Genomic DNA, 72,089 nt, shown 5'->3' with positions numbered 1-72,089 from the left:
TCCACAGCTTAGCCCAGTTAACCCTGTCAAAAGCGAATCTGAGGTTCATAAAAGATTGATGGACCGATTTGGGTCGGGCTACCATTTACTTGTTAATAAGCATATACAAGTTCAGATATTGATCAATTGTAGACCTACTCATCCTGAAGCCACATTGCACGTCGGAAATTACATTGTTCTCATCTACCCACAACATTAGCCTATTCAAAAGCACCCTTTCCATAACCTTCACAACTGAGTCAATCAAAGATACAGGGTGGTAACATTGGGGATTATATTTGTCACCCTACTTAAGAACAGGGAGGATGACTGAGGTGGACCACGAAGCTACGAGCCTTCTCTAATGGCTGCATTCAAAACCACCATCTCAGCTGTGCCCCAGATCTCAATATCTTTAATGTACATATACAGGGGAATACCATATTTCTTGATAGAACTAAAATACCCTTGTTGACTTTGCCTAGAGTATAGGGGAGGTTAGACCTCCCTAGCAATGGCAAATGCAAATCATTGTCTGTACAAATAGATGAACAGTTATAAACTTCATCAAAATGTGCAACCCACTGGCTAGCTGTAACGTGATGGAGTAAAGCCAGGCAGTTATCATTTGTAAAACACAGGTGATTGATAAGGCGCCAAAACAGAGAGCTATTTTTACTTGCACATGCTTGCAGTAGGTCATCCCAAGCTATTTTATTAAAAGTGGCTCTACATTTTTCGAGGTCCGTTCTATAAGGCCTTCTGCAGGCAGCTATACATTCCTAGTCTCTGGGAAGACATTTTAACGCCTGCTTTAACCTTCGTTATGCCCCCAGAGCACTTGGGATCAAACCATTTTCAAACATATCAGACATTTTTATCAGCCGTAGTGTTAAGTAAGGCTATCACCTTGTGAAAGATAAAGCAGCGTAAATCGAGACAAGGAAAGAAATCTTGCAGGCAGGCCGCAAATAAAAAAATATTTAAAGCTCCTGGGCTCCACTTGGGTCCACCTTGATCGCCTGCCTTGATCTGTAGGAAAAAGCACCCCTGAGACCCTGGAAGGATCCTAGCATGAGAGCATAAGTTTCTAACTGACAAAGAAAATGGGTTATGGTCACTAAGGCCCATATTTATACTTTTTGACGCAAACCAGCGCCAGCTAACGCCATTCCAAAGCACCAGGCGGGCGCCTTATTCATGGATTGACATTTGCCGGCGCTGCGGCCTGGTTAGAGTAAAAAAAAAATGACTCTAATCGGGCAACGCAGGCGTAGGGAAGAATGGGGGTTGTGCGTCAAAAAATGGTGCAAGTCAGGTTAGAGTAAAAAATCATGGCTCTAACCAGACTTGCGCCATTTTTTGATGCACAACCCCCATTGAAATGACTCCTGTCTTAGGAAAGACAGGAGTCATACCCCCCTGCCCAATGGCCATGCCCAAGGGACTTCTGTCCCCTGGGTATGGTCATTGGGCACAGTGGCATGTAGGGGGCCCCAAGTAAGGCCCCCCTATGCCACTTAAAAAATAAAATACAAAATATTTACCCCTACTTACCTGTACTTAGCTGGGATGGGTCCCCCCATCCATGGGTGTCCTCCAGGGGTGGGAGAGGGTGGCAGGGGGTGTCCCTGGGGGCAGGGAAGGGCACCTGTGGACTGCTTCCATGGTCAGAGACCAAGGAAATGAGCCCACAGGTCCCTTAACGCCTGCCCTCACTCAGGCGTTAAAAAACGGCGCAAATCAGGCTGGGCGCCATTTTTTAAGGCCTTCCCCCTCCTGTGCGTCAAAATGACCTGTGAGTATAAATAAGGCGCACATGCCTTAAAGTAATTTTTTGGACGGGAACGCCTACCTTGCATGTCATTAACACAAGGCGGTTTCACGCATCCAGAAAATGATGCACACTGCTGAATTTTGACATTCGCGGGGTCAGGCATCAAAGTATAAATATGGTGTTAGGTTTTCGTCGAATTTGCGTCAAAAATTGTGATGCAAATGCGGCGCAAACAGAGTATAAATATGCCCCTGAATGAGCTGGGCAAAATGCTAACATTGTAAATCATTATATAAAGCGATGCCGATACAAAAGGAAAATCTGTTATTGATGAGCAACCACTTCCCGTAAAGGTTGGTAATATGCAAGGCCTTGAGGAGCTAATTATTTGTCCAGGGCAAATACAGAATTATAATTATTTAATATTTCATCCGGCTCTGAGCCTTCCCTAGAATGATCCAGGTGTAGCCCCTCCACTAAGGCACATTTAGACAAATTGTTAATTGGGTCAAGAGTGCTCTCACAAAGATGGATACTGAAGTCACCTACTAAAATTAGATTAACTGGGCCTTGTCTATTGGCCATCAATGCACTTACGACACAGTTTAAAGAGATAAGGTTAGAAGATTTCAGGCTTTGGCGTTGTAGAAATGATTCACAGCACCAGTAATAAAGCCCAGAATAGTTACGTTCAAAATTTGTTACAAACATGAACTGACATCAACATCCTTAACCTTCCCTTCGAAATCTAAGGAAACAAAGCGAATAATCTCCATTGGCCTTCCCAGGTGCCGAAGCCACCGCTAGGGTGACTCTTCCCATGTCTTTTGCACACAAATTACCTGATACTACTTTATGAACTGTAATCAATTTAAATCACTGATTTTGGATGCAAGTCCAGCAATGTTTCATGACAATGATAGGAGGTCTTGGGGGTTGCAACGTGGCTTGCCAACATGGGGACTTTCAGGCAAAAGGGTATCATGTAACAAGGGGCAAGACGGAATAGACCGTACAAGTCAATCTCACAGAACCAAGTTGCTCAGGGGAGGATGTCTATAAGCAAGTGTCAGAATCGAGGGTACAGGGGATGCAGAAGACCCCCTGTGTTGTATGTTAATCTTCTCGTATATTCAAGGGCCCAAGTTGGAATGGATACCTAGCCAGTGAACCACTTTGTTCTTTAGTTCAATGATAGATTTTGAAATGGAGGCACATTCCCTTAACTCACTAAGTATGGGGGCAGATTAATTACAGTCCTCATCTTAAGGTTGGTGACTTGATCCTCACTACAAGGATGAGTTATTGAGGCAGTTGCTGGGGGCCCTGAGGTAGCTGCCAAGACTGGTAAACTATAATTTGCAACAGGACAAGGATGTGTGTGTGGTTTTCCAGGCAAATGGTCTGGCCAACCGTCACACCTCTGCTGCCTCAGTAACTGGGTAAGAGGACCTGTAGTAGCCGGGTTGATACTTGACGGTGTAGATCCTGGAGCAGGCTTGCTCATTTTACTCAAGACATCTAAAATTGACAACAACCTGGCTTCAATGGACATCATCCATGAGAGAATTGGGTCCAAATTAGCACACAGGGTGGCATTAAAGTCCACCTCAAAATCATCAACCAAAGCATCCCATGAGGTAAAAGGTCCTATGAAAAAGTTATCTGTCTGCAAATCAGCATCAGAGTAATTAGAAGTGATTTTAGTCAAGGCCGTCCACCTTCTACGCTTGTTCTTTGGACTTGGGCATGCTGAATGATTAAGCTCCACTCTAGAATCCTCTAGAGGGGCCACAACCGATGGAGAATGCAGGCCCAGCTAAACTGTGTCCTGGTTACCCACTTTTGGGTGCAACAGGTTTGAATCAGACAGCCGAGGATGAGTAGAAGAGTCACCTAAAGCTGATGGGATGCTTAATGGACATTAAGCTAAAGCATCTCCTGTCAGGGAGAGACTGCACTCCGCTAGTTAAATCTCCTTCAATACCTCCCCCACAGCACGGACCAGGAAACTATCAGTGGTAGAAACTCTTGGAACTGTGGGAAGAACCACCTGGGAGGATGATGATTTGGATACAGCAGCCTTTCTCTTACTCATGTTACAATGTTAGAATATCAAACAGTCACTCAACTGAAATAACGCCCAAGGACTGGTCAAGGGTAAAGCAAAAAGAGCCTGAGATGAAACAACAAAGGCCCTACCTTATGCCAGTCCAGGGAAAATGCATGGGGTGTGGTTCAGCCAATGTCAGGCGATGATGAGTTAAGATGGGTCCAGTCTTGGCCCAGTCTTCACCCAGGCGCACACCTTTGCACAGCCTGCGTGCGTCCAACATCCACAGGAGCACATTACACTAAAGAGCACTCGCCTGTGTGGTCCCACTCCTCCTGGGCCTGGTGAACTCTGGGGAATGCAGCTCCCCCTACGATGCTGCCAAACAATCCAAAACGAGCCAAAAGTGTGTAGAGGGCTGTCATAGGGTGCCAGTACGATTCTGGCCAGCATTGATCAGTCTGGGTTTGTTGGGCCTTAGGGTACATGTTCGTCTTCCTCCTCACCTGTGTTGCAGGTCTAGGTTCGTTTCTTGCTAGTCTCCTCCACTGTTGTTGTTATGGCCCTTGCTTGTATTGGCTTACTTTTAGTAACTCCTCCTGGTTTTGGGTTTCCACAATTAAATGTGCTAATGCCCAGGTCTTCGCTTAAGGCACTTCCTTTGGTCCAGCTCTGCTGGCATTTGGGTCTGGTTGTGTATGCTGGCTTGGATACGGATGTCTGTTCTATCTGAGTGTCTTTTTCTCCCATGGTTTTACTTTGGTGTGTTGGGGTGTTTTGATGCTGCTGCAGGTCTGGGTGCACCAAAGTCTGGGTCATGCATTTTTATGCCTCATAAGTAAGAAAAAGAATGAGGAAGAGGAGCATGGAAGTAATGCCCTGGTTACATACTGGCAATCTGCATTACTCCATTGTCCTCCTTACACTGGTCCTCAGCCTACCCTGTTCCATTCAGCCTTCATCTGTAGGATGTATATTTCAGGAGGACACTTTGAATGCCCATATGTGGCACCCAACTGGGGAGTCAGAGCCTAAATTCTTACTATTAAAAATGTGGAGTTTTTTTTATCTTGAAGCATCCTCTTAAGTAAGGACTGGGATGAGAAACAGTAGGACCCAGAGTAATAAGGGTTGCCCGTTAGCAATCAGGGCTTTCCTATGCAATGTGAACTGTTTTCCTGGTCTTCTCTAAGACGTATGAGTCCTTTTCCCACCTTTATCACTTCTTTGTCCCTAGGCCTGATTCCAACTCAAAACTGTGTGTCTTTCCTCCCATAGCATTTGAAACACAGGAGGAAGCCAAACCCCTGAAAACGTCTGACCGCGTTTCAAATAATCGTTTTTCTTGAATGGGGCAATATGAATGGCGGGTGAGATTTTACTTGCGGGTTCGCTCTATGGGATGAAAGCATTTCAAAATAGATGATGGAGGCTTAACAACAGCTGTTTTAAGCAGGAATGGATTTGAGACGAGGAAGTCTTTCGGGATTAATTTCTGTGCCATATTGAGTCCTCAGGGCACCTTTGGGTACTTCAGATGTTTTACATAAGAGAAGAAAGAATAGTGGATTTATGCTTACTGTTAAAGATGAGGTATTGATGGGTGCTCCCTACAGCAATATTCTGTCCTGATGATGACCCATTTGAAGTTAGTTTTATGGGATGCGTCGAAATGTCGACATAAATTGTATATGCACTGTGTCTTGAAACTGTTAGTAGATTCTAGACACCTGTATCAGGTGCACAGAAGGCTACATGATTTTTAGCCACATTTGTACATATTGTTTTGTAAATTACACTGATGCACTTTAATTTCACTTTATTCACTTGCACTGCATCATCACTTATTAGGAGCACCTATTAATGTTTAAATGTTCAATGGAGGGTGGATTAAAATTTGCAATCCTAGGAATATTTGTGTCTAACAAAATGTATGAGACATTTCACAAACCCTTACTGAGTTGGAGGGTTTTAGTTAACTGACCACTGCCGAGGAAGTCAAGAGCTACACTTCCCCTGTGAGGACAATTTTTCTTGCACTAAATGGAACCCCCGGCACAAATTATGCACCGGTGTAATGGCATCAGCAGTCTAATGGTGAGAAGGTCTGGCCTGGGACCAGTGGTGTAACAAAGGCTCCCACAGTGCCTGCAGTGCGGCGGGGGGCTGAGCTCCAGCGGGGCCCTCAGCACAGTACCCTGACCTGACAGCTCCTGAGTCTGGAGGGGGTGCTTCCATGTACGTTTGAGGCAGCCCCCCTCAAGTTTCGTTACACCACTGTCTGGGACATTTGAATAAAAAATAAGAGACTTTATTCAGACTTACCAAAATGATCGGTATCGGCAGATGACCATTGGTATTTTCACAGAACCAGTGCTAACAGAGCTCAATATTAGTTCAGAGTAAAATAGTATTTCAGGGGATTTGTTAATTTAGCTGTCTCACACCTATTTCTTTCTTTCTATTGATTCACTAGAATCTTTAATATATGAACTAGCTGCTTTTTCCTGGCCACTCTTGTCACAAGAACAATACACATTTGTGCATGTGATCATATTTGTCTAGTTTTAAAATGTGTTGCGCCAGTCTACATACCCCTGGACTTAATGCGTTTCTGATTGAAAAAATAATTTTAAAAAAACTAACAGCTTCCAAAACACAGAGGCTTGGCCAGCCCTGCATTTTTGCCAACAGTGCTTCTACTTTTCTGATGGAAGCACTTTGGGAAAAACGTTTTGTCCGAAACAGGGGGGTAGGTATTCAAAGTTTGGAAGGCAAGCTGCCGTCTGCTGGGCACAAACGTTAAAAGAGATTTAGGGCAAAATGTACAAAGAAATCCCAGAAAGTAAATCAGAAAGTAAAGTTGCTGTGCTGAGTTGCATGAGCAGGAGAGAGCTGAACAGCGCCACCTCTACAAAGATGTGGCACTGTTGTGCTCTCTCCCTGCTGGCACACTTTTGGCTGGCATGTGCCAGAGCCATAGCGCAAGAGTGCAAGAATGCCTAAGTTCTAGTAAGTATAATTTTTGTATAGGAAGAATTTCCTTCCTGTAAAAAACTATAAGGCATTTCCCTCTTTGCATTTGTGCTGTAGGAAGCAACACATATGCAAAGAGAGAAAACCAAAGAGAAATAAAAAAAAATGTCCTTGTTACATCTGCCTCAGGGGGTGCAGGATTCCGGCTCATAACCCTATCTGCATTTTTTTGAAGATAACGATTCACATCAAAACCCATGGGTGGTTGCATGCTAACACCCATGCACCATCCATGGACACATTTCCTGCTAGCTCTAAAGCACATCATTTTTTAAAGAATTATTTTTAAAATATCTACGCTTGTGTTTTATTCTAAACTAACAGCATGCTGTGGAATATATGAGCCTGATTCGGAATTTACTGGATGGGTACTCCATCACAAACGTGACTGATATCTCACCTGCCTTTTTACAAGGGACATAAGATCTAATGGACTTATAATAAGACCGATGGGGCTACTGCCACGTTTGCAATTGACTAAACTATTCACTAAACTCTAAATCAGGCCCGGTCTTTGTGGTTCAGGCACTGTTGACTTTCGGTGCATTTCTCCCACAGGACACCACTGCACCCAGTGGAGCACAGTGAACCAGACACCAAACATCTTCCTTGCATTTAATGCTGCACAGATATACCTATCCCGAGACAATAATACAGGCCGCCGTGACTCTGGTGATTGAGAACTCTGGGAACCTATCTATGAAAAACCTCCTTTGCCCTAAATCAACAATATGCTTTAGACACACACCTTGGCTCTATCATGTGCACAATGCAACGCCAAATCCAATTACTTTTTTAAACGTTACCTTTACAGAATGTCCATATCAAACTATATATATATATATATATATATATATAAATATATATATATACACACACACACACACACACACACATACACACACACACACACACACTTCCCTGAAAACCAGCAGACCATATTAGACGCACTCCCTCCTGGCAGCATCAAGCACACACCACACCACAAAAGTAGGATGATTACTTAAGCTACTTAAGCTTTGCCACCTCTTCATAAGATTCATACCCCTCACCAACATACATATAAACCATGCAGAACAAGTCACATTGAATATACCAAGCCCACATGAGCACAACATTGTATCAAACCTAAGTAATCAGCTAATGATGCCTCTTAACTAACAAGTCACTTTGGGGGTCATTCTGACCGCGGCGGACGGCGGTCGCCGCCCGCCACGCGGTTCCCGCCGAAAGACCGCGGCGGTCATTCTGGCTTTCCCACTGGGCTGGCGGGCGACCGCCGAAAGTCCGCCCGCCAGCCCAGCGGGAAACACCCTTCCCACGAGGACGCTGGCTCAGAATTGAGCCGGCGGTGTGGGAAGGTGCGACGGGTGCGGTTGCACCCGTCGGGAATTTCAGTGTCTGCTAGGCAGACACTGAAATTCTTTTTGGGGACCCCAGGGGCCCCGCGGCACCCCCTACCGCCATCCTGTTCCCGGCGGGAGAACCGCCAGGAACTGGATGGCGGTAGGGGGTGTCAGAATCCCCATGGCGGCGGAGCGCGCTCCGCCGCCATGGAGGATTCTCAAGGGCAGCGGAAAGTCGGCGGGACACCGCCGACTTTCCGTTTCTGGCCGCGGCTGAACCGCCGCGGTCAGAATGCCCAGCGGTGCACCGCCAGCCTGTTGGCGGTGCTACCGCCGACCTCCGCCATGGCGGTAATTACCGCCAGGGTCAGAATGACCCCCTTTATGCTTAAAAAACATACACCTCAGTAGAATGAAGCAAATTGCAATGTACTTTTCACCCACATCTGTCCACATGATGCACTCTACGGATCCATGGCAACATTTAGCCAACTATTATCCTATAGAAACTATTGCTATACTACAGTCTATCTGACAATAGCTTCCAACTACCCAATATCAGTCATAACCAAAGAGTACTTAACGCAATGAAACATAGGCCCATATTTATACTTTTTTAGCGCCGCATTTTCGTCATTTTTTGACACGAGTAGCGCAAACTTACAAAATACAATTGTATTTTGTAAGTTTGCGCCGATTTTGCGTTAAAAAAAACCACAAGTGTGGCGCTAAAAAAGTATAAATATGGGCCTTAATGTCCACACACCACCTTATCTGTGGTCAGTGATAACTTCAGAACCGTAATAGGGGCTCAGACTTTGAAAGTTATACAGGGCCATAAAAAAGGGAAGTAATGCAATATAAAAGGCTTGTAACATTGTATGATTAAGAGTGTGGAGAGAAGGGTGGACCAGTCAAAAGGCATTGATCAGTCACACCTTCAAAGAAAGTCCACCCCTACCACGTTTAAACACACTGCCACACAGACTCATGCTGAAGTCTGGATATGTTAGCTGGGGTGGTAGCCACGTATCTTTAAATCGACTTTTCTCCATATGCGGCCGCACAATATGACAATTATAGGGGGTGGGCTCAATCGCACAATTACTATTGGATGTGGCCTGGTCTTTGAACAAATTCATACCTTGTCCAGAATTTAGAGTGCCTCCTACATATCTTATAATAGGGAACTGGTAAGAACTTCAAACGTCGTAGGGTATGGTACCTTAATATCGTTGCCTAAATATTTAAAAAAATTGGTCTCCAAAATATCGTTTACAGAAATATCGCTCCCTTGGGCTTAATAGAAAACTTAAATCCAAGGAAACCATAACATAACAATGTTCAGACTACGTATGCTTTTTGCACGATTTTTAGGTAACAATATTCTGATCTGCTAGCATGTAGTAGATGCTGGTTTGGATTTCTTGGGTTTGTCAGCATCATTTTTTTTTTCTGTACTGTTTATGTAGTTTATATTTTTGTAGACTATTTTTCAACTTGTTTGTCTTTCCTACGTTTTTAACCAAAAACTAAAAAACTGTGCTAGTGGACAACACTCTTCTGGAGCCTGGCCTCAACTTTGTAGCCCTTTCTGTCGGACTAAGAGAAAGCAGAAGCCTTCCCTGAGCCCAGCACTGAAGGAAAACATCCATTAGAGGAATGATGATTTTGAGCTCTTCGTGGCACATGTGAGTCCCGTTCCTGTGTGCTTACCTGTGGTTTTGGAGCCAAATGCCTCTTTCAACGTCTTAAATGGGAATGTCAAAAGCTGTCAATTGGCTTCATGTCAAGAGAGACTGCAAAAGTAAAGCCCTCTCATCTTCCCTGGCTCATATGATCCTCTCATGTGGACCCTCATATTAGTGAGTGAAAAACATGCAGATGACACTCAGAACCTGCTCTGGCTTGGCAGAAAACATGAGCAACTAGAGACTCCATTCCCCACCTGTCTGCAGACCGAGACCAATTAACTGAAACTCAACACCCCATAACAGAGTTGTACTGGTTTACTCCTGTAATCCTGTAGCAAATCTACTCGTGATTTCTAGGGTGGGGGTGCCTTGAAAGATTGTGCACACCGACAAACAAACATGTTGGTAGTTGGTAGATGCTCTCAAATTCATTTATGTCAACGGCAGGAGTAAATCTTTTTCTCTGGTGGGAAGAAAATACTATCCTAAAGTTAGTGTGGGTGACGGAGAAGAAGATTCTGGGGAAAATAGTTCCTTGTAGAGGGAAAAAACAACCAAAAAAAGTTACCACGTGCATTTGTACCGACTAGTGTTTTTTCATGCACGCAAAGAAAATAGCAAAACTATTCCAGGATTGTGCCTCTAAAGGTGGTAGTCGGCCGCACAAAGCACCAGCTTTGACACCCTCCAGAGGCTTATCTGTGCCAATGCATCCAACTCAAGACCCCATGCAAGGTAAAAAAAATCATACACTAATTATGTTTCAAATTCTCCATCTTGGCACGCCCCGCCTATGTCGCCAACAACCACACCCTGCTGGTGCCAGACTGCTCTCCATCTCAAAAATCAAGGCAGCATCCACAAGGTGCCACAGCACTCGCTTTTCTTGGTAATAAAATACAACAGTGCAGTAGCTGTAAACAGTGCAGCAGGCGCAGTGGCACCAGGGCCTGGGAGTGTGAGGGTCACACTGCTTCCTAATTTTGGCTGTGTTTTACTAGCTAACGGGTAAAGAGGCCAATATTTTACTTGCAATAAGCTTCATGGTAGTCTTATTTTAAAGACATTCATTTGTAGCACTCACGACTAGTCCTACTTTGCCAGACTTGAAACCACCGATAGCCACTGACCATATTGTGCTCTACATAAATAAATAAAAATAGAATTAATCTCTATAAAGGACCAGTTGACAACTAAGAACGAAGGGCTGCTATGAGCAGCGGCAGAGTTTGGTCATGACACAGGAACCTTGAAGCTTGATGACAGATCCTTTCACATCTTTGCTGAATAGGTCAGCCTCGTACTAACCAAAAACTTGGCAAGGACCACAAGAGAGTCTTTGGTGACCATCAAACGCAGGATCACAATGCGACTAAAGTTCGTCTGAGGAACCATATACCTATAATTAATAATAATAAAAAGATGACTCCCGAGGCCTGCATGCAAATCGGCATGATTGAGTCCATATTTTATCCTTTGTAATATTCAAATAACTTGTATGAGATATGCCTGCCATCTAGAGGGCGTCAGCTGCAAATGCAGCGAAAGGAAAGTCACAGTAGTATATTGTTATATGCTCATTTCTGAGCCCCAGCGTTAGCATATTTGTACGCTAACCATGGACGTCATTTAGGGGCTTTAGGTGAGACCCCTTTGCGATTCCTGGCACTGTCTTTGAGCCTGGCCTCAGAGGTGGCAACATTAGTGCCAACAACAAAGGGGTGGGGCGTATTACCAGTGCCAGGCTCAAGCCTCTTTTTCTTCTCACGTTTTATTACACTAATATTGATTAATAATATATAATTTACTATCAATGTAATAAAAAAGTGAAAAAGCGGGATCTGAAACTGAACCTCCACTGGCATCGCAGGTAAGTAAATTAAAATACTTTTCAGTATATTTTCTGTGCGTGCATGTGAGTGAGAGTTTGGGTGAGAGAGCGTGTGAGCATGTATTATAGCCTGTGTGTGTGTGAAGGTGAGAGAATGAGAATTTATAGGTGTGTCATAGTAAGAGTGAGCATGAGAGTGAGTCAGGGTAAAGAACGAATGCAATTTTGTGATGTCACGAGGGTTTAGGTCATATTGCATCACTTCCTTTGACACCATTAAGGTCAAAGGGTGTATGATGTCACTTTCGCTACCACTGGCATTTCGGTGAACACATTTTCTAGCTCTGCAACAAGAATTTTACATTCTATTAAGGACAGGGAGGCGAGGATTATTCTTCTCAATCTTTACTACTTCAAAATACAGCAGCCAATAGAAAAACAGTAAAAAACCGAAAACACACTACAATGAGTCTTTGAACCACGCCCCTCTAATAATCGATCAATGAAAGTCCGGTACAGACAAAATGGAGATGTAACATAAAACGTCCTCTTTCTTTGCTGCTCCGGAGCCGAGAAAAGTGACTCACCTTATTATCGTTTTATGCATTGTGCCGATTTAATTGTGATTGCGGTGCGCTGTGCGTTTTGACCTTTTGGTCCTTTTCGTGCTGCGTTACAGGTGCGTGTTGCACTTCTTTAATGTAAGGTTTAGTTTCGTATTTCTTTGTGCTTTAATTGTTGTCATTACCCCCTACGAGTCCCTGTCTCCGCTTTTCTCACGTCTTCCTTGCCCTGCGGTCGGTCAGGCCTTTTTGTCTGACCCCCGAGGCCCTATGCCTGTAATTTCAGCGCGCGGTGTAGCCCAATTTCAGCACGCTTGTGTGCTAATTTGGGAGGGAGGCGATTCACTCGGCTGACTTCTCCAGAGACATTGTTCTGCGGACGCCGGCCCCCAGGCTGCAATAATTGGGGCCTAGATGTTACAGGTACGAATAAATCAATAGAAAGACTGTTTCAACCCTCCCCAAGCGTGAATTTTGGTTTCCTCCTGCTTCGAGGATATTAATAATTTTTGGAATTTCTACCGACTGGTAGATTTGACGTCCCAGACCTGAGAAGGCTGGGGCTGAAATAATTTGAGGGTCGGGTTCAGCTTCTCTTAACCCTGTGAAGACTCTTCTGTTTTGAAGACGACTGATTCCCTTTGGGACTCCTTGTCACTACAAGTCTTACGAGCAGGACTTGGAGGTTTATGGCCCTTATGAGGATGAAGATTACAATTGGGGGTCAATTTGCCTGTTCAAGGTGGCTACAGCCATGTTGAAATCATCACCAGCTCCAGTATTGGGTACATTTTCAAACAACTCATACAGTTAATCACCTGCCATGTGCAGCATCATAGATCTTTTAATAGCTCCGTCCATTTTGTGCGTTGCGCAAAAATAATGCTGCAAAAGCCCAATCCACTGGTACCACAGAGCAGCCATTGCTGGATTGGCCAACTGTGTACACTGTGGTAAAGCTGTGACGAGAGCATGTGCACAATGCTGTTGGAGGGAAGGTGCAGCTCTTTGAGGTGGAGCTGAGATGGCACCTTACTAGGAGTTTGCGCGTGCCTGTTTTCTGCTGTCTTGCCTGCTTTACACAAGATTTGCCTGTTGACAGCATACTCCTTCAGTCCACAAATCATGATTTGTCTGTTTTATTTCCTTTCTTTCAGTTATTATTTTGTTCTTTGTCAGATGCCTGTTCCCTGTATCCTGTGTGCCCTGTAGGTATTTGCCTGCCACCATGCTCCATGCTACATTGGCTACTCATTGCATGTCATGTGTCTGCCAGCTGGATAAGCTCCACGCCCTTACGCCCCTTGAGTGCCACAGTGCGTGTACCTTGACTCACGTTGCAGATTGGCACCTTTTCTCGTGCACACCGTGTTGCTTCCTTACTAAACGTGGTTGCGCGTCTTGGCTGTGGATGTCTCTGCCAGCAGACAGTCTTGAGTGCAAGAAGCCCCTCTTACTCCAAAAGGGGGCAGCTGAGTGAAACCATGCTGTGCCTTTAATGATGCCGCGACCGGCTTCAGCGAGCAATGCTTCTAATTTTCTCCGCTGTGGAGACACTTGCAGGACAGCTCAATGAGAGGAAGGCGCTCTTCGACTCCTGTCCGCCTCATCGCCAATGTAGCATTTTGACTCCAGTAAAAAAACTCCTGACTTAGGCCTCCTGGCACTCTAGGGTAATGATGACGCAGACTCAGATACAGCTTACATGCACTAACCTCGAGTGGTTACAGCACCTTTATTTAAGCCTTCAGGCTGCTCCTGGCCCTCAGGATGCAGGCGCTATTCAATGTATGATAGTGCCCATGTGGCTCACTACATCCGTGTACTGTTTAAATAAAAATAAATGGTTACAATCCTTGACTCCTTCAGTTGAGGAGAAAAGGGCTACTTAATCGTCCCACCCACACCCGATACCATCACATATTCTTTCTCTGTGACGTATTATTAGAGTTCCTTTAGGCCCTCATTATGGGTTTGGCGGCACTGCCATATTACCACCACGGCGGTGATCCAACCGCAACACAGCCAGGATTATGCCAGTACCGTCTGTGCGTTCGGACCACCACCGACGGCGGTAGCCACCTCCAGGCCAGCAGGGACCAATTCACTACCCACCATATTATGAGTCAGCAGACCGCCAGGATTTCCGGGGCGGTCTGACCACCACAAAAAGCCTGGCGGAAACAGTCAGTATAAAAGGAAACACTCACCTCCAGGTTCACAGACGCGCCTGCCATGGAACCCGAACTGGAAGTATTCCCACTGCTATATCTCGCTGTACACCTCCAGGACCAGCAACGATAACGAAGACGACAACCGTAAGTACCCCCGCCTAGCACCCACTATAGGGAAGGGCAGTATTACTCACGCACAGACACCACACACGCCCTGCATGGACAGCGACGGCCACACAAGCATGCAAACAAATGCTTATATCAACACACACACACACAAACACATATGCCAAATACACACACCAAGGTCAACAGACATGTGGCATACACACAGCACACCGCACGCACACACAGCACCACCACTGTCAAACACATCCATACACAACACCCCACAATCAAACAATGACAACAACATCACAAACACAAAAATGCATTGTCAGAAAGGCACATCGAACAACTCCACCTGACAACACATACTGGCAGCAAAACGTAGCAACAACACACAATCAAATAAATAGTACAGACATCCAAACAAGGCCCCAGGTGACATGCCACGTCCAACCAACATACAAAGGACATCACAGATGCATCACTATACACACGGAAGCACACGCCAGTACCAAACAATGCCACTCACCACCATAACAACACATCACAACAAGCATATGGCACAAGTCATCAACCCAGAGCATGCAGCAATACAGATACATCCCATACACATACAACACACACACCAATGCATAGAGATATACACAACCATGTTGAAGACAATCCAGGACAATGTCTTAACCTTGACACCAGCATCTCTGTGGTGCAGATGTATTGACATAATTAATACATTTTAATAACTATATACAACTTAGGTCTACTGGTCACTCCATTTGTCACAAGTGCCCCAGGTACATTGGGCACAGTCACATGCCCCAACTTGACTCCTGACTGCAAATTGGCCTCCACATGGCAGGAGCATCAATGGGACAGGCATGCGCCTCAGGAGTTGGGGGTGGCGGTGGACGGGGCATGGGGGGTCCCTGGGTAGGTTTGAGGAGGGGTTTGCCTTTGATTTTGATTATGGGGGAGGGGGTTTGTATCTAGGGGTAGGAGTAGGGACCTTAGGCTTTGGAGGGGGTGATATCTTTGCAGGGGCGGCATGGGCACTACTAGGGGGCCCATTGGAGGACTGGAAGGTGGAAGGACTGGGTTGAGACATAGAAACATGGCACTTAGGGGCATCACAGGGTGAGACAGGAGCAGGGAACAGGTCAAGACGGGCAAGGAAGCATTTTTTAGGTACACAGGGCAGTCGTGGGTAAAAGGATTAGGACTGGAGGTAGAGGGAGTGGTTGTAGGAGGTGTTGGTGTGCTGGATGTGGATGCAGGCGTGTACAATGTGTGCTTGTGTGTGGTGAGTGTATGTTGGGTGGGTGAGTGAGGGCGTTTATGTTTTTTGGGAGGGGAAAGAGAGGAAGGCAGATGAGATGCAAGATGTGTCAGTCTATGTTGGGGTGGTGTCTGCAAGTAAAGTGGATGTGCTGCATGTGGTCGTTATGGTTTGTTGTGGTGGGTGCGGATGTGGTGTGTGGGGTGGATGTCTGAGGGTCTGCTCTTGTGGTGTATGTGGGTATGACGTGACTGGTGGCAGTATCAGGGATTGTTGGTGTAGTGATAGCAGGTGTGAGTGCTGATGTGACAGTGAGAGAGGAGGTGATGGGGGAGTCAGTGTAGGGAGTGTCTGTTGTGTCTGCAGGTGTGTGTTGACTGTGTGCATGCTTGTGGTGCCTGTGTTTGTCTTTGCGCACCTTGTTTGTTGTAGTGGGTGAATGCTGGTCTTAATGTGTGCTCTGGATAGGTGAGGGGTGTAGGATTGAGCACAGGTAGCTGGAGGGGGGATAGAAGATGAAGGGGCACTGGCTGCCATCAAAGAGGAGACTAGAGCCTGAAGCGATCTCTGCAGGCCAGCCAAGGCACTGTGAATGCCTTCCAGGCATTACTTTGTTGCACCTGGGATGCCAGTCCCTGGATGGCATTCATGATGGTTGACTGCCCCACAGATATGGACCTCAGGAGGTCAAAAGCCTCCTCTTGAGGGCAGCAGGGCTAACTGGGGCAGGGGCAGAGATGCCTGTGGAAAAGGAGATGCCCACCCTCCTGGGTGGGCAGGCACAGGCAACTGTGAGGGGAGCCACAGGGAGGGCGGTGCTGCTAAGGGAGGTGGCAGACAAGGATGGTGCTCGGATGGACCCAGATGGGTCTGCCACCAACAGGGAGCTTCCACTGGGGGAGGAATCTGAAGATGATGTAGCTGTACCGGCCTCCCCGTGGTGCTCCCCTCACCCTCTGTACCTTCGGTGTCAGTGTACTCTGCCTCCTGGGTCCCATGGGCTGCAGCTTCCCCTCTCTTCGGCACCCCTTCTCCTGCGCCTGATGATGCTGATGCACACAAGGGTAGAAGAGGTCAGGGAGAGAGGGTGGGAGAGAAAGAAAGGGATGAAAGGGTAAATACCTACCCATACACATACCAACAAGTACTCTACTCCTCCTCTGGCGTGGCAAGGAATGGCCATAATACATTGTCCCCAAATATTGGCCATGTAGACATAACCTAATAATCAAGCTGTTACCTCCTAATTTCCACAAAACCACTAGTTTGGACATGCTGCAGTCTGTCATCAGTCATTCTACAATGGTAATAACTACCAACTAGCCACATATACTTACTAATATGACACTTTTAACACTTTTTTTTTAATGTCCTGGATAAGTACATTGCACACAAAATATAGGACTGTAGGTAAAGGACTCATGATGTACAGAAGTCCATTGACAATGCAATGAGTTCACAGTGGAAGTTCCCTACTCACAGTACTTATTACCCAATAACAGCCCTAACAAGATGGCGTTGGCTATCTACAACAGACTCAGGGATAGAGAATAGAGGTTTGAGAATCACTCAACATAGGAGTGTGTCTAAATGTAAGTGGACACGGAGGTATAGCACCAACATACTACTGCCTGCATGGTGTTGAAAAGATAACTTACACCACTTCAAAACAGTGGAAGTAATAGCCAGAGACTATAAACTTATCTTATGTTCACACATCTCATTAGTACCTAAGTAACCTAACTGACACAATAGAAGCCCATACAACTGATATTAAACAGTCTGTACTCACCCCCTTGTGGCTGCTGTGCTGCCCTCAAGCTCCCATCTATCTCCGGGTAGGCCACTGCCAATATGCGGTGTATTAGGTGGATCAGGGTCCGATGGGCACCCCTCTCTCGTTGGGAGGACTTCACTAGCAGGACCTCTGCAGTCTTCCGGGCCCAGCGTCTCAAGTCCTCCCACCACTTACTGCAGTTAGTGCTCTGCAGGCTATGGACCCCCAGGGTCTGCCCTTGCTTGGCAATGGCTCTCCATATCCCCTTTTTCTGATGGGCTCTGACCTGCATGGGAGACACAGACAAAAGAAGATAATCATGTAGAGTTACAGTACACCTACAGCAGTGGCCTACACACAGCATGCACAGCACATGCTCATACAGAGTCCACATTACGCCATTATCAATCATACAACACAACCCCAGCAGTCAATCATGCCATGTCAGTATTCACACACTTTCGCCATCAAACACCACCCTAGCTGATAAGTATTCTACATTGTACTGACCTGTTTATCTGGAGCCCCATACAACTGTCCATACAGGGGTAGGACCCCTTCCACCAGTTTCTCCAGTTCGTCCTGGGTGAAATGCTGGAGCCCAATCTCCTGCAGGACGTGCCATTGTGACTTCCAGATAGAGAACACAGCAGCTCATGCAGTGGAGGCCTTGCTTGCTCCAGTGTCAGGAGTCAAGTGAGCTGGGCTATAGAAAATGACAGTCACAGCCGCTGCGGTCATGACCATCACTGCCGGCGGTGATCCTCATTGGCCCCAGTTTCCCATAGACATCAATGTCAACCAATGAGGAGTTCCATGGCAGTTCCGACCTCCTACCCCCATGACGACTAACGCCGGCGGAATGAGGTCACTTCCATCTGTCCTCTGCATGCAGGACAGGCGGCTGCCATTTTACATATTTTTATGTCATCCTAGTGCGTCATAGCTTGATGTTAGCCACTAGTTGCTTGATGTACGAGGTCAACTCATGTGAACTCACTAGTGGAGTGTCACCGGCCAATATGTATGATGTATCATCTTTTCAATGTGTGGAAGTTCGATAACTGTATCCGACTTATGGACGATATTACTATTTCTGACTTCTATATCTGTACAGACCCCTGTGACAGGTATAGCAATGGTATTTACAGCCAGGATGTTGCAGTTGTGTAGTGTGTGAATAACTGTTTCCCTGTGTCAGTTATCAAATACCTTACATGACTTGTCCTGTTTCTTCTTCTATGGTGTACTTTTTGTAACAACAGTGTAAGAGGTGTCATGACTTTTGTTCTATCCATAAGCCTAGATACTGTCCAATGGGGAGAATGAGGAATGCACTGGTCTACCGGCCCCTAGTCGACCTTGCTACCATGGAAGAAAGACACATTATACAGATGTATTGTCTGAACCGTCACACCAGCAGGGAACTGTATACCCATTTGGAATCAGATCTTCTGCCAGCCATACAGAATCCCTATGCCATCCCTCCAACAATACAGTTGTTATCAGTGCTCCACTTCTTAGCCTCCGGCTCTTTTCAGGTGACAGTGGGCTTGGCAGCAGGTATGTTGCAGCCCATGTTTAATTTTGTGTTGGAAGATGTACTGTCTGCTTTGCTGAAACACATGGACATCTACATAAGGTTCCCACAACGTGCTGACTTACGTGAAGATTGACTTCTATGATGTAGCACATATCCCTAATTTGATAGGAGCCATAGATGGCACCCACATTGCTTTGATACCTCCCAGTATCAATGAACAAGTATTTAGGAACTGGAAAAATTATCATTTTATTAATGTGCAGGTGCTGTGTCTTGCTGATCAGTACATATCCCAAGTGATAGCCAAGTTCCCTGGATCTTTGCATGACTCCTCCATTCTGAGGAACAGCAATGTCCCACACATGATGGCACAACTACAGAGCAAGCGGGCTTGGATCATTGGTGAATGCATTCTTTTGTTGTTCCACAGTTAGGTATTCATACTTCACAGACTACCTTATGCCACTCCTGGATTGTAATGTGTGCAAATCTCTTCTACAGAGGTGACTGTGGATATCCTAACCTATCATGGCTGCTGACACCAGTCAGATATCCCAATTCAGAAGGCAAAAATTGCTATAATGAGGCCCATGGCAGGACAAGAAGGGTGATTGAACACACGTTTGGCTTACTGAAAGCAAGATTCTGATGTCTGCACATCTCTGGAGGATCCCTGCTCTAATCTCTGCAGGTCTGCTAGAGAGTTGTTGCCTGCTGCATGCTACACAATTTGGCCCTGAGAAGACATGTTCCTTTACTGGAGGATGAGGAGGTGTCTGATGTACCGGTGGCAGGTGAAGGTGAAAAAGACAGTGATGAAGATTGTGATGATGAGGATGATGTGCACTCAAGAACTCAGCTGATCCTTCAATACTTCCAATGACAGTCAGGTATGAATGCAAAAACTGTTACCCAAAACTGTTCTGATCTGCAGTGTGGCTGATGAGATTTCACTTACTGGTATCATGGCTACTATGCAGATGGTGATTGACTTATTTGTACACAATGAGAAAACAAGGGACATGATGCATGCATTCAGCATAAGTGTTGCAGTACAAATTGTCTTAATAACTCGTTTATGCTATGTGTTACACTACCTTGTGTGACAACGTTTATTGGAAACAGTTTACAGTCTTTTCACATGGATTTACCATTTGGGCTTATTGACACAAACATATCCTCAATTGTAAGGCTCACCCTGACAGAAACTCCCAGCCCGGGATGTTAAGAAGCAGTCATTGAAATTGTAACTTTGGATACTGTTTGGATGTGTCAGCTGTAAGGTACTTACATATGCTATAGTGTAGGAGATGTCATGTACTGTAGGCAATGTTCCATTCATCCACATTGAGTAATTCAAATTCCATTTTGTACATTTATAAGAGTACAGTATGTTTAGTGGTCACCTAAATTGAGATCCTAATTTGTCTATTCTCAATGTGTTGCACTATTTACAGGTAATGTTGTTGTGTTAATTCAGTTTCCTGCCTCATCTGCTGGGTGTCTTTGGAGACTAAATCAGATCCAGTGTAAGGAAGACCTATTTTTGACCCCTTTCCTCCATTTTCCATCCCCTTCATGACATACATTCGTCTAATATTTTTTGACGTTTTGATTTCAGAGTACAAACATTGGTACAACACTCAATAAGAACACATAAACAGTATATGTGCTCAATGGTGTTTATTCTGACAATATAGTTGAAAGTGGAGAAGAGTGGGGTCATGGTGTTTTAAATCATCAGAGTAGTAGGCACAGCTGTGGGTAGTGCAGGTCAAGTATCCAAGGGCCAAAGGAAAATTGGGCAATTACAGTGGAGAGTCAATAGGGTGTCTCAGTGGCAAACAAAGGGAGACAGTTCAGGAGAGGGTCACTTCCTGGCAGTGGGATTTGTCTTGTCTTTATTTCCTGCAGGATGTCTGGCTCAATGGGGGAGGGGGGTATTTCTGACTTCTATATCTGTACAGACCCCCGTGACAGGTACAGAGGGAGGGGTGCTTGTGGCCTGTGAGTCCTCTGACAGGGCCTCCATTCCACTAGCTGTAGCAGATGTTGAGGGCTGTGTTGGACTCAGGCTAGTGGAAGGTGCTTTCTGGTGTGGACGGCTCACACAGGATGGTGGGCAGTTTCTTCAGCACCTTTGCAATGGCGGCCACAGTGGCATTGAGTGCCTGCTACTGCTGCATGGCCTCCTGTTGGTGTTCCCTGTGCAGCATCTGGTTCTCCTGCAATGCAGCAAGTATCTGGCCCATCCTGTTCTGGTATTGCTGGTATGTTCCCAGGAGTTGGGAGATGGCTTCCTGGCCAGTCGTTTTCATTGGTGGCCCCATCCCTTGGCCCACAGGTACCCTCCCACTGGCCCTAGCCCCCTTTGCCTGTGTCCCTGGTACAGTGTGCCCACTCCCAGTGACACCAGGACCTTCATCATCTTGGGTGTTGGTGGTAGACTCAGGTCCCTGTACTGTTGGGTACACTTCTTGGAACACAGGTTTGGGAACGTGGAGTTGGCTGAGGTGTTGTGGCCACCGGTATGGGGTCCTCTGCAGTGGGCTGGGTGAGGCTGGTTGTGGGTGATTAATCAGATGTCCCAGATGGGCCAGGTTTGTCATCCGTATACAGACATCCCTTCTTCCTCTGGAGGATTGGCAATTTCGTTAATGTGATGCCGGGTGACAGTGGCTGTTGTACCTGTGGATGGACCAGACTGTTGTTAGTATCAGATTTATATGATTGTAGTCTGATGCCATGGTGCATGCTGCTGTTTAGGTGCTTTCCAGGGACAGGGATGTCAATGACAGTTGCTACAGTCCAATTTTACATTGCTGGAGTATTTTTTTCACATAAGTTTCAGTTTAGAAGTGGGATTGTGTTTTTTGTGGTGCATTACTGTCATTGCCATGTCATGGGTTGGAAATGACACCTCCGATTATGTAGCATATGCCTTGCTCAACATGCAGGTGTTCCAATGTTGAATGTGCACATTTTAGAATACTTTAGTACGTAGTCATGCATTGTGGGAGTAGTAGGCCATCCAGCTGAGCATGCTTTCCTTTAATTTGGGGTGGATTTGGTTGGGATGGTGTTAGCGGGGTGGTGTGGACACACAGGGGAAGGGTTTTAGCTGATTAGGGCGTTGAGGATCAGTGTAGGATGGGCTGATGTGGGCAGTGATAGGGGGATGGAGTTGCATGCGGTACAGGTGTACAATGTGCCAGGGGAGTTTACATGACTTACTAGTCTCCAGTCTTCCGGGTATTCCAGTCAGGCCCTCTGGATGAAGGATAGCCAAGACCTTCTCCTCCCAAGATGTGAATTGTGGGGGAGGAGGTGGGGGCCCACCGCCAGTTTTGTGGATGGCAATCTGGTGTTGTGACGCCATGGAACACACTTTCCTCCATAGGTCATTCCACCTCTTCCTGATGTCCTTCCTTGTGCCTGGATGGTTTCCCACTGAGTTTACCCTGTTGATGATCCTCCACCATAACTCTATTTTCCTGGCTATGGAGGTTTGCTGGACCTGTGCTCCAAAGAGCTGTGGCTTAACGCTGATGATTTCATCTACCATTACCCTCAACTCTTCATCAGGGACATGGTGATAATGTAGTGGTTGTTGTGGGTGGGTGATGCAAAGGGTGGAATATTTTTTTTGTTAATGGGGTATGTGGGGTGGGTAGCTGTGTGTGGTGATGTGTTGTGATTGTGTGGAGTAGTAATGTGTATGTGTTGTAGATGGTGAGGTTGTGTCGAGTGTGAGGTGTAAATGTGCTGATGGTATGTGGGTGCTAATTGTTTGCTTCGTGGGTCCTTGCTATCTGTGAGATTGTGGTTGCAAAGGATTGTGGAATTTGTGGGTGTGGGTGTTATTGTGGTGTGTGTGTGTGGTGGGGGTATGTGTATCAGGTTTGGGGTATTCACACTGTCCAATGTGGGGTAGTGTTATAGTGGAGGTGCTATTTTGACCGCAGTGGTTCGCATGTTAATGGCTTTGCAAAGACTGCTGTGCTGATTGGTGGGTTGTGATTTGGAGGGTGGAATGTTGTCAGCGTGGCGGTGTAGGTGGTGGGACAGCCTCTCTTCCACCGTTGTTCAGCCTGGCGGTATCAAATTTGTGGCTGCTTTTTGGCGGTTCTACGTTTGTGATTCGTAATACGGCAGTCTCATTTGTGCCACCATGGCGGACATTTGGTGGCCCTAAAAGAACACCAAACTTGTGATGACCACCTTAGTGTCTACATTTTCACATGTAATATTTTAATAGACCGCAAATGCATCACTCAGAGTCCCTTTAACAATCTGATATGTAGCCACATTCTCAGTAAGGCATGCTAGCAATAAATAAAGCACAATAAAAAACATGTTTTATTAATGAAATCCTGAATATTCTAATATAGCCTCAGAGCCCGCACTAGCGGGGTCTACCGGCCGTTAAAGGCCCGCTCACACGTTAAAGGCCCGAGCCGAAGGCGGGCTCTAAGTCTATGAGAACATTCTGCCACTAGAGGGCAGAATGTTCTAATAAATAAAACAAAGTCCTCACGAAGCCCGAGGGGGATTAAAATCCCCTCGGGCTCCGTGAGGCCTTTGTTCACAGCTGCTGCTGTGAGCAAAGAGAACATTGGAATGTTACTGGCCAGTAAAAACTCAGAGCACTCCATTGTCTGCAATGGAGCTCCCAGCATTCCAATGTTCTATTGCCGGTTAGTGCCCCTTGTTAGCTACCCCTGGCAGAGAACACCTTCAGTAATCTCTCCATTCTATTGGCAGAATATTTTTTCATAAAGTAAGGAGAAGTTCATCCTTTGCATAATACATACACTTGCTATTTAGTGTGCTTAGAAGCTGAATTCCTTTGGCAGTAAACTGTGCAGATACCACCCTGTCACTATGATGCAGTAATGCTGTAATAACACAGTATCAATAAAAGAGAACATACATTACAAGGTTGACTGTCTTCTAACTGCAGAAACTTGATAGTCTGCAGCAAAGACTTGGAAAAAGGTAAAATGCAAAATGCAAAATGTTTGTTCCAGTGAAGGTGGAGAGATAGATTCCTTCCTGCCCTGACTATCATGACCAGAGCATCAGCTATTATTTTTAAACCGGGGGGCTACTGTCCTGGCCCTCCCAAAAGAGGCAGGCAGAGGCAGTTAAGGGATGCATCTGCACGGAGCCTGTGCCACTTTACATTACCCCTTTATACAACGATGTAATCTGTTTTGTACACCAGGCCAAGCTTGCTGTGCCAGAGCAAGTCCACTTAAACGAAGTTGCCTTTTAACCCCTGGGGTGCCTGGGACAAGGTGGTTACGTTAGCTGCCGTGGCGTTGAGGTGCCAGGGATGTAACCACCTCGTCCTGCTATGGGATCTCGGGGGAGCGCTAGGGCTCCCTCTGAGGGTCTGGAATCCCCTTCCCCTGGCAGGGAAGGAAGGGAAATCGCTTCCCCTTCCAACCCCGACCCCCCCCACGACCCTCCCAATGGCGTCTGATGATGTCAGCATGCGATCATGCGCTGACCTCATCAGAGGCCTGCCCCTACGTGCTGGAAGCTGTGCTTCCAGCGCCGATCGGAGGAGAAATGCTTTTTTATTTCTCCTCCGATCACTGGAGGGGCCGAGAAAGGCATCAAAGGAAAGGCCTTTCCTTTCCTTTGATGTCTTTCTCAGCATTTCTGCTGCCCGATCGCAATGGCCACTAGACACCAGGGAGGTTTTTTTAGGTTTTTTTTTTAGTAATGGATATGAGGGAGCGGCCCCAGTGGTGGCAGAAACCGCTAGACTCCTGGGATAAATTTGTTTTTATTTATTTTTTTATATGTGGAGAGCGACCCCTTAGGCAAGGGTTGCTCCCTGGGGGCAAAAGTACTTTTAGGCCATTTCTGCCCCCCTTGGGGGCATATCAGTCTATTTTTATTAGGCCAATCTGCAAACCACTAGACACCAGGGATTGTTTTTTTATGTATATGTTATTGGATGAGGGGAGCGGCCCCTTGGACAAGGGCCGGTCCCCAGGGGGGCAAAACCTTTTTAGGCTTTTTCTGCCCCCCTGGGGGAAGATCGGCTTATTATAATTAGGCCGATCTGCCCCCGGGGGGCAGGAACCCCTAAACACCAGGGATCATTTTTTTTATTTTTTATATATATATGTGGGGAGCAACCCCTTAAGCAAGGGTCGCTCCCCGGGGTGCAAAATTACTCTTATGACATTTCTGTCCCCTTGGAGGCAGAAACCAATAGACACCAGGGATTTTTGTTTTTATATATATTATTGAATGAAGGGAGCGGCCCCTTTTTAGGCCTTTTATGTCCCCCCTAGGGGCAGAAAACCCTAGACACCAGGGATTTTTTGTTGTTGTTTATTTTATTTTTTTATATATGGGGAGCGACCCCTTAGGCAAGGGTCGCTCCCCTGGGGGGCAAATTGTCTTTAGGCCATTTCTGCCCCCCTTGGGGGCAGATCGGCCTATTTTTATTAGGCTGATCTGCCCCCAAGGGGGGCAGAAACCACTGGACGCAAGGGATTTTTTTTGCGTCAATTTCACGCAAGGGTAGCGACCCCTTAGGCAAGGGTCGTTCCCCTGAGGTGCAAATTTATTTTAGGCCATTTCTGCCCCCCTTGGGGGAATATCGGCCTATTTCTATTAGGACAATCTCTCCCGGGGGGGCAGAAACCACTTAGGCACCAGGGATTGGTGTGTGTGTATGTGTGTGTTTTGTTTGCGGGGGCAGCCCCTTGGGCAAGGGTCACTCCCCATGGGGGCACATTACTGTTGGCCATATCTGCCCCACTTGGGGGAAGATCGGCCTATTTTTGGAAGGACCATCTGCCCCCAAGGGGGGCTGAAAGCCCACCAGAGACCTTGGATGATTTCTTTTCAAAATAAGAGGGTGGTGGTATGGCCATACCCCGCCCCAAATAAATGGGGCCAACGTTGTTCTGCCCACCAGCAGGGCAGAAAGCCTACTAGATGCCAGGGAATACAAAAATAGTAGGGTCGTGGCCAACAACCATGATGGGCCTGGTTATGCCCCCCACCCCAACTGAAGGGGGTAACAGTCTTTCAGCTCTCGCCCGCACACTAAAACATCTTATCCCACAGCAAGCAAGAGGACATTTGATTAGTTTGGGTTTTGGTTTTACATTTGGGCCATGAGAGCTTGGCTAACTCTCAAAATCATCCCACTTGGAATGGTGAGGGTTGCACTTTTTGGACTCTGGGATGCTGCCATGTAGAAAAATCCACAAGACCTAGACACATCTGAAAACTAAACATCTGGGTGAGTCCAGGGTGGTGTGCTTCACATGCACCACACACCATTTTCTTGCCCAAATGCCCGCAAACCTCCAACTTTGTTGGAAATCACACATTTTCCCCACATTTTTGTGATGGAACCTTCTGGAATGTGCAGGAACCCATAAAATTTCTACCACCCAGCATTGTCTCATCTATACCGATAAAAGTTCTGCTGCACTTGTCAGCCTAAAAATGTTTTTTTCAAATTGCCCTGTTGGACCCGCTTTGGTTCCCCCTCAATTTCAAACTGAGGGGAACGTTGGGTGGTAGGAAATGTGTCCTGGTGCGGTGATCCCACACAGAAATGAGAGAAAATTTTGTTTTTTTAAGCTGAATTTGAGCTTTGCTGAGGATTCTGGGTAAGAAAACATTGGGGAATCCATGCAAGTCACACCTCCCTGGACGCCCTCGGGTGTCTAGTTTTCAGAAATGTCTAGGTTTGGTAGGTTTCCCTAGATGGCTGCTGATCCCAGGACCAAAAATGCAGGTGTCCCCCACAAAAAACATGTAGTTTCGTATTTGATCATTTTGATGTGTCCAGATAGTGTTTTCGGGCATTTACTTTCAAGGGCACTAGGCCTACCCACACAAGTGAGGTACCATTTTTATGGGGAGACTTGGTGGAACGCTGGGTAGAAGGAAATCTGTGGCTCCTCTCAGATTGCAGAACTTTCTGTCACAAAAATGTGAGGAAAAAGTGTTTTTTTTGCCACATTTTGAGGTTTGCAAAGGATTCTGGGTTACAGAACCTGGGGGCAGCCCCACAAGTCACCCCATCCTGGATTCCATTAGGTGTGTAGTTTTAAAAAATGCACAGGTTTGGTAGATTTCTTTAGGTGCCGGCTGAGCTAGAGGCCAAAATCCACAGCTAGGCACTTTCCAAAAAACAGCTCTGTTTTCTTTGGGAAAATGTGATGTTTCCACGTTGTGTTTTGGAGTATTTCCAGTCGCGAGCAATAGGCCTAACCACGCAAGTGAGGTACCATTTTTATCGGGAGGCTTGGGGAAACGCTGGGTGGAAGGAAATTTATGGCTTCTCTCAGATTCCAGAACTTTCTGTCACCAAAATGTGAGACAAAAAAATTTTTTTTGGGCCACATTTTGAGGTTTGCAAAGAAATTGGGGTAACAGAACCTGGTGAGAGCCCCACAACTCATCCCATCCTGGATTCCCCTAGGTGTCTAGTTTTAAAAAATGCACAGGTTTTGTAGGTTTCCCTATGCTAGAGGCCAAAGTCTACAGCCTAGGCACTTTGCAAAAAACACGTCAGATTTCAATGTAAAAATGTGATGTGTCCATGTTGCGTTTCCTGTCATGAGCAGTAGGCCTACCCACGCAAGTGAGGTACCATTTTTATCGGGAGACTTGGAGAAACGCTGGGTGGAAGTAAATTTATGGCCTCTCTCAGATTCCAGAACTTTCTGTCACCAAAATGTGAGACAAAAAATGCTGGGAACACAGAATAGCAGAACAAGTTTTATTGCCCCTTGTCTTTCTCTACATGTTTTCCTTCCAAATGTAAGACAGTGTGTAAAAAAGAAGTCTATTTGAAAAATGCCCTGTAATTCATATGCTATTATGGGCACCCCGGCATTCAGAGATGTGCAAGTAACCACTTCTTCTCAACACCTTATCTTGTGCCCATTTTGGAAATACAAAGGTTTTCTATTTTTCACTCTTTATATTTCAACAAATGAATTGCTGTATACCCGGTATAGAATGAAAACCCATTGCAAGGTGCGGCTCATTTATTGGCTCTGGGTACCTAGGGTTCTTGTTGAACCTACAAGTCCTATATATCCCCGCAACAAGAAGAGTTCAGCAGACGTAACGGTATATTGCTTTCAAACATTTGACATCGCAGGAAAAAGTTACAGAGTAAAATGTGGAGAAAAATCCGTTTTTTTAACCTCAATTTCAGTATTTATTTTTCCAGCTGTTATTTTCTGTAGGAAAACCTTGTAGGATATACACAAATGACCCCATGCTGAATTCAGAATTTTGTCTACTTTTCAGAAATGTTTTGCTTTCCGAGATCCAGCATTAGTTTCACACCCATTTCTGTCACTAACTGGAAGGAGGCTAAAAGTACAAAAATAGTAAATAATTAGGTATGTCCCTGTAAAATGCCAAAATTGTGTTGAAAAATGTTGTTTTATAATTAAAGTCCGCCTGTTCCTGAAAGCTGGGAAGCTGTTGATTTTAGCACTGCAAGCCTTTTTTTTTATGCCTTTTTCAGGGGAAAAACCACAACCCTTCTTCTGTAGCCATTGTTTCCCATTTGGTTGAAAAAAACAAAATGTTCGCTGTATTTTGGCTAATTTCTTGGTCTCCTGCAGAGGAACCCACACACTCTGGGTACCTCTAGAATCCCTAGGATGTTGGAAAATAAGGACGCAAATTTGGTGCAGGTAGCTTATGAGGAGAAAAAGTTATGAGGGCCTAAGCGCAAACTGCTCCAAATAGCCAAAAAAAGGCCTGGCACCTGAGGGGGAAAAGGCATGGCAGCGAAGGGGTTAAGGAACACAATCAAATGCAGTTAATATCCAATAAGTATGATAAAGATGTACAAACCAAGAAAGGCTCATTTCCAGTATATTGTTCTAAATCAAAATATATAAAAAGAAAATGAGTGCCAGTCTTTTTCAAATGTAAACCTTGTCAGGCCTTGCGGTTGGCGACGCCTTCATTCTTCCCATGTACATAAAATATCTCTTATTGAATGGGCGATAGGGTAATAAACACTATTCAACACCAGCACAGGTGATTCCAAATAAGGGGCCAAAGTCGCATATTTGTGGGCAGGCAAGGGTAGCATGGATGTGAATTAGGGGTGGCCAGGGGTCGGAGCAATGGCCTCTGACATGTCTTTTGCGACCCCTTTGACTGTTCTTCCGACCCCTGGCAGAGTGACATGAGCAGCACCAGGAGCTGAAAGTCGTGAATTTTATCTTCCAAATATTACACAATGCATTTGTGGAAGGCCTAGGTTCTTGTTAAATAAACTTCTGAACAAATAAATATGTAAAGCTTCAGCACACGGCTGTTAATTGTGATGGCTAGATTTATTTGTTTACTGCTATGACAACATTTTACAACATGAGAGAGAGAGACATGGAATTCCAATGCTCGGATCGAGGCCAAGCTTTCTGTTTCGTTTCAGCCGCATTGCAATAAATAGTACGGTAAAGAAATGCTCAAAAGTTTAAGGAGGACGCATTTAACCAGCAGCCTGGCACCTCAAATATGACTCCCTGAAGGTTTAGAGAGAGAGAACGTCTTCTCCTCCCCAGAAATAAATCTGTCTACAGCTTTGAAACTGGAGTTCTATCTGGGGCCACGGAGGCGTGTGTGCTGCAAAGCGAGAGGCACCTACCTGTGATCAGATGACTGAAATGGCATGCCCTGTGAATTTCTCTGTCTGTGCCCATGAAAGTAGCTAAAATTATATGATGTGTGACATGTTAATGCCTGCTGAGCCAAGATGTCAGCCACAGGACAGACCACAGATACTACATTTGCCGCACTGACAGAGTCAGTCTCTGAAAAATAAAATTGGATCTCAATTGGGTAAGTACATCCTCATCCTGGCTGCCATGGCCCATGGTGGCTTACAAAATGAAGATTGAGGTGCTTGCAGTTTACTTCATTTCTGAATACATTACATAGGCCCTCATTTTAGCCCTGGCGGTCTTTTGACCGCCAGGTTAATGTGGCGGTATTAGCGCCAAAAGGCTGGTGGTACATACTGGCAACAGGCTGGTGGTACATACTGCCACATTATGAGTGTGGAGGGTTGGCTACAGCCAACCCATCACTTCTCCACTCATACCGCCATGGCAGTATGAGCCACCAGGCCGGAGATATTTATCTCCAACCCGGAAGCCCGCAGGGTACCACCGGCAGCATTATGAGCTGGCCTAGCGCCATGGTTTCTGTGGCGTTATCAACACCCCGAAAACCATGGTGGTTGGCCCTACCAGTGACAGGGAATTCCTTCCTTTTCACCGGTAGGCGGCTTCCGCACCCCACCCAACACTCACCTGACACACCCCACCTCCAGCACAACACCCTCCCACCTCCCCCTGATTCAAACACCCCCCATAAACACACACGCACACATAACCCCCGTCCCCACCCCCACTACAGTCACAGTGCCCCTCACCCCACTCCCCCACTCCCCGCATACACGCACACAGACACCCACATGCACCACGCATACACCCATTCACATACACAGGCATACACGCACTCACTCATTCACTGGCATACACACATTCACATACGCATTCGTCTAGACATACTGACACACAGACACACTGACATGCAGACACGCACTCACTTCACCATTCTTACACGCATTCACACTCATGCATACAACACAACACACAGACACATTCACACACGCACTCACACACTCACACACACACACACACAGAACATCCCCCACCCTCCCAACCCCCTCCCCGTCAATGTGATAATGAGGGCCATAGTCTGTTGAGGTTAGAATATATTTGTGACTTATTTAGGGGCTAAATAAAGACTACAAAAATGTTTATGAAAAGTTATTTGGCATTCTAAGCAAAAACAAGGAAACTATTACACATTCTGTTTTCTGTTTGATTGTTTGATCCATCTTTAGAAATATTAAGCAGTAACAGAGTAGTAAAAGGTTTCTAAATATCAGTTCCAATAGTCATGAATGACAAGTGAAGTGTTAGGGGACGTTCAATACATTTTGCACTGGAGATTCATATTTTGATTACCATAATACCAGGATGTAGGAGGTGGGCTGAGTAATGCAATTGAAGAATGGTGGCTGGTCTGGGATAGGGATGTTATAATTTTGCGATGTAGTTTCTTAATCTGCAATCGGGGTTTCGCCTGCACAGATCACTCTCAACCCTCAGAGTAAGGTTACCGGCTGATTCCACATCACCATGGGTCGAATCCTTCAGTTCAGGCTTTTAATGAACATCCTAATTCAATACTGTAATTGCTACCTTGTTTACCATAAATGAAACCCAATTACCAAACTACAATATGAAATCCCAGGACGAGAGCACACTGTGCTGATGGCATGGAACCGACCATTACTATCATCACAGAGATTTCTAGAGGCACATGCAAACCAAGCGGTGGAATTATGAGCATGTTGTCAGGTTTGCCACAGGTCATTATCACCTCATGTGGAAAACAATATCTTGTCAACCCAGTTTCCAGGCTTTAATGTAGTCTTGTGATGACATTGAGAGATCTGGCGCTATAAGCAAACCTCACTCCACAGGGGACATGCTACACTTGGCCAGAAGAAGGCCATGTGCCACATTTAAGCACCTCGGGGACAATATTTAAAATTTAGTGTCTCCTTGGGGCTGAAGTACATGTTCAACCCTAAGATATTCCTCATTGTATGAGCTCTATCCTTAGGACCATATATTCAACCCTTAGGAGTTCCTCAGTCCATAAATCAGGGCAGGGGCAGAAGCATATACTCCGTGGTTCGGCTTTCCTCAGAATGCTGATGGACCTAGGGGTAGAAGTCTATGTTCAACCTTTACATGTTCCTCAGTGCACAGACAGACACAGGATGAAAGAAGCTGGTATGCCTCAAGGAATTGTTTAGTGCACTAGCAGAAGCTGAAAAACAAGTGTCATTCTTAGTATTACATTAGATACATTTAGAACCTACATTAATTCAGCATTCATTGTCATGTGTTAGAATGGGCAGCTTTTTCAGGCTGTGGCTCTGGGTACTTCTATGTAGATGAACGGTTCTGTTGCACAAATAACAAGAAAGTAGTTTTTTTTCAAAATAATACTCTTGTTATACCCTTCTTCAAAGCTGGTAGAGCAAATCTAATTAGGAAAGAACACATTTGTGAGTTGTGTTGGGTTATATAAGCTGGGTTTTGTGCACAGCTTAATAACTCATTGAGGTTTTTGGGTGTACTAATTTTGTGCTTTTGGTACCAAAGCACATAAATAAGATCAAAACTGAAAATGCTGGCTGCAGAAACCTGCATAGAACATGAGGTCACAAGTTAGATTACTAGACTCAGTCTGTTCTGCTCCTCTGATGGTTATGTGATAAGTGCTTATGAGTTGGTGGAACGTAACCCCTGGCATTAATGAATCCATAACAAGCTATTGAATTTTTGAACTGTGCTATAAATGGCTAATATTTAATAAGCTAAACATGTCCGTATAACAGACATCAGTTTTCAAAGCACACACTGTTTTTAGGGGTGAAACACAAACTCATGTTTGAAGTATGTGCACCTACTGGTTTTAAAAGGAAATTCCGACACAGGCACCAACTAGGTCAATCTCCAACTATTGTGCTCTTCTATTGCTATACCTAGCCATTTGATGGTTGTGTCTGAGCATATAGATGTTGTTTCTGGGGCATTTGAGATTATATTTACAAGTGTGATGACTGGACACTGGCGTGTGCTCACTCTAGGGCTTGTCAGTGATGGAACTGTCCCTAACCCTTGATGGCTTTGCCTATTGCATATTTTGGTTCCACCACTGGTTTACTATAGCTGCACTTAAGTTACAATATGGGTGGGATTTTAGTATTATTATCTAGTGTATACGTTTCTATTATGTTGTTTAACTTTTATTGTATATCTTTAAAATGCAATTTCATGTAATGTTACAAGGACCAACGGGAATGTGCTGCAACTTCATATGATATCACTTCCTGTGATGTCATATGGTGGAAGTCTTCATGTCTGATCACACTTGCGCTACCCCTAGCATTCTGGCGAATTGACATGCAGAGGTGCATCAAGGGCACCCAGTTCACATGCAAACTGGATTCCCACATGGCACTAAGCACCATGGGGGAGGGGAACAGGACATAAATAGTGGTCTGTGGAGAAGCGAACCAAGAAACAATGTAGGGAGAGGGGCTCATAGAGAAGCCATCTTTGAAGCAAAGAACACACCCTTCAAATAGATTTACACAGGCCCTACCAAACCCTGTAAAACCGCTGACCTCCTGGCTGAGCAAGATGCAAGCAGTGGAGATTCCACTGTGAGCCCTGCAAAGAAGGCATTGTGTGCAAGTACAGAAGTAATTCTATTTCTGATACAATAAGGTGCAAGACTGAAATTAAGACTGAGTGCTGCTTGGAGCCACACTGTTAGTTGTGACTGATGATGAGAGAATGATGAGAGAGAACCAGTCAGTTCTAGGGAGAGAGTGAGGGAAGGCAATGAAAGGAGGAGACTGGCAAAGGGAGTGATAGAGCGGTCCGTACTAATAATTTACCTGTATTCGGACGCTCTTTAGGCCGATGAATCTTTTGACTAAGTGGGAACTCTCCGTACTCTTATATCAATCAATTGCATCAAATCAATAATCAATAACGAACATAAGCAATACCCTGCTCAACATAACACTTAACAATTAATCCAGAATACATTTCGGCGAACCCTGACCTTTCAGTCAGGAATAACCACACCAGTTTATTGCAAAGTTAGTGAATTTATTTCCCTATATTAACAAAGCTAGCACAATATAAATGTGTCTCAACACCAAATGATAAACATAAATGAACATTAATAGGTGTCCATAGCGGCGAAACAAGTGTAATCTATGCAGCATTTGAATAACAAGGCATTCGATAATAGCTATGCAAATCACTAATACGATAATCTGTAAAGAGCTAATTGCATACATTTAGTCAGCATAACAAGGTCTCAAATTGCATCGTGCAACAGAAGGAATCCTCATCTAACCTCAAATTAGCATCGGCATGTGGGACTTCATGCAAAACAATTTAGCAACATTAATTTGGAAAAACTCCTAACTAGGGATCTTGTCAAAAAATCAGCAGTTGGTTACCTAAAAGAAACACAATGCAATTGTACAATTTCCTTTCATATTTACCAATTACGATCAGCATACAAGGAAGTCTTCGTCTCACAGGTACCGTTTCTCGATCAGCATGGGTATCGTTTCAATCGGCATGGGACGGGGCAAAGGGGCATGCGTGGACGGGGCAATTGCCTCACGGCGGCAAGGTAAAACTACTACTTCATGCAAAGGGATCAAAGTTAAAGTCTCTAGGGCAAGAATCATTTAAAGTCTCCTTCTCTCGATTAGAGAAAGCATCAAAGTATCTTTCAAAATGGCGTCGCAGCAAAGTGGGCCATAATAGCTACGAAGTCTGCAAAATGGCGGGATGTCCAATAATGGCTGTAATGATCTAATTTCTTCTCGTGCACCTGGTTTTTATAGACAACAGTTCAAATCCAGTAGGGTCTTCCATTGGAGGGTTCATAGGTTAGCTTCAAATTGTCCAATCAAAAACAACAGTTCTCAAGCTTTTACTTAAGCATACATTATCCTTGGAGATGGGTACGCAAGTTGCAACATTTTATACCAATTAGCTCACTTTCAGAGCCTCCATTGTCCGCACCTGCAGATCGACCTTGGAGTAAAGAGAAATTATGCCAAGCTGGCACGAAACTTTAGGATAAGCATGTGAACGATCTCAGTGGAAAAATACAGTTTCAAGCAAAAATACACGTTTAATAGCACATTGGAAAAATACGAGCATCCAAACCCGTGAGACCAGGCAACTAGGCCAAAGCCTCTACTAAAGTAATGCTAAGCTAAAACATTTCAAGCAAGCAAATCATAGCACACGTTTACGATTATGTCGGATTAGTGCAATTCTAATACATCACGTTATATAAAGCACGCTTATAAATGTTGGCAAACTACTCTAAGGGCACATTTTGTCCCCGTACAATCTTTATTAGTTCGGTTAAAGTCACACATGATTATTTCAACTACGTTTAAGCGCCAGTAAATGTAAAACCTTCATTTCTGCTTCATCAATCCCTCCTCTGATGACTACTTGTCATCACACAAATCATGCCCACAAATTTTATTCCATTAAAATTCTGTCAGTTCCCTTTTCCTTTTAGTTCCCCTAGTTTTCGCTTTGTATTCTTCTGCCATTCTTTTCATTATTTTCTCCTCCTTTCTTCTTTTAATTCTTTCCATAATCATTATTATTCCCCTTTTTATTCCCCAAATTCCAAATACACAAATTATTACAATTATTATTCCCTCTATTACTTTTTATAATATTCCATTCCAAATTCCCCCAATCCAATGTCCCACTGAAGCAAGTCCTTTTCCAACCTTCTCCCACACTCCTGGTACTTTCAATTCCTTCAAATCTGCACTCTCTTTTGTTAGATTAGCAAGCATAGTTTTAATCTTCACACTATTGTCTGGAATATAAGTACAACAGTGTCGTGCACCAAGCATTTTGCAAACGCCACCATCCTTTGCTAAAAGAATGTCTAAAGCAAGCCTGTTTTGAAGAGTCATAGCTCTTTCCGCTGCAAGTTCAGCATCTATCAGGATTATCGCACCTGAAAACTTTGTCAACATGTTATCCACTATAGTAGACAACTTTCTTATTTTGATGGAATTCGGCACAACTCCCAATGAAGGAATCATGGCTCCAAATATATCTCCTACCACAGCAGCTGCGGTCTCTCTTTTCTGGATACAATGGGATCCAGATGTCTTTTGAATCATCGATAGGTCATCCAGTTGATAAACCTTTGGGAACACTATACCCAAATAACATCTCCCCCACCATCCTTTCGGAAGACGATAATAGGCATTATATCCACAAATGTAATATACACCTGGAATGACAGGGTCAAGTCCGTTCATCATGAATGTCCATTTGGCCTTAAAGATAAACATATGTTTACACTCACTCGCTCCTACAAAAATGTTATCATAATAAGATTCACCTCGATATATACAAAATTTCCCTACATGCCAAGCGTCTAAAGCAATTCTCCCTTGTGTCTTTATTGCGGCAAAATCATAATTATCTACTGAAGTCCTCTTATGTAGCTCCTTTTCTAATTTCGCATTCATTTGTGCCCTTCTATCATCTGTGCGATCTAAAAAGCTTATTTCTACTGCAGAGAGCGAGCAGGTAAGATTTTCCCTATGAGCGTGAGCCGTTTCAAAAGGTAGCATTGGCTCGAAAAATTCCCTCATTATTTTAGCATCCCAATCTTTAGCAATCTGGCTTAGCTGCGCTATTATAGGAACATATGCAAAGGTAACATCATAATTTGAGTAAAAATACTGTATGTTAGTTTGACCATAAAATCTAGACATTACTATACTACATGTAATCCCGTAGGTAAGAGGCATGTGGTGATAAGTCACCCCTTCCTTTACTGATGTCGGTATCTGTGTACACACATAACAATCTTTCGCATCCATAGTCTCAACATATTCTGTTAGCAAGCGATAGAAAACGTTATACGAAAGTTCTTTCTTATCATGCAAAAGTCTCTCATCTATTTCTAATCTTTTCAATGCGGTTAGTTCAGTGACAGTAACAGGAGCAAAAGTAGAAGCGTCAATTTTCTCATTCTCACCCTTTCCATGCATTGCAAGCACTATTGCCATTATTATTAGTACACATGCAATTATCAAGCCTATACATACATATTTACAATATTTCTTTCTACTGTTTTGCGTCATGATCTGTATAGAATCAGAGAGCTAGAAGCACCTATAAAGAAACTATTTAGTAATTCAGTTACGAAGCTGAACGAGCGCAATGTTCACACAGTTTTCTTCAAGAGGCCAGTCACTTATCGGTTAGCAGCATTTGTCTCAATTCGGCAATAACTCAGTCTTTATCGGTTTAGCAAATGTCTCATCCGGTTTACCAATGTCTCAGCTGGTTTTATCACTTTAGATTGTAGCAAGCAATGTCATTTATCACCCCTTCAATCAACAGTGTCCATAAAACTTTTCTTTTCTATCGGTATCTCCTCTTCTTCGTTCTCGATGCTTAGAGATACAAACTCGTCAGTCCAATCGTCATTGACTGCATATGCCCATTCTGGACCGGAATATCTCCTGTTTGGTATCCTTTTCCTTTTCAATTTTGCTTCTCTTTTTGATTCTGCCTCACTGGTACTTTCCTCTTTGGCCAAGTCTTTCCCTTCACTTGAGGATGGTACCACGACAGACACTTCCTTTCTTTTCTCTTTCACTTTTGGCCTTTCTCCGTCGTTCAAACCTTCTCCAGTCCTTTGCTTAACTGGTGATATACTTAGTCTCCTCTTCGCACCATGTCCATTTGTTGGACCTGCGATCTTTCCTGAGGAAGCTTGAACCTTTTCGTTCTGTTCGGCCTTGTCCCCTCCTTCTGGGGAATCGATCACGTTCTCTTTTTCTTTTTCTGTATCGTCTGCTTCTGGGAAAGCCCTCCTCTGATCAGGCTCTCCTGCTTTTTCACCTTTTTCGAGCCCTTCGTCACCGTTACTTTCGTCAGGCTCTGTATCACTTTCAGCTGCTTCAGGCTCTTTGTCACCTTCAGCTGCTTCAGGGTCTTTGCTACCCTCAGCTGCTTCAGGCTCTTTGTCACCTTCAGCTTCTTCGTCGCTGTCTGAACTTTCTCCTTGGTCTTCCCCAAGTGAGTCGGACTCTTCGCCCTCCAATAATATCTCTCTCTCTCCTGCTTCTGCCTGTTCTCTTTCAGTTCGGTTTTGTTCTGTCTCAGCACTCAGCACTGTTTTATCAGGCACTGGCAGTTTCAGCGCTTCAACCTCCTCATCTGTGGGACACAACACTTTCTTTGTGTGACTGGCGTGGATCCAGTTGGGAACCCCCGCACACTTTACAGCGGTAGTTGTCGTCAGGATTACTTGGAAAGGGCCTTTCCAACGGGGTTCCAGACACGACTTCCTCACGTGCTTCTTTACCACGACCCAGTCACCTGCTTTCAGTGCGTGTCCTGGACCTTGAATCGGTGGCAAGGTGGTCGCTTCCACCTGGTGAGAGAAAGAGCGAACCACGTCAGCCAGACCCTTGCAGTAGTCTAACACCATATCATCTGTAATATTCAAAAGCGCGTTTGCGGGAACTGCAGGAAGCCTCATAGCCCTGCCCATGAGAATTTCATGCGGAGACAATCCAGTCTTTCTATCAGGGGTGTTTCTCATTGACATTAGCGCCAAGGGCAATGCGTCAGGCCATTTCAAATTTGTCGATGCACATATTTTCGCCATTCTTGATTTCAGTGTACCATTCATCTGCTCCACCAATCCTGATGCTTCAGGGCGATAGCTACAATGCAGTTTTTGCTCAATGTTCAGCGCTTCGCAGAGTAACTTTATCACCTCGTTATTGAAGTGACTTCCCCTATCTGATTCTAAAGAGATCGGGAATCCGAAACGTGGTATTAACTCTCTCAACAATAGCTTTGCAACTGTAAGGCTGTCATTTCTACGTGTGGGGTATGCCTCAATCCAGTGACTAAAAATGCACACAATCACCAACACATACTTCAGACCTCCATGCACAGGCATCTCGATGAAATCTATTTGCATACGACTAAACGGGCCACTTGCTCTACCAATGTGGCTCGCGTTCACAACCGTTCCCTTCCCTGGGTTCATCTGCTGGCAAGTGACACATTGATGGCAAACTGCTTCTGCAGCTTGACGAAATCTGGGGTTAAACCAATCAGTTTTGAACAATCTTATCATGGCATCTCTCCCTAGGTGAGCTTGCCCATGATAGAACCGCGCAAGCTGTGATAAGAGACTGTTTGGCAAAACAAATTTTCCCTCATTTGAAACCCATAACTCATCTGGTCTCTTTATACATTGTGATTTAATCCAGGAATCTCTCTCATCCTCCCTGACGTTATTCTGCAATGCTTTTAGTTCATCTATTGTATCTACGACCTTTAAGGCAAATGCTTCAGCTGGTTCTAGTTCTGGTTCACTTATCGAATTCCATTCATCTCTGAGTAATATACAGTTCAAGGCACAAAATCTTGCGACTTGATCCGCATATGCATTTCCCAGAGAAACATAGTCCTGTCCTTTTGTATGAGCACTGCACTTTACCACTGCAACTTCGGCTGGCATTTGAATGGCGTGTAACAATTCCCTTATTTTCTCCCCGTTTTTCACTGGGGATCCTGAAGAAGTCAGGAAACCTCTCTGTGACCATAGTTGCCCAAAGTCATGCACAATTCCGAACCCGTACTGACTATCAGTGTAAATAGTGACTTTCATCAATGCAGACAGTTGACATGCTCTTGTAAGGGCTACAAGTTCTGCTACTTGTGCAGAATAGACTCCTTGAAGCCAGGCCGCTTCCAGGACACCTGTTACAGTACATACAGCATATCCTGCTTTCAAAATTCCCATCCCATCTCTTAGACATGAACCATCAACGAAAACAATCTGGTCATTTTCATCAAGTTTAGTATCCTTAATGTCAGGTCGAGGTTTTGTGCAAAATTCAGTCACCTGAAGGCAGTCATGCTCGACGTCTTCGGCGTTCTCAATTTCAGCATTTTCTCCAGGAAGCAAGGTTGCTGGATTCAACGTAGTGCACCTTTTCAGCTGCACGTTCGGTGAGCCCAGAATTATCGTTTCATACCTTGTGAGTCTTGCTCCGGTCATGTGTTGCGTTCGGGAGCGGGTCAAAAGTATCTCAACTGAGTGAGGGACCATGACCGTTACTGGGTGTACCATCACTATTCCTTCACTCTGAGTGAGGCTGATACCAACTGCTGCTACGGCGCGCAAACACCCTGGGAGTGCTGCTGCGACCGGATCCAAGGTAGCTGAAAAATACGCTACTGGTCTGTTTACGCCACCATGGGCTTGAGTCAAGACAGACAAAGAACATGCATCACGTTCATGGCAAAACAATGTGAAAGGCTTTGTGTAGTCAGGCATACCTAAAGCTGGAGCCCTGCACATGCACTCTTTCAATTCAACAAAAGCATCCATCTCATCTCCTTTCAGTTCAATTTGATCCAAGGCATCCTTCTGGGTCAGTTTCAGTAAAGGCTTTGCTAGGGTCGAGAAGTTGGGAATCCACTGGCGACAATAGCCCACCATTCCCAAAAACTTCCTCACCTCCTTCCTCGTCTTGGGCGGACTCATTTGAAGTACACTCGTTATTCTTTCCTTCATTATTCTCCGTGACCCTTTCTCTATCTGGTGACCCAAGTATTTCACTTTCTTCTGACAGAACTGCAATTTGGAAGGAGACACCTTGTGTCCATTCCTCCCCAAATGGTTCAACAGAGCAATGGTATCGGCTGTGCAGCCACTTTCTGTCTTTGATGAAATCAGTAAGTCATCAATGTACTGTACTAGGGTTGACTCGAATGGCAATTCTAATGCCTCCAAATCTTTCTTTAAAATCTGATTGAAGATTGACGGTGACTCAGAAAACCCTTGAGGAATTCGACACCAACTGTACACTCTGTCTAGGAATTTGAAACAAAAGAGAAATTGACTGTCCTCATGAAGAGGCACAGAAAAGAATGCTTGTGACAAGTCGATGACTGAGAACCACTCGGCATCGCAAGGGACTTGAAACATTATCACAGCTGGATTTGGTACGACAGGGCAACACTTGACTATGATGTCATTTATTTTCCTCAAGTCCTGCACAAGTCGGACCTTTCCACTTGGCTTTATTAGTCCCATTATTGGTGAATTACATGGACTGCTTAACACTTCTTTCAGTACCCCTTGTTTTACAAATTCATCAATAAGTTGGGCAACTTTCATGAGGGTATCTTGTGCCATGTGGTATTGTGGGGTCTGGGGAAAGATTGCATTGGGCTTTACAGTCACATTCACTGGTTCCACTCCTTTCATCAATCCCACCTCTTTCCCTGTCATATCCCACACTTCCTTTCCGACTGTTTCCCGTAATTCAGCTGGAATATCCTCTTCAGTGATCATTGGGAAAAGACAAATCAGAGGATACTCTTCATCGACAGTTTCCATCTCACCCCCCTCTACACTGTCCTCTTCTTCCCCATCACTGCTCGTCTGGATTGTTATTCCTTCGTTCGAGCACATAATCGAACAACCCAATTTGCACAATAGGTCTCTCCCTAACAGTGCTATCGGGCTTGAGTCACATATCACAAACTGATGCACCCCTTGATAGTTACCGATGCTGACTGGTACCGGATCTGTTATTGGGTTCGTCAGGTGCCTGTTTGCTACTCCCACCACTTGAACTGTCCTCCCTGAGATTGGCAAATTTGGTACTTCACTGCTCTTAACAGTTGAACGTGTGGCTCCTGTGTCAACCAAGAATGAAACACAATGACCCATTACTCTTCCCTCTACGTACGGACCCTTTTGATCAACTTCCAATGATGCTGCAAGCACACAATCTCCTTCTTCTTCTGAACTTTCACTCTCCCATACATTGTTTATTCCACTCTCGCTGTGTAATGGGAACTGTTGTACTGTGCCATTTGTACTCATTACCTGACCCGAGACCTGTGGAGGAACCATCACTTGCTGCTGACTCATTGGTGCCAAAGGTATTTGCATTTGCTGATTAGGTACCATGGGTAACTGCTGTTGCATTGGCTGCATTTGCGTCATCTGCATACGAGGCATCTGCATCTGCTGCATAGGTTGTAATCCCTGCAACTGATTTACGGTTTGAAAATTTGGGCTTGGACCTCTCATTTTCGGTCCCCTCATTGTCTGAAATGCATTGACATCATTGTTTTGCTGACCAACACCTGCACCTGCACCTGCACCTTCCTGCACCACCATCGGGCACTCGCGTTTCCAATGACCGACAATTCCGCACACGTGACACGGCATCACCTTCTTGATTGCCTGCACACCAGTCACAACAGTGTTCAAATCCGGACCATTATTCGCAAAACCTCCTCTGCCTCTGCCTCTGCCCTGTGGCTGAAACGTCATGTTTCCCTGCAACTGCGGCTGCGGTTGCGGTACCTGCTGTTGGAACCCTTGCATCCCTTGCAAACCTTGCAGACCTGTCTGAGCTGCCTTAAGTTGCATCATCATCACCTTCTCTTTCAACTTTTTCTGTTTCACTTCAATTTCGTCGCTACAATATTTCGCATAATTCAACACCTCATCAATCGGTTTCGACTGCCAACAAATCAAATGCGACTTTATCATCTGGCTTATCTCTGGTCTCAGCCCTTCCACAAATCTGAACACAAAATGAAGCATGTCCTTCGCCTCTATTGTCTCTGTGCCACTGTAGTTCTTAAACGCCTTCAACAATCTCTCATAGTAACTATGAATCGACTCTTTAGCCTCTTGGGCCGTTCGATCGATCTTCTGCCAATCCACTTTTTTCGCGGCAACCTTCGTCTTCAAATGCTCAATCACCTTGTAGTACAAGCTCATCACCATAGGTGATGGTGCACCCGTCTCCCTGTCTCTTTCTGGTTCACTCGTCGGCCAACCTACAGCTCTTTTGCAATCCTCCCACAAATCTGCTGGAACTACAATCTCGAAGAGAGTGTTCAGGTCTTCCCAGAGACATTTTGCAAGCTTCACAAACCTGTCAGTCTGTTGATACCATTCGATCGGCTTCTCTCTCAGTTTGGGGAAATCATCCGTAAATGACTGGATGTCGCTTCTGTGCCATGGTACATGTATTAATTTTCCCCCTGCTGTCTCCCTCATTGGCAACATGGTTACTGCCTCGCTACTCTGTGGTCTTTTCTCATTGAGCTCTGCAGCACTGTCCCTCCTCTTTTCCTTCCTCTTTACCCATCTGCTTTCCCACTTGTCTAAACACCTCCACACTTGTGCACTCTGCAGCAATTCTCTAAGGTGCGCCTTCATACCTGCTGACCTCATATGTTCAAAATCTGTGGTCCCAAAATCCAACCTATAGCTCCTGCTCAAGTGTTTCATCTTGTCTATATCAACCCCGTTTTTGTCAGCTACTTCCTGCAAGCTTTTGTGTACCTTGTTCACTTCTTTTGTTATCCTGGGACATAGATACCTCAGCTCTTCTTCCGAGTAGGACTCTAACCTATTCACACCCATAGTCCCTTCCACCAATTCTTGTGCTTCCATGTTCAACCTCATCCTATTCACATAATCTTCTCCCTTCCCACTGTCCGAGCTTTGTGTGGAATTTAGACTGTTGAACCACTGTGTCAGCTGTTGCGCATTCAACCCCATCAGTGTAGCATTCACATCGACTGCCATTGATGGTTGCGGCAACTTTTCAGTGTTCGATGACAGCGGTATCATCAGTGGGGGACTCGACCTCACCAGTGTTGACTGAGCACATATGGGACTAAACTCCATCAAGGTCCCAGATCCAGTTGGCTGAGCCGCTATCGGAGTTATCCCTGGAGTGTTTTCTATGCACCTCCTTTCTGTCCCATTCTGCAGCATTGATCCCTGACCGCTCATACCTAAATTAGGCTGACTGTACAGAGGTACCGGTGGACCTACAGTAATGGGTAGCGATATCGCATCTGGGTTCTGTCCATTTCCCATGTTCTGAGGCATGTTCATTCCCACACCATGGGTCATCATTGCCGGCATGCCCATCTGACTCCCCGTCATCTGAGCATGTGCGTTTCCCCCCTGCATCTGCTTTTGAGGCATCAAAAACTGAGTTGATTCAGCTTGTGCCATTGCTGGATTGTGACCATTCTGTACTCCCCTTACGGTTGGATCTAGAATCATTCCTGCACCGTTGTCACTGCTGTAGTACCCTGGGATCTGCGGCTGATAATTTTCTGCTGGTTTCAGCATGGGCACATCTGGATATATTCTCCTAACCTGCGGTATCTGCGGGGTGAACAGTAGACTCGGGTCCTTAGATCCTGATGATGCTCCTGAACTCTGAGTTTCATTATTCTGTACCGATGCCGGAGGGGCAGAACTGGTACTTGGACCTTGTCCACTCTCTGCATAAGGTGGTGGACGGTCGTTCAGCAATTGCATGATTAACTCCTCATCCTCTAACTCCTCTTCTCTTCTCAACTTTTCCTCGTCCTCTTTATCTTTGGAACACCTCCTGTTTGTCTTACAGGTAGCTTTCTTACCTGTCTCCTCTTCTTCCTTAGTAATTGCGGGAAACAATTTTATCCCCTGCAATACATCTGACCTCCACACCTTCTGTGCATTATCCCACCTAGCGTCCGCTAGTGTCTTTTCTACCTTTCTTATCCTGTTCTCGAACTTATTTTGCTGTTGCTGTCTGGCCATCAGTTCCCAAATTGCTAGAGCCTCAAACTGGGCTGGCCTTGGAGGCACCTTCATGTCGTACATCGTGAATCTCAGATTTTCTAGAATCCTTATATTGAATGTCCCATGGATCGGGAATGCTACGCTCCCATGTTTCTCTGTCAACTTGTGCCATTGTTTTAGCCAAAGACACGGAGCTACCCCTTTTTCCTCCATTCCAATGTAAGCTGGTGTACCTTCGGGCGGCATCTCCTCTCCTACGCTCGCTTTAATGTAAGACTCCCCCTTCATCGCACTCCTGAATGCTTTAAAGAATTTCATTTTCTCGTCTTTTATTTCACAAAATTTGTAATCAATAGGTGACTTTAATTCCCGGAATACTCTTCGCCTGCCTTTCCCCTTCCAATCGAGCCCCACGGACTGCGTCCAATCCGTGCGCGACCCTTCTCTCCAACCAACCTATCCCAGCGCGGCTCCTAGTGACGTCACACTCACACACACTGCGGCTGACAAAGCCTCGCGGCTAGTCCTCCTTCACTCAGCTCCTCTCGTAACAACTTCTTGCATGTATCGCGAGCTACCAAAAAATAAAACAGATCTGTCGGTTTACTACAGGAAGGGTAACACAGTCGCTTCAGGACCTTAGGGACTTTTCACTAGCCTCGGCCGCTATTCCGTCTTTCTCGGTCCCCACGTTCGCAAGCAAATCTGACCCGCAGACCTACTCTCAACTTGTCAATGATCTATTCTAGTGCACTTAGAATCTTGTCAAAGCCCGAAGTCGAAGTTCCTTTCACTCCCTTAACACACGTACCGACTTGTTGACCACGCCCGATCAACCTACTAAACCGCCCAGACCACAACATAGATCAACATACTCCGGAGTCTCTTGACCTCGCAGGGCCCGTCTCAACAACAACAACCACGTGGACCTTTTTATGCACAAAGCGCCACACGCACATGAAGTTCGACGACTTCCCTACTCTCACACTCGGAGTCGCACCTCCGCTATTTCTATGAAGTTCGACGACTTCTCTACTTCTACACTCGGAGTCGCACCTCCGCTATCCTCTATAAAGAAAAAAATCCTCGCAACCTTTTCACACACCCTGCGGCAATAAGCTGTGCAAGCGCAAAACCCTAATTTCACTCATACCATCACTAGTACCGCCAACGCCGATTCCACACCTCCATTCTCTTCATTCGCAAGCTCCGAGATCCCGGGAAAGTCGCGGTGGACCTAGCCCATCATCATTCTGTCAATCAGTTTTATCCAAGAAAAATCTAATTCAACTTCTCGAATGGGGTCTCAAAGGGCGTAACCGTTAATTCAACACCATGTACTTTAAGAGTACAGGGTCCCAAAAGACGAAACCGTCCTCTGCTACCATCTACTGATAGAGCGGTCCGTACTAATAATTTACCTGTATTCGGACGCTCTTTAGGCCGATGAATCTTTTGACTAAGTGGGAACTCTCCGTACTCTTATATCAATCAATTGCATCAAATCAATAATCAATAACGAACATAAGCAATACCCTGCTCAACATAACACTTAACAATTAATCCAGAATACATTTCGGCGAACCCTGACCTTTCAGTCAGGAATAACCACACCAGTTTATTGCAAAGTTAGTGAATTTATTTCCCTATATTAACAAAGCTAGCACAATATAAATGTGTCTCAACACCAAATGATAAACATAAATGAACATTAATAGGTGTCCATAGCGGCGAAACAAGTGTAATCTATGCAGCATTTGAATAACAAGGCATTCGATAATAGCTATGCAAATCACTAATACGATAATCTGTAAAGAGCTAATTGCATACATTTAGTCAGCATAACAAGGTCTCAAATTGCATCGTGCAACAGAAGGAATCCTCATCTAACCTCAAATTAGCATCGGCATGTGGGACTTCATGCAAAACAATTTAGCAACATTAATTTGGAAAAACTCCTAACTAGGGATCTTGTCAAAAAATCAGCAGTTGGTTACCTAAAAGAAACACAATGCAATTGTACAATTTCCTTTCATATTTACCAATTACGATCAGCATACAAGGAAGTCTTTGTCTCACAGGTACCGTTTCTCGATCAGCATGGGTATCGTTTCAATCGGCATGGGACGGGGCAAAGGGGCAGGGGTGGACGGGGCAATTGCCTCACGGCGGCAAGGTAAAACTACTACTTCATGCAAAGGGATCAAAGTTAAAGTCTCTAGGGCAAGAATCATTTAAAGTCTCCTTCTCTCGATTAGAGAAAGCATCAAAGTATCTTTCAAAATGGCGTCGCAGCAAAGTGGGCCATAATAGCTACGAAGTCTGCAAAATGGCGGGATGTCCAATAATGGCTGTAATGATCTAATTTCTTCTCGTGCACCTGGTTTTTATAGACAACAGTTCAAATCCAGTAGGGTCTTCCATTGGAGGGTTCATAGGTTAGCTTCAAATTGTCCAATCAAAAACAACAGTTCTCAAGCTTTTACTTAAGCATACATTATCCTTGGAGATGGGTACGCAAGTTGCAACATTTTATACCAATTAGCTCACTTTCAGAGCCTCCATTGTCCGCACCTGCAGATCGACCTTGGAGTAAAGAGAAAATATGCCAAGCTGGCACGAAACTTTAAGATAAGCATGTGAACGATCTCAGTGGAAAAATACAGCTTCAAGCAAAAATACACGTTTAATAGCACATTGGAAAAATACGAGCATCCAAACCCGTGAGACCAGGCAACTAGGCCAAAGCCTCTACTAAAGTAATGCTCAGCTAAAACATTTCAAGCAAGCAAATCATAGCACACGTTTACGATTATGTCGGATTAGTGCAATTCTAATACATCACGTTATATAAAGCACGCTTATAAATGTTGGCAAACTACTCTAAGGGCACATTTTGTCCCCGTACAATCTTTATTAGTTCGGTTAAAGTCACACATGATTATTTCAACACTACGTTTAAGCGCCAGTAAATGTAAAACCTTCATTTCTGCTTCATCAGGAGTGTAGAAATGCCCGCTACAATTAATGTTGACCTCAGTGCAAGGGACCCAAGCATCATCAATTAAGGGCTGGGGGAGACCTGCACCCAACATACCACCCAACATGTGGTAACAGGAAGTATCTGATCAACACGAAAGATATTCAGGTGAGAGATTGGAATGTCCTTGCAAGTCACTTGATTGTCACAGAAGGAATCCCTCTGATGAGTGGGATTATATTTTTCTTTGGGCCACAGAAATATTTCCAAGATGGCTTTCATGCTTGTGCAGCTCTTATCTTTTCACTTATCTCGTTTTTTTTACTGATCTATCCTTTCCCAATATTTTTGCTTCAAACGTTTTGCATTCCTATTTATTTGGTCCAATATTTTTCCACATCACTTTTAGGGTTTCTTCTAAAGTGACAGCAACGATGAGGCACAACTAAGAACCAAGAAATTTGGAAATTTGCCTGTCTCAATATATTTCTTGGAGGGTCAGTGATTGACTGCAAATTCCTTTAATGGAATGGAAAATATCTAAGTCTGCCAAAGAACCCGGATTCCCTCATGCCCAGTCTTGAGAAAGAGCTCTACTGCAAATAAGTAAAATATCAAAATCTTCCAACAATATAGCTCCCTAAATGTAAGATGTAAAAAAGTCAGCGCTTAATTTGTGAAGGCAGTTGTCGTGCATTCATTTTTTGAGGTCAAGTATTATTTTTCCATCAATAGACTTTGATCCAAAGCAAACAGAGTGAGCGTTAGAAAACAGGTAAAGAAGGATTAAAAGAAAGATGGGAAAAGAGTGACAAGAGGAGAAAGTGGAGGTGAAAATGTACTTGTAAGGGTGAGATTATGGACAGTGTAATGTAGTGGAAGAAGGAGGGATGAGGTGGAAACAAGACATAGCAGACTTGGGGCCTGATTTAGAGTTTGGGGGAGGGGCCTACCCCATCCATCGTTTTACGATCCCGTAATAGCTGATGGAGATCGTAATACAGCGGATGGGCTATATATCAAATTTTTTATGGAGTAACCCGTCCGCCAAACTCTGAATCAGGCCCTTAGCATTTGACAGAACAGCTGCTGCGTTCCTAAGAAAAGCGCTGGGCCCCGGTTGTTTTTAACAAATTAATCACAGAAGTAATCACAGGAGTCTTGGGAGTCAGTGGACTGAAAAAGCTACAGGGACTATTGTCATGTTGTTGACTGGTGGCTTATTATAATTAGGAATCAGAACTGATTTGAAATAGCACTGAGAGTCTTACTTTATATACATTTGTAATGAGGGTAGATAGGCTTATCACACTGCACACAAATTTGAGAAATCTGAAAAATTGTCTTTTTAAGTTTACCTTTGGTCTAACAGCTGACAATAGGTCAGGTCTACCATTTTATTCAAAACTACCTTAATAAAAGTGCCACAGTTATGTGCGAAAACTTAGGGTTTCAGTTAGTATCTGCAAAACACAGTTGTAGCTGGAAGACTCCACTCCAGTATTCGGTGGAACAAGCTCAGTGTATACCACGATACTTCAATTAGGATTTTACAATTTTGGACAAGGCAATGGCAGTATGGAGTTCCACTTCTAGAATTGCTGATACAGTGTGGTATCACCACGCTGTTGGACTACGTTTCCAAATAAATGACCCAGTATTATGGAATAACATGGGGAAATTAATGAATATGCAGTACCATGTCTTTCTCGTTCCAAGCCATTTACCATGTGTGAATTTCTCCTGCATCTGGCAGGAAGCTGTGTGCCTAGTTTTTTACCATATGCTGTAAATTCGAGACAATTGTAATCCAAAATCGACAACAAAATTAAGTTTTATGGTCAGTACAAGACTACAGTTTCCCTCTTGACCAGGCCTAACTGTGACAAAGCTCATTTTTGAGAGGCTGACTATACACAGTAGTGAATTACAAGCTTTCCTGTTAGTCCATCACAACAACAGATTTGAGAAGCGGCCACGATTCGGAAGCTGGGACAAAATGCAGTGGGATCCCAAACCGTCTAAATGATGAATACGATTTGTAGGTGGAGAAATTCGTGCAAGAGGTACACCTTCAGTACCCCCTAGAGGGGATTTGTAGCCCACATTAGGTAGGTTCAAGGGAAATTGTTCCTCTCCACCTTCAGGCCCCTGAGGCAAAGTCTCATTGTGCCTCTCTGACTGGTACTAAGGGAAGTAATCCTGGATGAATGAAACCTAAACAGATTCAGAATTTTAGGATAATTTGAGATTCGTCAAACTCACAAACCTTTTGTAGTGTAAGGTGTTTCAGCCACTAAATCTGCATTAACACGGGGTCACCTAAATGCAAACCTTATTCTTATCACATGCAAATTTGATAGCCAGATTTGGATTGAAATGTACAATGAGATTGAAGATGAGTCGACCTTCAATTAGTTTCCTTCTTGTTATGTCGCGTGCTTGCGCTAAATGACACGCGGAGACAGGTGCTATAGTTAATGTTCTTTATTTAACTCTCACTCGCTATCTGAACCTCGCGCCCTTTTTCCCTCTATTTATCCCCTCCACCCACTCGTCCCGGTGCAGTCCATTCTACCCCGATGGTAGTAGGGTGGGGACTTTGCACTCACCACTTCCGTCTCTGTGCCGTGGTGTCGTCCAGCACCGGTGACGACATTACACTTCTCAGTGCAGGTCAAATCTCTGGAACATCATGAGAGACGAATTGGAGAAAGGGTTCAGCAGTGGTGATTGTGAAGCCACCTATGGGCTGATCTAAATTTTTGCGGAGTAGTTCCACTTGCAGACTTGCTCCCAGTAAGGACTCCTTAGTTTGTTCCTTTTTGCTTTCAAAAATTCTGGATAAAACATGGTGGAAAGGGCTAGCTACATTCTTAAACTGCATTTTATTCCCTATCCCAGGTTTATAAAGTCATATTAACCAACTACAGATGCGGGGAAATTGAACAGAAACCCAAATTTCAGACTAGGAATCCCTGCACCCTTTACTAGGCAACTTGGAATCGCCCCCCCCAGTATTAACTTGCCATTGCGTTTTCACTGGCTGTACCACCACTCTTTGTACGTATTGCCAATCTTGGTACAATTTGGTGGCAAATATATTCCTTCAAGTAGGTAGGAATGTGGTCCATGTCTGTGGCATAGAGCATGGGTAGTGTTAACAAGCAATTGCCACTGCTAGACGCCATCCAAGTTCCATCTCTAACAGCGTCCCTGCAGGAAGTGGGGGTAAAACACTAATTGCTAAATGTTTGGATACTGAGTGTCCCAGCTCAGTAGGTTGTTGAAGTAAAATAACTATAGCAGAGCCAGCAGAGAACAAAGTATTAGAAATGTGACCACCAGAGTTGGGGTGGAGCACCGGAAGATGCTGCGAGTTGGAAGGAATTGGTCAAACGTTGTTAAAGTTTAGATGACTTGCATTTTATCAAGAACACAAGTGAAACAACTGCTAAAAAACAAAAGAACAATTGTAAAATAAGGACATATGTTTCAACTGAAAAGTTAGCACACGTTGGCAAAGCTAATAGGTCTGTGTTTAAAGTGCTAATGCATGCATGTATAGCACATTCTCAATTTGCCAAAGCTTTTTTGATTTGGTCAGAACCCCCATTTTTTGGCAATTTTGGGAATCACGATTTTCCCATAAAATTTGAGGAGGCACCCGACGCCCGCTATTTTTAACTCCTCTGCCACCATAAAACATCATGTTGTTTGTTTTTTCGCTGTAGAGGATCTCCTGCCCTAAGACCATATAAAGCAGCCGAGAGGTAAATTTTCCCCACTCCTCATCCCTCTATCTCTTCTGGAGCAAGAGTGAGGACTCCTGCATGTCTCTTAAAGATACAGCTAGGAGTACAGGTCTGTCTATCTCTAAAGCATATCTCGATGTCAGGATCGAACTTCGAGGTGTGCTTTAGTGGGTTAATGCTTCGACATTAATTCCTGGCACATTAAGTTAGTGTATATATATATATATATATATATATATATATATATATATATATATATATATATATATATGTATATATATATACACAGAGAGACTGAGAGAAAGAGCTATAGATATATATATTCACTTAAAAAAACAAAGGTTACAGGGATGTTTTAGTTAGGAGTTGAATTTACTCGGACAAAACCATAGAATTTCAGCAGTAATGCTTATGGTTAGCTCAAATAACTATGACTCATGCCCTCAGGGTAACTGTTCTGCTAAATATTTTTACTGAGTTAGCCTGTGAGTGGGTGCATGAGTGTCAGAGTTGGTCTGTGAGAGGGTGCGTGAGTGTCTGATTGGGTCTGTCAGTGGGTGCACAAGTGTCTGAGTTGGTCTGAAAGTGGGTGTGTGAGTCTCTAAGTGAGTCTGGGAGTGGGTGCACGAGTGTCTGAGTGGGTGTGTGAGTAGGCTCATGAGTCTCTGAGTGCAGTGGTTCCCAACCTGTTGACTTCTGTGGACCCCCACTTTATCATTACTGGAACCCAGGGACCTCCAATGAAATCATTAATGGAAACTGGCCACACCCCTGCTCACTGTGTCACTTCTGGTAGCCGGGCACCCAGATCTAAACATTGTCAATCATTTGAACCACAAACCATTACACAAAATATACATAAACTAGCATTCCACCAAACACATACACAAATGATAACACATTTTAATAAATGTGCAAACACATAAAATAAAAATTAAAATAAAATGTAATTTTAGTAGGAAGGTTGGAGCTTTTATAAATTCAGTTGAAGCCACACATCATTCATACTATATTCTATTTGATACATCTAAACTACTCCCACAAATCAATCAGAAGATACTGATTTAATTATTTGCCTCCAATTTCAAATTCCTTAACATTTACAGTATGTTTTAAAAATGTCAAATATACATTTAGCCACTTATTTATATGCCCTTTATTAATCTGTTTATATTAGTTATGTTTCTAAGCAGTCATGGATCCCCTGGGGAGGCTCCGTGGACCCCCAGGGATCCCCAGACCACTGCTTGGGAACTAGTGTATGAGTGCATTTATGAGTGAATGAGCTAGTGTAATCATCGCAACATTACATGGGGCCATGCTGAGCACTGCAACATATTTGTGAAAATTGCACATAATGAAAAAAAGTCATGTTAAACTCATAATTTGACCCTCATGCACCCCTTTGTCACACGCCTGGGGTCAGGGTACCTCCACCCTGACCACTTACACCACTCTTTATTTTTCAGCCGGGGGGACCGTTTCCCGTTAACCTAAAATGTAGGCCACAAATTTCTGCTCAGATTGCAGCCAGCCAATCACAGCATTCTTGGTGGCGCATGCATTCGCAACTTTGCCGCTGTTGTCACAAATTTGTCGCAACGGATCAGCGGCCCTAGATATACACATTTATTTTCCCTTTAATATCTCAAAAACTACTGACCAGATTTACACCAAATAACAAAAAGCACAATCTTGCAGAACAAAATCTATCTTTCTGTCAGATTTGGTGTAATTGTGTCAAGGTGTTCAGGCTGTATCATCGCGTTCAAAACCCCCATGGGAATTAATATGGAAGGTACACTTTTTTTAAACACCCCCTCCCATTTTCTCAGCCCCCTCTTGACAGCTCATCCTGAAACTTTCCATTTGGAACAACAATCATCAGTACACTTTTTTTGGAACATTTTTTGAAGATTCATCAAACGACGCCAAAGACTTAGGCGAGTCAAAAAATGCTTTCCCTATGGAAACATCGTCCTAACTATAACTACCTACTCGCTGCTGCCAGTAGGTAAGATATATATATATATATCAGGCCTTGAAAAATCTACTCGCCCACCCAATATGGCAGGTCATATTTTATCAGGTCGTGCTATTTTTAGGACCTACTCGCCCATTCTGGTGAGTTGACAAAGATCAGGTGTTCAGTCCAGTCAGAAACGGAAGGAGCAATAAAGACATCTGTAAATCTAATTTTTATCTTGATACATTTGCTCTGAGTTCAGAGACAGAGGTCAAAATTCAGTTAGTCTTCTTACAATTGCCTTTCCTTTAACTGTAGAGTTCCAGGATTTTGTAAAGTAAACTGTCTGAGCTGCTGTACAAAGAGTGTGAAATAAAAGGCTGTAGGGTGTCAGATTTTTTCTAACTCACATTTAAATAGCTAATAAGCCATCTGTACAAACTTTTAAATATATTCCACTAGTTGTGAAAGCCTATATTTGTACTTCTGAGTGATGAAAAATATTGTAGTAGGATGAAAACAAATCAGAACTCTTTACTTGGTGATATGCAAATGATAAGTATGCTTTCTGAAACCCAATTGTCACAGATTGTTAATACACTATATAGTTTTATCAGTAAAGGTGCAAGTTAGTGTGTAGGTTTTTTGCTATTTCTTGGAAATTTACTGTTGAGTAAAGAACAGTGTGCTACCACATCATGCCTTAGTAACATATTCATTAAAAGTAAGTGTTTAAACATAAACTGAGAAATGTTCCTGCCCCTACCCTGATGGCAATGCTATTAGCAAATTAAGAAGCAAGTTAATGATCATGTATACCCTATATGTGGGCCAGATTCTTAGGTCCTCATTTATGAGGAAGTCGTGCAGCGCAGCAAAGCACCTTGCTGCACTACACTGCATGACAGAGAAAGGGCAGTAATGCGCCATATTTTAGGCCTGTCCTTTCCCATATGAGCAATGGTGTACAGTGGGCTCCCTACCGCCAACGCAGGCACCCATGCACCATGGCACTAGTGCACCTGCTCTGCATGCAGGATTGTTTTTGTACAGGAATGGATAGCTTCTTACACAAAAACAATCCTGGGACTCATATTCCTCTTTCTATGTGTGCTGCAGAATGCAGAATGCAGCACACAGAGGAGGAAACAAGGAGTAACAGATATTTCTCCTTGTTCTGCCTCCCCTGGGAAGGTGAAAGATTTTGGCACATCCCCACTTTTACAAGTTCTTGGAAATCTGGGGATGCATCAAAATCCATGAGAGATGCATAGAAAAAACCCATGCAGTGCCCATGGAATGCCTTCCCAGGGCAGACTAACTCAATGCAGCAATTTGAGATGCATTGTGTTACTCCAGATTTTTGGAGCCACTCAGAACGTGGCTTCAAAAGTCTGTCGTAGGTTTGTGTCATTCTTGCACCACGTTGCGTGGTGTAAGAGTGGTGCAAACAGCCTCATAAATAGACCCGACATACATGGAGCAAACGCTTAGTCTATTTAATCAAACTAAAGAGTATTTTTTTGTACAGCAGAAATGCTGAACTTACATTTTTGAAGGTGCACTCATATATGAGAATGAAGAAAAAGGTGATTCTGTAAAATAAAATATTTGCCTAGGATAACACAGTCTGAAAACTGTGTACAGGTCAAGTACATTACAGTTAGGTCGAGTGGATTATTCAAGTTACTCGACCTGCAGGTCTAGTAACATTTTATGATATTTCGAGGCCTATATATATATATATATATATATATATATATATATATATATATATATATATATATATATATATATATATATATATATATATATATATATATACATATATATATATATGTATATATATATATATATATACACACATACATATACACATATATGCCTCTATATCTCATTGTTTAAGGACAATCTCAGGAAATCAGATACCAATAATACTACTCCTTGATTTATAACTACTACAGTAGTAGTACTTACAAAATCAGGAACTGACTAAAAAACATTTGGATCATATAACAACGGATCAAGTCATAAGTAAAAGTATTGAGCCTTGGCCCGAAATCACTTATAAAAAGGCCAGATCCATTATGGATATTCTTGCCACAGCTTTTCTAACCCTGTGGGAACACAAACATGGCTAACAGAGCAAAAAGTATTTTCCAGATGCAGCTCATGCAAGGCATGTAAAGGCAGCACGAACTACATTCAATTGGAGCTCCCTATGGGCAGGACCAAATTGATCAGCAAATTTATAATCGGAACATCAGATTTCACGGTCTGTGCCCTAGAATGTCCATGTAAACCCATGTACATTGACAGTAACATTATCTCTTAAGAAGAGGATATTGTAGTACCTTCAGGTCATAAAAAACAATGATCCTACTTATCCTGTAGCATGTCACTTTGCAGGAATCCCTCAAAGTACCAATGAGTTGCTCACTTTCTGTGGTATAGACAGGATTGAAAAACACGTCTGAGTAGGTGACAGGGAGAGACGTTTAAGAATTCTGGAATTACAGTACATTATTAAACCTAATCCTAAATTGCAAGCTGGCCAGAACAATGATGAGGAATTACCAATACTTATTGGGCACTTCTTAATATGTTTGTTTTGTCTTCTGCTGCGATGTTATTATTGTCTTTGCACTGATAAGATGTGAGTATATACATGTATACTGCCATTTTGTGATTTGCTTTACCATGTTAACATACTGGCCTTCCAATTCAGGTGATTGTTAATCTATTATCTAACTTTGTTTATAAGGAATTGGTACAGATATTGATTTGATCACTAACTATAGTAACTTCATGTCTATATTGATTACCAGGTCTAACAGCTAGCCTAAGGTTTGAAATTTATGGGAAATATCAAGGAATTTTTAGTATGAGTATTTGCTCTATGTCTCGTATTTCATCCCAGAGCTAACATCATCAGTGCTTTTCTTTCTCTACATGTTTAAATATGTATGGACATTTGTACTGACACTGACCTAAATATGGGACCTGACAATATAGGTTACGGCCCACTTATCTATCAATGAGCAAAGTTAAATTATAGTTTGAATACAAAACATGGGACTGATAACATATGTATTGCACTGTTTTGCACTTTGCACTTTTCTCTCCTCTTCGTTACATTTTGCCATTTTGAAGGACTAAATTATTATACAGAAATTTCATTCAACAGGATAGCTATGACATTCTTTGTTCATTTCAATTGTGTATTTATTTATTTTATCATCAATGATTTGATATTCCAGTTAGAACATTAGTGGATTAATTTCTATAATATATATTAACCCCTTCGCTGCCAGGCCTTTTCCCCTCAGGTGGCAGGCCTTTTTTTGGCTATTTGGGGCAGTTTGTGCTTAGGCCTTCATAACTGTTTGTCCACATAAGCCACCCATGCCAAATTTGTGTCCTCTTTTTCCAACATCCTAGGGATTCTAGAAGTACCCAGACTTTGAAGGAGACCAAGAAATTAACCAAAATATAGTGACATTTGTATTTTTTATTTTTTTTTTAAATGCGAAAAAGGGCTGCAGAGGAAAGGCTTGTGGTTCTTCCCCTGAAAATGGCATCAACAAAGGGTTTATGGTGCAAAAATTACCAGCTTCCCAGCTTTCAGGAACAAGCAGACTTGAATCAGAAAACCAAATCTTTCAACACAATTTTGGCATTTTACTGGGACATACCCCATTTTTACCATTTTTTGTACTATCAGCCTCCTTCCAGTTAGTGAGAGAAATGGGTGTGAAACCAGTGTTGGATCCCCGAAAGCTAAACATTTCTGAAAAGTAGACAAAATTCTGAATTTAGCAAGGGGTAATTTGTGTAGGTCCTACCAGTTTTTCCTACAGAAAATAACAGCTGAAATAAAGAAAAAATATTGACATTGAGGTGAAAAAAACAACTATTTATCTCAACGTTTTACTCTGTAACTTTTTCCGGCAATGTCAGATTCTTGAAAGTTGTATACCGTTACGTTTTCTGGACTCTTCTGGTTGCGGGGATATATGGGGCTTGTAAATTGATCAAGAACCCTAGGTACCCAGAGCCAATAAATGAGCTGCACCTTGCAATGGGTTTTCATTCTATACCGGGTATACAGCAATTCATTTGAGGAACCATTAAGAATGAAAATAGGTATCAAGAAAACCTTTGTATTTACACAATGGGCACAAGATAAGGTGTTGAGAAGCAGTGGTTATTTGCACATCTCTGAATTCTGGGGTGCCATACTAGCATGTGATTTACAGGGCATTTCTCAAATAGACGTCTTTTTTACACACTGTCCTACATTTGGAATGAAAAAATGTAGAGAAAGACAAGGGGCAATAACACTTGTTTTGCTATTCTGTGTTCCCCCAAGTCTCCCGATAAAAATGTTACCTCACTTGCATGGGTAGGCCTAATGCTCGCGACAGGAAACACAACATGGACACATCACATTTTTACATTGAAATCTGATGTGTTTTTTGCAAAGTGCATATCTGTAGATTTTGGCCTCTAGCTCAGCCGGCACCTAGGGAAATCTACCAAACCTGCATATTTTTTTCAAACTAAACACCTAGGGGAATCCTAGGGGAATCCAAGATGGGGTGACTTGTGGGGCTCTCACCAGGTTCTGTTACCTAGAATCCTTTGCAAACCTCAAAATTTGGCACAAAAAACACTTTTTCCTCACAATTTGGTGGCATAAAGTTCTGGAATCTGAGAGGACACAAATTTCCTTCCACCCAGCGTTCCCCCAAGTCTCCCGATAAAAATGGTACCTCACTTGTGTGGGTAGGCCTAGCACCCACAACAGGAAATGCTCCAAAACACAACATGGACACATCACATTTCCCCGAAGAAAACCGAGCTGTTTTTTGGAAAGTGCCTAGCTGTGGATTTTGCCCTGTAGCTCAGCCGGCACCTAATGAAACCTACCAAACCTGTTAATCTTTTAAAACTAGACACCTAGGGGAATCCAAGATTTGTGGGGGCTCTGAATCCTTTGCAAACCTCAAAATTTAGCTAAAAAAACACTTTTTCCTCACATTTCGGTGACAGAAAGTTCTGGAATCTGAGAAGAGCCACAAATTTCCATCCAATCAGCATTCCCACAAGTCTCCCGATAAAAATGGTACCTCACGTGTGTGGGTAGGCCTAGTGCCCGCAAAAGGAAATTCCCAAAACACTATCTGGACACACGAAAATTATCAAATACAAAACTACCTGTTTTTGCAGGGGGGCACCTGCGTTTGTGGTCCTGGGCTCAGCAGCCATCTATGGAAACCTACCAAACCCAGACATTTCTGAAAACTAGACACCCGAGGGAGTCCAGGGAGGTGTGACTTGCATATATCCCCCTATGTTTTTTTACCCAGAATCCTCAGCAAACCTCAAATTTAGCTAAAAAAATCAAATTTTTCCCCCATTTCTGTGTTGGATCACCGCACCTGGACCATCCAACGTTTCCCTCAGTCTCCTGGTAAAAATCATACCTCACTTGTGTAGGTGGGCCAAGTGCCTGTGACAGAAGAGCCAAAAACATGTCAAAATTGAGGGGGAACCAAAGCGGGTCCAAAAGGGCAGTTGGAATAAAAACATTTTTAGGCTGACACATGCAGCAGAATTTTTATCGGTATAGATGAGACAATGCTGGGTGGTAGGAATTTTGTGGATGCCTGCAGATTCCAGAAGGTTCCATCACAAAAACGTGGGAAAAATGTGTGATTTCCAGCAAAGTTGGAGGTTTGCAGGGCATTGTGAGTAAGAAAATGGTGCGGGATGCATGTGAAGCACACCGCACTGGAATCACCCAGATGTTTAGTTTTCAGATGTGTCTAGGTCTTGTCGATTTTTCTACATGGCAGCATCCAAAAGTCCAAAAACTGCAGCCCTCACCAGTCCAAGTGGGACGATTTTGAGAGTTAGCCATGCTCTCATGGCCCAAATGTAAAACCAAAACCCAAAATAATCAAATGTCCTCTTGCTTGCCGTGGGATAAGATGTTCCAGTGTGCAGGGCGAGAGATAAAAGACTGTTACCCCCTTCAGTTGGGGTGGGGGCATAACCAGGCCCATACTGGTTGGTAGCCACCACCACACCAATTTTTTTTTTTTATTCCCTTGCATCTGGTATGCTTTCTGCCCTCCCCCGGAGAGTGGATCCCGGGTAATTGCCCCATCTGCCCACCGGTGGGCAGAGCAACTTTGACCCCACGTATTTGGGGTGGGGATATGGCCATACCACACCCTCTTATTTTGGAGAAAAAAATCTTCCCTGGTCTCTGGTGGGCTTTCTGGCCTACTTTGGGGCAGATGGGCCTTCCAAAAATAGACCGATCTGCCCCAAGGGGAGCAGAAATGGCCTAAAATAAAATTGCCCCCCAGGGGAGCGACCCTTGCCCAAGGGGTCACTACCCTTGCGTGAAATTGGCACAAAAAAAAAATCCCTGGTGCCTAGTGGTTGATCGACCTAATAAAAATAGGCCAATCTGCCCCCAAGGGGGGCAAAAATGGGCTAAAATAAATTTGCCCCCCAGGGGAATGACCCTTGCCTAAGAGGACACTCCCCTTGGGTGAAATTGACGCAAAAAAAATAAAAATCCCTAGTGTCTAGTGGTTTCTGCCCCCCTTGGGGGCAGATTGGCCTAACAAAAATAGGCAGAAATGGCCTAAATACAATTTGCCCCCCAGGGGAGCGACCCTTGCCTAAGGGGTCACTCCCCATATATTTAAAAAAAGTTAACATAAAAAAATATATATCCCTGGTTTCTAGGGGTTTCTGCCCCCCCGGGGGCAAATCGGGCTAATTATAATACGCCGATCTGCCCCCGGGGGGGGGGGCAGAAAAGGCCTAAAAATATTTTGCTCCCCTCATGTATAATCATAAATAAAAAAACAAACTCCCTTGCGTCTAGTGGTTTCTACGCCCCTTGGGGGGCAGATCGACCTAATTATAATAGGCCAATCTGCCCCGAGGGGGGCAGAAATGGCCTAAAAATAAATTGCCCCCTCTGGGGAGCGGGCCTTGCCCAAGGGGCCGCTCCCCTTATTCAATTACAACAACAACAAAATGTGGCATTTCTGCTGCCCGATCGCAGAACTGCAGAGAGAGACATGAAAGGAGAGGAAAGGCCTTTCCTCTCCTTTTATGCCTCTCTCACCCCCTCCACGTGATCGGAGGAGAAAAGCTTTTGCATTTGCGCTGGAAGTTCAGTGGGGGCAGCCTCTGATGAGGTCAGCGTGCGATCATCAGACGCCACAGGGGTTCAGACGGGGGGCGTGGGTGGAAGGGGAAGCGATTCCCCTTCCATCCCTGCCCAGAGGAGGGGGGTGCCAGGCCCCTGGGGGGAGCGCTAGCGCTTCCACCAGGGGCCCCTGTCTGGACGTAATGGTTACGTCCTGGGCACCCGAGCGGTGCTGCCCAGGATGTAACCGTTGCGACCAGGGCACCCAAGGGATTAAGAAAGATTATACACAGAAAAACATATGTGCTGAAATAAGCAGTAGAGCAAAATCATGTATTTTTATTCCATTGTATCAGCATGCTCATATATATGTTGTTGCTCTCTATGAGGTTAGAAGTGTATTTTTAGAGGAAGTTGAGCACACTCAAATTACTTTAAGAAAGGCCTCTGCGAAGCCGAATCGAGTCAGGACTGAGCACCATTTAAAGGGGTGTCTTTGCCATGAATTGCATGGAATGACAGTTTGGTGTGTGTGTTTGTGTGTCTCTCTCTCTCTCTCTCTCGCTCTCTCTCTCTCTATATATATATATATATATATATATATATATATATATATATATATATATATATATATATATGTGTGTGTGTTTGTGTGTGTCCTAAATAGCTGGGCAACCTGGGCAATATATGTTTGCCACATAAGAGCTGAATTTCAATATTCCCACAGCATCCTTTCCAACAAAGAACAGTGCACACTTTCAGTCAGATTACAAAGCGCTGGTAATGTGTACGACCACCTACTGAAAACTGTTTGTATTGTGCATGACCACACTCAGAATGTGGTAATACATAAAAAAGCCACTTTGCAAGTGAGAGTGCACACTGTTCTTTATTGCAAAAGATGCTAAGGGGATAGATGCACATGTATTTGTAAGTGTATAAATATGTAGAAAATGCATTCCCACAGACTAAAGATAGATTGGGGAACACTTAAATATCTTCTTCTAAGGTGAGTCATACTTTAAACTTAAAATCCAAAACAAAACTATACAAAACTAATGTCTAGTAAATAAATAAAGTGGCTCAAAATGCCACTAAAAACTCAATACTGTGCTGCAAAATTTCACATATTGTGGAGCAAAATGTCCTTGTTTATTCCGCAATCTGCGGGTCTGTTTAGTCAAATACCGGAGACAACAATATATATTTAAAACATTCATCTGAAACACATTTTTTTGGGCACAACAAAGTGCAATTGTTCTATAAAATGCTGACCTAAAATATCTCTAAGAAACATTTTAAAGCCCTGTATAGCACATTAGAGTGAGACACATGGGAGGAAGCCAGCAGGAGCACACACAGAGGGTTATAGTTGTGAAGTAGTCCTTTATACAGTCCAATGCAGTCACTGAAGTGGAAGGATTCACTCAAATAGCCTATAGATTAATATTGAACTGGGCTGAAACGGGAAACATCACTTACAAAAAGGGAATACAGCTCTATGCATTTACCACGCTGCCATAACCATGCATATGCGCGTAGCACACGTGCCTTAGCATGCATGCGTTTCACATGCATGCCTTTAGCAAGCATATCTTTAACACGCATATGCGTGGTGACGGTACAGAGAACAGTCTAGCAGTCCTGGCAGAAGAGGAAGGAGAAGAGAGCAGAGGAGAAAGAAGTAAGTGGGGCTAGGGTCGGTTTCGGGGAGAGGTTGGGTTAGTTTTTAGGACAGGGCAGAGTCGGGGTAGTTTTGAGGACAGGGCGGGGTAGGTTTTAAGATTCAGGGCGAGGGGTTGGGTACTTTTTAGGACAGTGCAGGGTAGGTTTTAGGGTACAGGGTGGGAGAGGGGGTCAGGTAGTTTTTAGGGTTCAGGGTGGGGGTTCAGGTAGTTTTTAGGACGGGGGAGTAGGTTTTAGGGTTCAGGGCGGGTGGTTAGGGTAGTTTTTGTGACAGGGAGGGGTAGGTTTTATGGTTCAGGGCGGGTGGGTCCGGGTAGTTTTTAAGGCATGGTAGGAGAGGATTTAGGGTTTAGGGCGGGTGTAGTTTTCAGGGCAGGGTGGGGTAGGATTTAGGGCTAAGGGTTGGGGCAGGGGTGTCAGAGTTACTTTTAGGACAGGGTGGAGTAAATTTTAAGATTCAGGGCAGGGGGCCGGGGTAGTTTTTAAGACAGGGGCGATAGGTTTTAGAGTTCAGGGCAGGTGTAGATTTTTAGGACACAGCGGGGTAGGTTTTACCGTTCAGTGCGGGGGGTCTGGGTAGTTTTTAGAACAGGGAGCGCTAGGTTTTAGGGTTCAGGGCAGGGGCGGGGTGGTTGGGATAGTTTTTAGGACAAGGTGGGGTAGGATTTAGGATTCAGGGCTGGGAAGGTGGAGTCAGGTAGTTTTAGGACACTGTGGGGTATGTTTTAGGATTTAGGGTGGAGGCGGGGATTGGTGTAGTTTTTAGGACAGGATGGGGTAGGTTTTAGGGTTAAGGTTGGGGCGGTGGGGTCGGAGTAGTTTTTAGGACAGTGAAGGGTAGGTAAACATTGCTGGAGTGGTAGGTCAGGGTAGTTTTTATGTCTGGGTGGTGCAGGTTTTAGTGTTCAGGGCAGGGTGGGGGTCGGTGTAGTTTTTAGGACAGGGTGGGGTAGATTTTAGGTTTCTGGGCGGGGTGGGGGTAGGTTTTAGGACAGGGTGGGGTTAGTTTTAGCGTTCAGGGTGGGGGGCCGAGGTAGTTTTTAGGACAGGGCGGGGTAGGTTTTAGGGTTCAGGGTGGGGATGGGGGGTTCGGTGGTTTTTAGGACAGTGCAGAGTAGCTTTTAGGGTTCAGGGCGAGGCAGATGTTTGGGGTAGTTTTTATAACAGGGTGGGGTAGGTTTTAGCATTTAGGGTGGGACGTCAGGGAAGTTTTTAGGACAGTTCAGGGTATGTTTTAGAGTACAGGGCAGGGGTTGGGGGTCAGTAGTTTTTAGGACAGGACGGAGAAGTTTTAGGGTTCAGGGCAGGGGTGGGGAGTCGGGTAGTTTGTAGGACAGTGTGGGGTATGTTTTAGGGTTCAGGGCGGCAGGGTTGTATTTAGGACACTGCAGGGTAGGTTTTAGGGTACAGGGCGGCGAGGAGGGTCGGGTAGTTTTTAGGACAGGGCAGGGTAGGTTTTAAGGTTCAGGGAAGGGGTGGGGGGTCAGGGTAGTTTTTAAGACAGGGTAAGTTTTAGGGTTCAGGGCGTGAGTCGGAGTAGTTTTTAGGACAGGGCAGGTTTACTTTCAGGGCTCAGGGCAGGGTGGGGTTTAGGGCTCAGGGCAGGGGTGGAAGGGGCAGTTTTAAGGGCTTGAGCTGGGTGGAGTATGGTATCAGGTATAATAGGGGTAGGGCAGGGGAGAATTTACCACACATGTTCCTTTACCAAACATACTTTTACAATGTAATTTGCAGTAAAGGTATACGTGATAAAGACGCGGTTGTTGTTGAGACCGTGCTATTAAGGCATGCGTGATATCCCATGTGTTGTTCCATCATACATCCAGCTGAGACAAAACATGATTGACGTCTCAAGCCAATGGCTGAAAGAGACTAGTTGAAGAAAGCCAAAGTTTGAAAGGAGCAGATCCAAAGTCGACTATGTATTTTGTAAGCAGGAGGTCTATTTGACAGCTGCGCTATCAAAACCCAAACCTAAAAACAGAGAACTGTGAAAGTGACAGAAGTATTTAACAGTAAAATAAATGCAACAGAACTTAGGTTCTTTTAGCTCATACCCACATTGACGTATAGATACTGTAGTAACAATATGGTAAAATGCTTACATTGATGACCAAAAGAGTTATCATGTAAAAGGGAGAACGACCGCGGTGTGCACTAAGTTGCACGCTTACCAGGTGCACTCAGTGAAAACCAGGGCTGAGTGCTACATTACAAAAAAAATTGCTGCCCTCAGCTCGAGAGCAAACTCACTGCAGCACTGGGGACAGTTCAGCAATAAAATATTGGCCAGTAGTTTCAAACCGTGAAATTGGTTTTAACTGCTTAAACAGTGCTTTAAATAGGAAAAAATAAGTGGACGTACTCATTAAAATCAGTTATGGGTGTGGTTGGTGGGTGGGGCCAGGGGGAGGGCTAATGGCGAGACATGATGATACATGAGACACTTCTATTGAGTATTCATACTGCCCTTGGATTGCCTTGTTTGTAGTCTTGAACTCTGCATATGTGCAGATTCTCTCTGCAAATGTGCCACATAATATATATAGTAATTAACAGCTAGCAAGATTCTGTGGACCTCAAAAATATGTATAGAGTCAATTGCATTTAAAGGGAAAGGTCAGGTTGAATGATCATCTCCCTGCCTCAAGAGTTTCAGTACAAAGCTGCCAGGTTTAGAACTGTGCTTAGTGGTCGGCAGGATCTTGATGATGAGTTCTACCCATCAGTATGTGATCTCGGCCTAGCTCTGTGTTATGTTGATCCGGTAGTGTATGATCTGGGGCCAGCAAGTAGTTTGGCCCCACAGTATGTGGAATTGGCTCAGGATTGTGTGATCTTGACCCAGGGTGTGTGGTCCAAAGCTAGTATTGAGTGAACATGGCTTAAAACTGTGTTTTTAAGCCATTCTTATCTGATTTTGGCCCATTGCTGTGGTGTAGGCCAGTATTAATGTTCCACCATTGATGTACTATCTTCTGCCAGTGATATGGGGTCTTAGCTCAACCCTGTCAGATCGTGGCTCATGAAGAACAGCACTTAGGGCCTGATTACGACTTCGGCAGAGGGGATTACTCCATCCCAAAGGTGACGGATATCCCCCCTGCCGAATTACGAGTCAATTATATCCTATGGAACACGTAATAGGGCGGGTGGGATATCCGTCACATTTGGGACGGAGTAATCCCCGCCGCCGAAGTCGTAATCAGACCCTTGGTTCCTAATGGCATGCATGAAAAATCTCATGATGAAGATGGGGAAGTTAAACTTATCTTTTAACTTTCTCATGCTTTCTTCATTGTGATGAAATCTAAGAAGAAAATACAGTATTTGGAATGTATGTATCTCTAAAACTATTAGGTATTCTCAATATGTTAACATGTGTACAGTAGTGACTGTAGTGTAAGTGGTCATTTTCCTTTCACCTATCTTCCCTGCCATAAAAGGTGATTGAGGGTGCAGCTCCTGCGGGACAGTTTCAACACACACAGTCTCCCATCACTACTTTCCCATTTTTTTCTGCTTAACCAAGTAACACCAATTCATACCTGTGCAGTCCTGGGCACCCCGCCTTCAGCACCACAGTTTTCAAGTTTTCCTTATTTTAAGGGCTCATCCTTATTCCCTCTTGCACATAAGGGGCATATTCAATTATTTTCATGAGGTCCATTGCATTTATATTGACTGGCCACACCAGACTATGGTAAAGGATCCTTAGAACAAATTTTGAGGGGTGCACCCTGGTAGTCACTGTGTGTGATATTAGACCTGAACAGTGCTGTAGGCCAGTGTTATGTAATCTCAGCACTGTGGTATGTTGGGCATTGACAGGACAGTATGGGAATGTATGCCATTGCTATGTATTGGACAAGTTCTGTTTCATATTGGGTGTGCGGTTTGTGATACTAACCCAATTTTTGTGCTAATGCCACAACATTGAGTGATCTTGCCTGCCTTTCTATTTAGATAAACTGGGCCAGCACTGTATATGGCCCAACATTATGTAGAGGAAATTGACCATGCATCTCATGAAGTGTTTATCAGCTTCGCTAAGAAGTAGATTTAATTGCACCTGATGCAGAGGCATGCGTATCCTCAAGACAAAACAGAATAGCTTTTCACAGTTAGCCAGATGTAGTGATTGTATTTGTTATTGTTATGAAGCTGCAGTGCAACTGATATAATACTGAGTTGATTTATTAAATTAACTGAAAGTGCCCCTAGTTCTCTTCTCTGGTTGCTGAATTTGAAAGTACCCAGCAAAGGTGGACCAAAACACCTGAGAAGGCCCAAACTGGATGTAGCTGCACGCTGTACATAAGGTGTGCTTGGGGTGCCTTTCAGGGGCCAGCCTTTCTTTACAAGGTGAAATCGGGAAGGCCTTTTGCCTTTACATGTGTTAATAGCGGGTGATGTGAAGACCTGCTGGAAAAGACTCTATATCAACTGGAATAATCCCTAAATCATTAATGCAGCCAAGCCATCAACAGCAGCACTATTGGCTTCATCAAGTTAATAATTGTTGTGCCCTTGGAAAGTGACAGGAATAGCAGCATTTATAATGACTTCTAAAATACTATAATTCTATAATGACCTACCTCCTACGCAGATGACACACAACTTATCATCCCTATCAATAAAAATGTGGAGGAAGTTGCGGCTCGTTTTAACACCTGTATGTTAGCTGTAAATAGTTGGATGAAGGCCAATTGGCTAAAACTGAATTGCGAAAAAAACGAGATTCTCTGCTTTGGTATTAGCAGGGAACATTGGTCCCCGAGTTGGTGGCCTAAAGAGTGTGGCATTCCCCCCATCCCGGGTTCCACCTCAAGGAACTTAGGCCTACTCTTTGATGACCATCTATCTTTTAAACCTCAGGTCAACCAGACGGTCCAAACCTGTATGTGGATCCTGATGAAATTGAAGAAAGTTTTTCCCTATATTAAAAAACAATGGAGAATTACAGCTACCCTGTACCTTGTTCTGTCCAGATTGGACTACGGTAACGCTCTTCTGCTCAATCTGGACAAAGGATCCCTCAACAAATTGCAGTTGATGCAGAATACTGCTGCTAGAATGCTATTGAACCTTCCACGATTGGCTTCCACTAAGGATAGCCTCAAACGCTTACATTGGCTTCCGGTAGCCCAACGGATTATTTTTAAAACTCTTTGTATCACTCACAAAGCTACCCATGGGATCGGATCTAAGTATCTGACGTCCAAATTACAATGGTATAGACCCAAAAGACTGCTGCGTTCTGCTAGCACCTATCAACTTCAAGCACCAAGAAGGTGAAGTGGGGTGACAAAGCCTTCACTATCATGGCTGCAAAGAATTGGAATCTACTCCCTCTGGAACTTAGGAAAGAGCACAATTATCTTACTTTCAGGAAACGGGTCAAGACTTGGGTTTTTCCACATTAGGTCCTGACCCTGATCCTTTTCTTCGCTTCCGGGCTTCCACACTCTCACCTTTGTCAGCGCTTCGATGCCTACAGGCCGGAACGCGCTTTAGAAATACATTATACATACATACATACATACATACATACCAGTTGCAGCACATACCAAAACATGTGAGAAATGCATTAATATTAATAAAACAGGTTAACTTGTCACACAAAATGAGTGATAATATGTTAATATTTTCATGTTTTGTAATATTTTCAGCTTCTAAATGCCATACTCTTTTATGCTTGCATTTGCCACGATACTTACATATTCTTGAGTGCGTGCACACAGAAAGAAACACACATACATGCACGCACAAAGCATTCCCAAAGCATTCCATTTATTTTCTTTAAAATACCTCCTGAGTGTCCTGATTCTCTCTCTCCCTTTCGGTTGCTTTTCTCTTACACACAAACATGCGCACACAAGCAAGCCAACACAAGCAGATTTGATAATCACAAGTTGAAATATTACTTTTGTAATAATAGGAAGAGTCGTTAGTTCTTAAAAGCAACAATTGTCTCTTGCAAGCACAAAGTACCTGGTTTGCGTCAAAATTAAACGCACGAAGACCACAGAGGAGGAGATGCATGGAAAAAGGTAGGTGTGCGTCAGTTTTCTGGGCACACACAGACGATACGTCGATTCTTTTCCACCCGGTAAGGCCTTTGCGTCGAATTCCGGCCTGCAGGCTTGAATCCTCTTTGCAATGCAAAGTCTTTTAACGCCCAGAGACCATGCGTGGAAACCGTGGGCGTGTGGGACAAAGTCACGGCTGTTGCGTCGATCCGGCGGGCGGTGTGGTGGAGTTTCTGCCGCACGGCTGGCGCTGCGTCAATTCCTCTCTCAGGAAGTCGGGCTGGGTTGTTCCGGCTAGGCAATGCGTTGATCCGGTGGGCTGTGTGTCGAAGTTCCGTTCGCCACGTTGGCACTGCGTCGATCTCCACTCAGGGAGCTGGGCTGCGCTGTTCCGGGTCGGCAATGCAGTGATTTTCTCACCCCCTGGACAGGCTGTGCATCGATTCCGGCAGGGCTGTGTGTCGATTTTCGCCACACAAGGAGTTTCTTTGCAGAGATGAAGTCTTTTTGGCCCTGAGACTTCAGGAAACAGGAGGCAAGCTCAATCCAAGCCATTGGAGAGCACTTCTCAGCAAAGTCAGAGGCAAACAAGGCAGCAGGGAAACAGCAAGGCAGCAATCCTTTACAGCAAAGCAGTCCAGGTGAGTCCTTTGGGCAGCCAGGCAGCTTCTCTTGGCAGGTTTCAGGTTCTGGTGCAGAGTGTCTGTCCCAAGAAGTGTCTAATTGGTAGGGTCAGGGACCCAGTTTATGTACCCAAAAGTGCCTTTGAAGTGGGGGAGACTTCAAAGAGTGGTTTTGAAGTGCACAAGGTCCCCCTTCAGTACAACCCTATCTGCCAGGGTCCCAGTAGGGGGTTTGGCAGTCCATTGTGTGAGGGCAGACCACTGTCCTTTGAAATGTAAGTGTCAGGCCCTCCACCCTTCCAGCCCACAAAAACCCACTCAGTATGCAGATGTGTGCAGGTGTGACTGAGCATCTTGTGGTTGTGGTTGTATAGGTGAAATGCACAAGGGAGCTGTCAACCAGTCCAGCCCAGACATGGATTGGAGACAGGATTTAAGTGCAGAGAAATACTCACTTTCTAAAAGTAGCATTTCTAAAATAGTAATATAAAATCCAACCTCACCAGTCAGTAGGATTTTGTATTACCATTCTGGCCATACTGAATATGACCTGTTTACCCCTTTCTAATCAGAATCTACCACTCAAACAGTTTATGAGGGAAGCCTTAATGTTAGCCTATGAAAGGAGCAGGCCTCACAGCAGTGGAAAATGAATTTAGGAGTTTTCCACTACCAGGGCATATAAAACACACAGATATATGTCCTGCCTTGTACCTACACAGCACCCTGCCCTATGGGTTACCTAGGGCCTCCCTTAGGGGTGACTTATGTATAGAAAAAGGAGCATACTTTTAAATGCCAAGTCAAAATAGCAGTGAAACTGCACACAAAGGGCTTGCAATGGCAGGCCGGAGACATGGTTAAGGGGCTACTTATATGGGTGGCACAATCAGCGCTGCAGGCCCACTAGCAGCATTTAATTTACGGGCCCTGGGCACATGCAGTGCACTTTACTAGGAACTTACAAATACATTAAATGTACCAATTGGGTATGAGCCAATGTCACCATGTTTTAAGGGAGAAAGCATATGCACTTTAGCATTGGTTAGCAGTGGTAAAGTGTACAGAGTCCTAATACCAGCAAAGACTGTGTAAAAAAAAGTGGAGGGAGGGAGGCAAAAAGTTGGGGGTGACCACCCGGAGGCTGTCAGGTCTAACAAAAGCCATTTGAGCTCCTTACCTTCCATAGCTTTCTTAATTGTGGCTGTTAGCAGGCTTTCTAGTTTCCACTGTGTTCACAAATTCACAAGATAGTGTGAAAGTGATTGACAGTGCAGGGCCTGAATGGACCCCTCTGTGTCAACAGAGTGATGGAGAGCACCTGGACATTATGCTAATGAGCCCAAGCTGAATAGTTCAGCATTGGCTCAGCTCAGGGGTACAGAGATGCTTTGGCTGTCAGAGTGTCCTCCAGACAGGCTCCACTCTGACAGTCTCGAACTCAGCAGCACTAGCAGCAAACTGTACCTATCTTTCATGAGTAACGGTACTCTTCTTGATATCAGAGAAGTACTGGTGCTTGTAGCTGTAAATGCCGGTACGCAGTACCTGTAAGTACCAGCCCACTTAAAGCACTGTCAACAGGTGGGCCTGATTTAGGTGAGGCGGTGAACCTCTCAACAACCACCAGACACCCACACATATGAGTGCAATATGAGTTCTGTGATGGGGAGGTTTCTGAAGATCTGAGAGGCACCCATGCCCACTTCCAAAATTGTAACTGTAATTGTATTTATAAAGCCTGAGGAGGTGTCAAAGCACTTTTCGGCGCGTAGCATGCTACTCCGGAACCCAAAAGGATTAGTGATGGATTAGTATAGAGAAATACGAGCACAGTATTAGTATTAGTATAGGGAGGTATGAGTTAATTTGAGCAGAGGACATGTGAGTCTGTTAGTTGGATTGAATAGAATAATGGAGAAATAGAGAAGGGAAGCATCCAGAAGTGTTAATTGGGAGATCATAGTAGTAAGATGAGGTCTGGGATGAGTAAAGAAGAGATGAAGGAGGGAAGAGTCTGTAGAAAGGGATTAGGGAGATGATAGTAGTAAAATGGGGTTTGGGATGAGTCAAAGGAGAGATAAATGATGGAGAATTTAGTAAGGTTGTTTGGGAAATCATAGTAGTAAACTGAGGTTTGGGTGAGCCAGGAGAGGTAGTGGAGGGAAGAGCCTGGGAAGGGTTATTTTGGAGATCATAGTAGTAGAATGGGTTTGGGATGAGTCAGACAATGGAGATGGAGGATAGATTGATAGAGGAATAGGATGATGGTGAGGCAGAGTAAAGCTTTCGAGAAAGTATTTTTTTTCTCTTGTTCGGTAGGACTAAAGTAATAAATATATAGATACATATGTGTAAGGAATATAGAGGGTCATTCTGACCCGGGCGGGCGGCAGACGCCGCCCGCCTGGCAGGAACCGCCAAATGGCTGCTCCGCGGTCAGAAGACCGCAGAGGCCATTCTGACTTTCCCGCTGGGCCGGCGGGCGCCCGCCAAGGGAGCACCCGCCGGCCCAGCGGGAAAGGCCCTGCAACACAGAGGCCGGCTCCGAATGGAGCCGGCGGTGTTGCAGGGGTGCGACGGGTGCAGTTGCACCCGTCGCGATTGTCTGACAGTGAAAATCATGCTGGGGCCCTGTTAGGGGGCCCCTGCACAGCCCATGCCAGTGGAGTTTTGAGGCGATGTGCCAATCTTGAGAGGATGTTTCTTTGTTGAATGTATTTGGTGATTTTATTCCTGATAAAAAGTGGTCATTTTCTATGTATTGCTTTGTGGGTGATACAAAGCAGCTTGAAGATGGATCTTCCGGCAACTGGTAACCAATGCAGGGCCCTCAAGGCAGGAGAGATGTGGGCTTGTAGCTTTACATGTAGGAATAGTCTGGCAGCTGAGTTCTGATTGCTTTGTAATTTTCTCACAGTAGATGGAGACCACTGGTGTAATCCAGTTTAGATAGTAAAAAAGAAAGAATAGCTTGCACCTTGTGTGGCAATCCGAGGTGGGGGAAGATGAGTTCAGAGTTTTTGTGGTTATGAAGCTTGATCTTGCTACTTTATCCACTTGGGCATTCATTGTTAACTTGCCGTCCATGGTAATTCCAAGTTTTCTAAGTTCCTTAGATACTTTAGGAGGTGGTCCCAGATCCTCAGGCCAGGCGCAGAGTGCGTCATAATTTTTCCAATCCCCACATGTGAGTATTTCCATTTTGGAAGCATTCAGTTTGAGATGGCTCCATGTCATCCGCTAGACAATGGCTCTGAGGCAACTGAAGATTTGTGAGTTTCCAATGTCTTTGGGGCATTCCAGTTTAAGAAGTATTTGTGTGTCATCTGCAAAGTTGTATCATGTGAGCTGAAATTC

The sequence above is a fragment of the Pleurodeles waltl genome, chromosome 9, assembly GCF_031143425.1.
Source record: "Pleurodeles waltl isolate 20211129_DDA chromosome 9, aPleWal1.hap1.20221129, whole genome shotgun sequence".
NCBI classification, from domain to species: Eukaryota; Metazoa; Chordata; class Amphibia; order Caudata; family Salamandridae; genus Pleurodeles; species Pleurodeles waltl.
Note: the sequence above shows the minus strand (reverse complement) of the source record.